We start from the raw sequence: 72089 nt of genomic DNA, 5'->3' as shown, positions 1-72089 counted from the left end.
AAGGACAAAGATGGTTCGCTTGATTCCACCACTTTAGACTTAACAGGAGGAGGAGAAATCTGTTGTTTCCTTTTATTATTGGGATTTTGTGCATTTTTACTCTCCATTTTCGTAATTTAAATAAAATGAAGAAGTAAATAACTGTAAAGCACAAATAAAGAGGATAAACGCAGAAAAATGCAGGAAATAAGGCAGGGGCAGCAGCTAAACTTGACTGTGGGAGTGGTTAGGTCAAAGCCAGGCCCTTTCCTCAGAGCTTCCTCTGCCCCCCTGACAGGAAATCTGGGTAGTACCTGACGAGGAACTCCAAGCAGCCACCAGAGGAAGCAGCACACCGCACTAGACGACTTCAGCACCAGGAAAAACGCCCATACAGCCGCAGTTAGGCTTCACAGGACTGTCAGCATTATTTAGAAGAAAATAAATGATGCAAAACCGCTGAAAACCGGCGATAAAACGGCTCCAAAACCCGGATCTCACATCGCGGTGGCCAGCTTGTTTTCGTGTGCTTGCGCGAATTTCCCCATACCCTTTTTTAATATTTTATTTACCTATTAGTAATTGTGCAATGCACCAGCCATATCATTTTAGAACAAATCGATTTCTTTAATACCCATTTCCTTTTTCTCCACAGAAACCTACTAAGTCATCTTATATTTACTACTTATACTTTTTCATTTACTATCAGAAATGTATTCCTTTTTTTTAGAAGGCACGTAAAAGCTAAGTTGATTTGTTTGGCAATTGTTGCACAATATAAATGAAATAAATGTAAATATATGTGGCAAACCTGTTAAAAGAATCGCCTTCATGAATTTTATATTTGTACAGTTTGTTTCTCTTTTAAGCATAAGCAGAATGATAGATTAAAGAAATATAAACAGGAAGAGGTAAAATTCACAGTCCGATACACCATTTTTTGGTAGCACTAGTGCCATGTCAGATTCTTGAAGAGGTTTTTGTTCTGCATCGGTCTCTACAAGACACTGCTAAGGGTGTGGGTGGTGTTTAAAACATATTCTTCTTGTATTTTTCAAAGAGGTGTTTTGTTTGAGTGTCTGCTTATATTTTTGTTAGTGGTGATAAAAATGAGAATATTCCACCGACCACATAGACAGCCAAATGTAGTCCATCTGTCCATTATAGGGATAAACATGTGAGATAACCATGTATTATGTTAAATCATTAAACAGCAAGTCACACTGGCCTATACCAAGAGCTCCACGCTTTCCATTGGGATGCAGCTAACAACATCCCTGCCACATTTTATGAAGTGCCTCGTAATCAAAGTTAAACCAGCAATGGCAGCGATAACCTATGAATGTACCAACCTGACATCGCTTTGAAATAAACTCAGTCTGTTTATGACTGTCCAGGGGAAAAGGGAAAGAGCCTATTCACATCAATTTCTGGAACTCCTGCCTGGACCTACGCTTGTCTGCATGCACACTTTCGATAATGTGCCTCTGTAGTAGGACCAATGATTTGTATGTGTACTGTTTCCAATGCCTGCTCCTTGTTCTGATTTCTGATTCTATTTTTAAAAACTGCGAACTAAATTGCTTCTCTCTCTGTCTTTCCAATTGTCATCATGGATGAACTTTTCTCCTGTTCATTGCTTTCTTGAGCTGAAGCAGTATGCCAGGTCTTCAATCCCAGTTGCAATTAAGGCTACATGCCTAGAGTTCTGCCTGAAACACATATTAGCATAAATATTGCCACCTATTAAGAAAAATTTCACTTCTGCTGACATTATCAACTTTCCCAGCCGCTGTACAGGGCAGGATCATGTGAGCAGATAGTGATGTGGAAGCACTCAAATAAATACAGAGCAGTTGCAGAGAACATGGCTGACAGGTTACGGGGGAGAGAGTTCACAGTTTATAAGTGAGTTGTGACTGAGCTTGCACACTGTCTCAAAATAGAACCCAAAAAGGGAAAGATGTTTGGAAAAAAGAAGCTTTTTCTCAGAGCTCAACCCCTTATATCATATTTGATGAGTGTCCACTGTCCAGGCAGTCCACCCGGACAGCAATTCATGAGTTTGGGTTGAAAATCAAGCAAACAATAACAGTTAAAGAAATACATATGTTAAAGTTTCACATCATGCTTAAATAAAAAATAACATTTCTTTAACGATGGCAATGAACCACCCCACCGTCTCCACACCATAAACAGGGAACATTCTGAATTATGTTGGAGGGCAGGTGGCCAAGTGAGAAATGTAACACACAGCCTGTGGGGATGGACCAAACTTGAAGGCTCTTTGGGAGAAGCATTAAATGCTTTAGAAGCAACCACAGGCATACAGATACCCAAGAACCTACCTAGCAAAATACTGATATTTATTTATTTTTACCATTTCTAAAGCGCATGGTTATGCCCACCGGCGTGTCCCCGTGCTGAACGGACTCTCTAATTAGAGACGACCCTAGACACGTCACAAAATTTACCTGCTGATACATTCCTATGGTTATCCTTTACTTTAATACACAGAGGAGAATAGCCATGTTTTTAACTTCTTCCTAAATTTTGTTTCACATGATTCCATTCTTATAATTTCCGGGAGCCCGTTCCAAGAAGTTGCTGCAAGATAACTGAAGGACCGTGACCCAATTCTTGCACTCCGAACTCTAGGAACCTTCACTAGCGCCCTCCTTCCGATCGCAAACTGCGGCCTGGAATATATTGTGTAATTAGAGGGTGCAGGTAACGCGGTCCTTTTGTTGCAAGAATTTTATGGCAGTAGCACTTTGACTTGAATAGAACCCTTTTCTCCATCGGCAGCCAGTGCAAGTCTTTCAGGGCTTTCCTTGTGGAAGCTCTTCTGGGGAGACTCAGCACAAGCCGCGCAGATGCATTTTGCACCACCTGTTATTTGGCTAGCCCCCTTTTAGGTGCTCCCAGATACAGTACGTTTGCATAGTCCAATTGTGCAGTGATATGGAGGACTTATTTTAAACAGGAAGGGAATCAGGTCGAGTTAGTGATGCCATACTGTTAACAGACAAACAAGCGTTACTAGCTAAATGGTGGAAGATTTTGTTATTTTAAAACGAGAGAGACTGGAAAATATGGCACATTTTGGTAATAGAAAATATCACACATGCAATGGGAACTATCTGGGGACATTTGTTGAATACTTTGCTAAAGACTACAGGGCTTTGGCATGTGAGTGATCACAGAGTGCCCTGCAAATAGATCAATGTTGAAAAGCTTGGAGAGAAGGGGATCTACAGATTCAATAAAGAGGGTCAATTCGACTGGAGAAACAAACAAAATGCAGAGAATTAAACTTGGTACTCTTAAACCAGGCGAATTGTGGAACACCCTTTTTATAACAAAGACAGAAGTAAAACCTTCAATGAAAACTAGAAACATAATACAAACATCCATTTGTATTTGGGAGGTCAGAGTGTGACCTATGGACCACATGTGGTGGAATCTTGGACCAGAGTGCAGTCAGTGAGACTGAACTTGGTGCTTGGACCCCTTTGATACATGAATGTATGTATATGGTATTTTTATAGCATGATCACTGTAAAAAGACAACAGAGTGTTGTACAGAGTCAATGGCAAGGATACAACCAATGATTGGGTAAAGGAGAAACTTGGTGCTCAGACTCAAGGCGAGATGCTGCTTTGTTGTGATGTAGTGTTCTTAAAAGAGGAATGACTTCACCTCTTTTTTAAATTGGAGCAGGGTTGGGGAAGTCCAGGTGGATACCAAGAACCTATATGCATAAATGAAGTAAGACCTATTTTTGTTTCTCTTTTGCACGTCTTTATCTCCATTTAAATGGTTCCTGTCCGTGGATGTGTTCAGAACCACCTGAGCTTGCAAGCATGTCAGCTAGATAGACAGGGTTTTGAGTCATGATGGTTTTGTAAAAGGCATAGCTTGCATTGACGATGGACCAGGCTGGCATTGGGAGCCAGTGGTGTTGCATTAGGGGGGAGGTGATGCAGGAGATGGTTGGTGTTGACCTGATCTTGGAGTTGTGGATTGGCTGATTTTTCTGTATTCTCATAAAAGTTAGGCGAGGAATTGTTCAGTGGTTGGCAAAGTCATGGGAGTTTAGTGTGGGATTTTCAGGAGTAGAAGTTCCTGGCCTGTCATGAGTGCTTCTGGAAAGGTGCCTTGTTTTAGGGAGACATTATTGAGTAGGTAGGGGTGAGAGATCTTTTGCCAAACAAAATTAAAGAAGGATGAGGTTAATATATCACCATTGAAGAAGGTGGCGTTGAGACAGCTGAGGATGTCAGTGAAATCAAAAAGAGAAAGGAATTTGAAGACTGTACATGATGGGATGCAGCAGAGTGGTGGGTGACAGAGTAGAAGCAGACTCGATGGTATTAATGTGCTCTGATCGTCTGTATTTTTTCAATGAAGAAGAGGTAGATGTATTGCACATGTCTGTGGAGTGTGAGATTGGAGAGTCAGGCAGGGGGTTCATACTGGCCTTCATTGTTTGGGAAAGCATTCTGCTCCTTTAGGAGCTTCAATTATAGTTTTGGTGCATTATAAGGCTCTGGGTTTGGTTATGAGTATTATGCATCTTTATTGGAGGGATGTCTGAGGCACAAGAGTTCTTCCTTTATTTATTTCTAGTCTGCTGAAGCAGTGTTTGCTGTCGGTGAGGCCTTTAGAGCACCAAGATGGTGAAGGGCTTGCCTTGCACTTGTATGTGTAAGTTGGTGTATGGGTGTTCATATGATTTTCCAGACATTGTTAAAGTCATTGGAGGAAATTGCCCCTATTTGTGTGGTAAGCCCCATATCTTGCAAGACTTTATTGCTGGTTTTGGGACTCAGCACCTTAGGACACTGATGTCCAGTACCCAGTATGTGTAGTCTGACCCCTAAATCATGTTGAATTGGCTAAATTCTGATTGGTACATTTAGCTTACCTTTTGGTCCCTAGTATACGATACCCCGTGTACTCAGCTTGCAAGTTAACTGTCAATATTGGACTGCAGCGCGTATTTTGCCTCCACTGGGTAAAATATGTCTCCATGCCTACCACTGCAACCTGGTGGTGCCGTTTTAAAATTATGAAAGTGGTTGGTGCATTGTCATGCACTATTCAAGCTGCACTGCGGGTCGCAAAGGTCAACAAACAGATGTCTATTTTTTGACCCAAGTAATCCATATTTATTCCATAAAATTCAAAGAGTTTTTTAGATTCACAACAGAGGCAATGTGATTCCAAGCTTCAGATGCTAAACGACACTCCCATCCATGTTTTATCCAGTAGCACATTTGAAATTTACAATACGTCCTGGGAAACCATATGGAAATCCACCCAATGCATTTCGGGCTTAAAGTCCCTTCTTCAGGAGTAACTGGAATGTAAAGATAAGGCCATCAACATCATAGGGAATCTAAATTAACAAACTAAATAAACATTAACCTAAGTAACCATTGAATCATATATAAATCATATGTAAACCTACTGTCCTTAACAGGCATGTGTTTCAGTCCTCCCCTATTGTACTCAAATCCACTGTGTATTGCGTGCAAAACATTACCAAACCATGCGTGTTGTTCAACCAAATTATACATGCAACTATATTAAAAAAAGACAAATAAACAATGCCGTATTCTAAGTGAAATATGTGCAAAGACCATTATGCAAGAAACCCATCGTGAACCTGACAATTTACTCACATTGCCACAAATGTAAAATCAAAACTTTTGTGTATGGACACCGAAACTGGCGCTTCACCTGACATTTGTGAAACCAACTGAAAATGTGCTGAGCACATTTATCACATAGTAGGCGGCTCTGTTTATTTGTCTCTGTATCCCACCAGCGATCAACCATGGTCAGGCATAACATTTGACTAGTTCCATTTAAAAAGTAAAATTCTTATCTCTGATTATTCTTATTTGATGTGTGTCATTTTTGTGTAGTTTTATTCATTAAAATATTCTCTATTGTTATAAATTGGAGTGGGATTCTTATTGTGTTGTGCTGTTCACTTTTTAACTGTTTGCCACTTCCAAATGCTTTACACATTTTCTTAAGTTAAGCCTGTCGGCTCTGTGCCGTAGCTACCGGGGGTTGAGCTCAGGTTTAAATTACTAAAACCTTACTGGACCAAACAAGAGTTGTGCAGTTTTTACTTGTAGTGGACTACCATCCACCTCAACTAATAATCAGCGTTTTCACAGTCCTTTAGAAGGGTCTTGATATCAGATGTGGAGGTGGATGGACGACAAACTAGTGCAAGCATGTTGTAGTCAATGGAGAAGCTGTTAAATGATCAGGTTGTTTGTTTTTATGTATGGTTGACCTGAATGTGTTCATTGACACTGAAGAGGGTAATGGGAATGGAGAGGTGACCAGTCCAATCTAAGGGTATGTGAGGTTGCATTGGATGCATTTAATGCCAAAAAGAGAAGGTTGAGATTTTCACCTTTGGAGTGTGTTGGGTGGGTGACAAGCTGTACCATGTTGGTTGTGTTGATGAGGTTCAGTAATCTCTTTTTTCATGTATGAGTTGTTTGGGAAGTGGAAGTTACTGAGGAAGGTGGTATGAGTGTGTCAAATAAATAATATGGCGAGGGGATAGAAGAATTTGTCAATGAAGTCCTATTTCTGTAAGGTTGAATGTGGAAGTGGTGGACTCAGTTGCAGAGTGGGAATGAGTTCCATGAGGATGAGTATTGCTTGTATGCCTTGGCGAAGGACCACAAGAACCTATGGGTGAGAGGGAGGCCTCCTTCCTTCTTATGTGGACTGTCCACATGCTGGATGCTGTAACCTGTTCGAACAAGGGCATATACGATAGGCAAAGATTTAAAGGTGAGTCATGTTACTGTGATGAAGAGCACTTCAAGTTTACAATAGGTGATGAAGCCTGCAATGTGTCAAACATGCAGTCTTGCCGTGTTTGTGAGGTAATTAGCATGAGTTAGCTTGTTTGTCAGTAGTCTGTGTCTGAATATTTTTATTGGGTTTTTATGTGGGCAACCAAATATAATATATACATAGACATTGTACAGCTACTTTCAAATTAATAGTAAAGGATAAATGTCCACCACATTGTCCAGTACAGGACAAGACAGATCCAAGAATTAACACAAGCTCTTCAACTAAGTTCCCATGCAGATCTACAAACAGATATTTTTAACATTCACTAAAGAAGGAGGAAGAAAGAACCTTGTAGAGAAAAATATTGGAAAGAGCTTAGCAGAGTTCTATGAAAGTACAGAAATTTAGACTTAGTTGTTAGTCTATAAACCCAGCCCTTGTCATGCCCAAGAGACGAGGGAATGGGCTGGTGACCATTATGAGAGGTTTAGTTCCCAAACATCATTAAATATTTGGATCTGATCATTAAGTTTATAAATAAGTCTTGAGCTGCCATCATGTCCATTGAGTCCATCCAGTCTTTGTGTGTTAGTACTGTAATAGTTTTCCAATGTTTGAGAACGCATAGCTTTGCTACTGCAAAGGTGGATGGATCCATAATTTTTCAAGATTATTCAACCCTATTATGTCTTCACCAGCGCTGCTGAGGGTTCAATGAATAGCTCACTTTTTTCCCCAACAGTACATCATATTTGCCTCCAATGGGTTTGTATGTTGAGACAATGGCAAAGAATGTAAAGTATGTCCACTTATGCTTGTCCATAGCGACAATGGCATGAAGAAGTGTACATTTTTCTCCTTCAGAGCTTGTAAGGGGTTAGTGATGTAAAATCTTGAAAAAACGAAACATAAGTTGCTTCTCTGAAACCCCTGCCATAGGATGTCATAAGGACTGACCATTCTTCAAGGTGTATTGTTTTATAGTCTTGTTTGCCACCTACACCAAAGGAGGCATTTCCTTAGTTTGCAATAAAGTTCATAATCATCAGTCTATAGATTTTCAATCAGTTTTTTCTAGTGGCCCTATTTTACCAAATAGGCATGGAGTGAGGAGGGCATACCCTCATATGGTTGTGGTCCGAGTTTGGTCAGTGAACAATGTCTTACTTATTGATACCTCCAGAAGTGGTCTAGATTGACTTATCGATTCAGTCCTGCTACATGAAAAGTCTTTTCTATATTGTTAACACAGTATTGGGACAGACAGGGGCTCCTGGGTGGAGAAACCCCTCTTTCGATATAACTTTATGTATTGAAGACCAAAGCTACTATATGTCAGCTAACAAAGGGTAATCAGGTTCTTATGGCAATCTATATTGGACTTGGCGTCCAATTGCTTCCAAATGCAAATGCAGTTTCAGCTGGACCCAGGCCAGGGCTTCTTTATTAGGTTCAAAGGGTAGGCTATTTCGGACAGACGGCAAGCTCTGTAGTGTCCTCATGTGTGCCAGTCGCAGTCCTCCTGACGTGGTGGCTGCATATAGCTTTGAAGAGGCAAGTCTTGGTAGGGTCTGGCTTCAGATATATTTTCATATTAGGGTATTTATAGACTTCAGTGTAGAGGATTGTATCTTAATTGGTACCATACTAAACAGATAATTAAACTTAGGTGCCACCACCATCTTCACTGTTTGTTCCTTTGCCTCACAGGGAAAGCTATAATGCTTCCCATGAAGCTCAAGTTAGCCTTCGTTTTCTCAAGCAAGCTCATCACATTATCATTCACCAAAGTAAAACGTTCCCTGCTAACTCCTATACCATATATATAATTTTGCATGGTAACTAGTTAAAAAGAAAGTCATGCAGGGCTTGTGCAGTACTAGTAGGTGCTGCAGGCATAGCCTCATTTTTAGAATAGTTTATTTTATATCACGAAAAGATGGAGAAATCATTGGCAAACTCTATTAGAGCTGCTATTGTGACCACGGGAACATTGATCAATGCTATGGAATGAAGTCTGGTTGTCTGGCATTGTCATTTAAAGGAGGACTTGGCAGGAAAGCCGTGATGTGACTTCCTGTGGAGGTGGATACTTTGAAATGCAGTGGTTTCATTTTCTGTAGAGATAACTACTGTGAATTGAGGTCAGCTTCTCTGATTTCTTCTTCTCTAGTTTTTCTCTAACATTGTACTTGAAACATTTTTTGGTGTAAAAAATATTAAGTAGGACCATTCTGGAGGCTGCATCCATGTACAGCTCAAGAGCATCACAGACTCATGTTGCAGGAGCCTTCAACAAAAGCTGGACATTTGGTTGTAAAAGGGGCATTCAGACTAAGAAACACTGGTCTGCAACCCCCTGTAGCTGCATCCAGTGTTACAATTGATCCAGGTGAAAATATTTATTCAAGTGTGTTTAAGTGCTTATCTAACAAGCCCGACATATTATTGCATTTACTTTGCGAGAAGCCCTTGCAGCAATGAAAAGCAGGGCAAAGCAGTATGGCTATCCATTAAGATCACTTCTTTGTTAGATGGATACTGTTCATTAACTCAGTCTTCCACATCTTGAAAATATGGATCTTTTGTCACTGCTAAAGGGGCACATATCTGCACAAACTTTGTTTGTGGCATAATGGGCCTTAAACGTTGTTTCTGAGTAGACCCTTAGGCTCCTGCAACCCTTTGCAAGTCTTCAGATAAGATTGGATTCAGATTCTAATGCAGGAGCTTCCTCTGGCACTAGACTTTCTCTGTCTCAGGTATTTCTGACTATATGAGGTAATTTTTCTACAGGGAACCAACTTTTCCTCAGTAGACAAATATCTGGATCTACCCACCCACTGTACTACGTTGTAGGAGACAATTAATCAAGAAGGAGGTAAGAACTATCAGGTGCTGAAGCTCAAGGGTTCCCATCATCAGCACTACTCAGTCTCAGTCCATCAGAAACCAACTCAGGTCTTTTCAATCTAATACAGGCGTATATGGTTTCAACTGTTATAGCTCCTCCCGGGTGAATTTGTCATCATCATCAATCACCTTTATTTCGCACTTCATGAAATGCATAAAAGTACACATATAAATAGCTAGCATAAATGAGATGAAACCGAACATACAATAGCTACAGAAATAAAATCAATACAAGGCCCAAGGTATTTCCCTTTGCATTAGAAGTTGATTCAAACGATACATTTATAAGTATTAAAAAACAAATACATCAATAAAAACAGTGATCTTAAAGTGCAGAGAGTGTGGTACTAGAGACCTTGCGATTTCTCATGGCGGCCATTAAAAAGGAGGCCAACGCGAAGCAGACGAGTGGGGTTTCTAACTGATAAAAAACGGAAAGTGCTGTGGATACCAAGCTCATTGAAAATGTTTTTAAGAGTGGAACAATAAAAACCTTCCTCTCTACTATATATAGTGGACAAAAAAAGAGGAAGTGTAAGGTCGTTTGAGCCACCTTATTGTCACAAGGACAAGGCAATAGATTGCTTAGAGAGAATCGATTTTTTGGATAACCCAGCAGTAGCGGATGAGATTAAATCTGCATCTAGTCAGAATGAAGCGATACTGGTTATTCTCAACTATCCATGAGTATGAATAAGAGTGATTTGGTATCTGTGGTATTGTTTCATAAAACTTTATGGTTTGCTTCTCTCTATGTCTATTCCACCCGTCACAAGTAACTTTTAATTCAAAAATAGCCTTTAGTCTTGATATAAGGAAATGCTTACAAAGGGTTGGGGTTTAATACAAGAAAGCAAGTCCCAAATAAATTAGTGTTTCTCTAACATACCATAGCCAGGGGACTCTGTGTGCTTGATCAAAGTTCAGAATGTCTGTGAGAATTTTTGGGTTCAGACCCACAGTACCCCTTTTACATATGGATAGCCAAAAAAAAGAGTGGCACTAGTTTTATAGTGTCAGTAATGAAGGGCATGCTGGCTTCTTTATGTACTATGAAATTATTACATGATGGGGGGACTGACAACAACCTTTTAATGAATTTACCTTCTTGAACTTGGAGTGGTGTTACATTTTTAATCCCCCAGAATGTTGCCCCATATGTGGCCGTTGATACCGTTTTTACTAGATACGTTTTGGACATTTCTGATATCGGCTTGTGGCATAATTTTTGGGAAAATCTAAATATAGCAGCAATGCTTTGGATCATTGAATTAACTCAGCTTTGCAACATCTCCTTCCAACTTTGTTTGTTGTCAAAAACAACCCCATAGTAATTAAAATGAGGTACTTGCTCTATCATTTCCCCATCAAGTTTGTATCTCATTAACTTCTTTTTAACACTGCCCATTGCCATAATGTGAGTTTTGGCTTTTTTTAACGTGCAGATCTAGATCATGCATGAATGCTGTGTAATGCATGATGAGATTTTGGAGTGCATGGGTGTCCTCTTCAGTAAGACAGCATCTTCTGCGTAGAGGAGAATAGAAATGGGGGTCGATGATACTAGTGGCGTGTCTTTCGCTGCCTCAATCAAGGCATTGTTTAGCTTGTTTGCATGGAGAGCAAACAAGAAGGGGGCCAGAACGCAACCTTGTCTGACGCCCCTTTCAATTGTGAATGATTTGGTACATTCACCATTTCAGCCGTAGCGTACCATGGCAGTGGCGTCCAAATAGAGCTCTCTAATAAAATAAGTAACGGCATCGTCCACTCCCATGTCCTTCAGCATAAGGCAAAGTTTACTATGGACCACGCAGTCTAAGGCCTTAGACAGGTCCTTGAAGGCCATATGTATTTGGGCGTGTTTTGCAATAGTGTATTTCCTAAGTATGTGAGTCAAATTGTGGCACTGGTCTAGAGTTCCTCTACCTGTCTGAACCCGTACTGACCTTTCGTAAGGATTTCCCTTTCCTCTGCCCATGTTTCCAATTTGTTTATCAGTAATCTACCCATTAATTTGTCTGGGCTATGAAACAATGAGATGGGGCGGTAATTGGCAGGGATGGGGGCATCCCCTTTTTTATTTATCGGGATAGTTACTGATTTTTTCCATGAAGGAGGGGGACCAGTCTCAGCTATGGCATTAAAAACCAAGGTTAAAAGAGGAGACCAAAAATGAATATCTATTAGGAAGGCATCCATTGGGACCCCATCAGGCCCTGGTGCTTTTCCAGATGGAGATTGAGTCAGGGCAAGTTTTATTTCATCAAGTTCAAAGGAGAGGTGGGTAGAAGGCTCAGTGTTGGAGCTTTCATCTACAGTAGGCAAATCCCCTGCTTTCTGGAAAATTTCCTGGAAGTACTTTACCCAGGAATCATCGTCAATGTAAGTCTCTAAAGATGGACCACTGTTATCTTTCAGGAAATCTTCCATAAAGAGGTGCCAACAAGGAGGGATGAAGCTTTCTTTAAATTGTCCCAAGCCTCCAATTTGAGCTGACTTAACCTGCATGCCCTAGCTAGCATGTAGAATTTTTCAACATGCTCTATATTTCTGGGTAGAGATTTGAGGGCCTTTCAATGATTTGTAGAGGCAACAGAGCAAATCTTGTCAAACCACGGATGCGATGTAAAGACTCTTGCGGGAATCAGGCGTATCAACTGTGATCTTAGAGACATTAAAAGCATGCTAAATGCTTCAGTTATCAGCGGCTAGTTTAGGGATGGATCCAAGCAATCTTTTATGTCCTCCTGATTGGCCACCAGAAAGCTCGTAAAGAAAGTGGCCACGTCGACCTTATCACAATTCAGAGCATAGCCGTTATTTCTGATTAAGGTAGGTTTGGGGAATTTGGGGCCACTGTGGGATTTCGGCTCCTGCCATGATAGGGCACTAAACAGCATGGCATGATCACTGAATTCAGTAAAGTTAGTCTGTGGCTCTGTTAGGCTTGAGCTAAGGGTCTCAGAGGAAATAATATAATCTAGCATAGATAGATATTTGTCTCTTTGGAAAGTAGGGGAAAATAACCCCTTGTATTGGTCGATAGTTTACGAACTACGAGTTGTCACTTCATTAAAATGGTGTTAAGAGCACTCCCCTGAACATCATGCTGGTAATGGGGGATAGAGACATTCCTATGGTCCAAAACCCCGCATAACTGAGAAGGAATTCATGAACATGACTTTTTGTTAAAATCTCCCAGCCAAATTACTTGTATGGGTTTAGGGTGGGACTCTGCTAAGTCCTCTATCAGATTGTCTAAAAGCTGGGGAACCACCACAGGGTCTTGAAAGTTGTTGTTATAGTAATTTACTAGTAGTAAATCCCACATGTCAATCCCTTTAATAACCAGAATATGAAAATAGAGAGATGTGTTTATGAAAGTCAGGACATTAAATGTGACCGCATTGGAGATCAGCGTGAGTAAACCACCCCTAGGCTGGCCCCCTGAAGATGGCAAAGCCGGAGCTTAGAACGACCGAAACCCATTAATAAAAATTAGAGCGATCTCCCAAGTTTCTTGAATGCCAATGATCTGGTAGTTGGACAAAGAAGTGAGACATTCCTCACTGTTCCGCTTGCTATTGTAGCCTGCTATGTTCCAACACAAAGGAGGATACACTGAGTTCTGCACATCCAGAGTATGAACTTTATTAACCTGCTGGGCAGAATTTAAGAGATGTAGGTCAGTGCAACTCTGGTATTCTATTTCCCCCTGAGAGAACTGAATGCCATCCTTTGCCTCAAACCCTTCAGACTACGTTGGGGGTGACATCTGAATATTGACCGCATGTCAGTCACAAGAGTCCAGGCCTGACAACGCAGCAAATCTGTTGGTGGTGCCATGGTGCGTGAGATTAATCATCAGGGTCCTATTAGCATGTACAAGGTGGTCTGGAGCTATGGCTGGGGAGCTTTCCCGAGTGAGGTGTATGTGCATTGTAAAAGAAACCCAGGGTTGCTGAAAATATCTTGGTTGTTAGTTTAGAGGTAGATAAAGTTTGCAAGAGTAAATCTCTTACCAGTTGAGGGCTATCAAAATTTAAAACAAGACAATCGTACTCATGTACTTTTCAGGAAGGGCCAACCCACGGAGTTCTCCGCGCCATTAATAGATGGTTCTGAATTGGGTGACCAGGCCTCATGTGAATAGTTAGCGAGTGGCGCACTTTAGCCATGAGCTGGGCAGTAGATTCTCTTTGTGAGGGTCTAAGTGATGGGACATTTACCAGAACTAGGACGAAGGGACAGGCAGCAGGCGGGAGATCAAAGTTTTGGTGTCTAAATCCTCTATGACTCTGTGTAAAATCATAGTGGGTTTGATTGGTATGAGTTTGGGTGATGTCTCCGGAGCCCCCTGGTGGCTTAATAATGACTGGTCTGTTCTCACATGCGGGGAGAGGTGGTATTAGGGAGGTTAGGACCGGGTTGTTTGTATTGATTTTCAAATAATATCTAGGCGCCCCTGCCTGGTTGTGTCCCAGATGTCAAAGCAAACCCAGGATTACTCACAGCTGGGAACCGATCAGTCTGGGATTGGTGGGTACTAGCAGTGGGGAGGATATTCAAGGTGATTGTGATGTGTGGGGGATAATAATTGAGTAGGGATGGCTGTATGGGGATCTGCTTGAATTTAATTACACCTCGAGTTTCAGTTCAATATTATTCAGATGTAATAATATAGGAGTTATCAAAAAAGATAGTCTTGTGTAAATGTCTTCAGGAGGGACCCGTGACCGCGACAGTTTGGGAGTGTCCTCACCAGGCTCAGCACTAAGTAGTTGAGGTGACGATTTCCTAGGATTCTTTGGTTTGGTGGAGGGAAGTTCTTTATTAGGACCTTTCTTCCTCTTGCCTTTCATAATCAGTGAAGAATCAGGCTTAATCACGGTGGAGTTGTTAGGCGGGAGAAGAATGTCATTAATGGGTACCGTAGTAATTAATAGAGGGTCACTACAACCAATGCCGTCATGATTAGCAGTACATGCATTGGGCTCAATAGGTGTGGTGATAATGGGATCTACAGACCCGTCATTAAGACCATGGGTGCCATCCCCCAGTGAAAGTCTACGATACGTCAGGGCGATCTCCAAGGAAATTGTGTTTGCCGCTTTAGTGAGGAACGAGTCAATAGTGGATATAGTTAACCCAGAGGTTAACTATATCGCACTCCAAAGCCAACAATTGCTGCAGCACACGTACCGGCTGGCCGGTAGTTCCGGGGGGAGGGGCGTCCTACCTGATTTTAACAGCCCGGTGCTGAATGCAGGCTGATGGCCACTCACGCTGCGCTCGCACTCTCCAAGACTCTCTGGGACTTCTGAACGCTCTCTCAATTCAGCACCGGAGCAAAGACGAGGCAGCGGCTCTCCAAAATTGTGTCGGCACCCGCCCTTTGCGGCCTCCCCAACCATAGCAGAACGTCTCTGGGTCTCCCGGACCTCCGTAGGTGAATCTTTCAAGGGATATGGCGCTCAATAGACCTGTTTAATGTTGTTGAGGTACCCTAAAGTATGTTCCGGTGCTAAGAGGTAGGATGATCACCATCTTTCCCAATAAATGACCTAGGTCAACAGTTAAGTACTTTTCACCCTCCAGCACACACTAATATCAAGATATAGTAATTAACAGTAATGTCTCAAGATTCCACAAATTCTTTTGTTCATCTGTTCTTTAGTTTCTCTTAAATTCTTAGCCGTTCTTAGCAACATGTGTTTCATCGCCTCAGGGGATCGATACCGCGACTAACAGGTGTTTCATCGCCTCAGGGAATCAATCCCTTGACTTCGTCAGGGCTAAAATACATGGAAATATACAATAATATGGTATCATGTATTCATTTTTGTATAATTCCAATTACAATACAGTGACACTGGTGTCAGTGTATTTCTCTACTACTCTCAGAAGAGTACTGAATAAGGAGAGCAAAACTAATCTGTGGCAACCCATGCAGTGCAAATTAAAGTTATTAATACTCGTAGTCCAGTCTCAGCAATCATTTTATCTTTGTCATTGCTATTTGCCTATCAAGCTTATTGTTAATATGCAGTGTGCTCAAGCAATTCCACCTCTCATACGATCCTATGTACTATGAATTGTCAATCGTCTCCCATATATATGTATGTGCAACCTTAAAATGTTTCCCCAAACTGTGACAAAAGCTAAGGTGAAGCGATAATCTCTAGCACAGACGAAACAAGTGTTGGCTAAGAATGGCTAAGAACTTGAGAGAAAATAAAGAACAGATGAACAAAATAATTTGCGGAATCTTGAGACATTACTGTTAATTACTATATGTTGATATTAGTGTGTGCTGGAGGGTGAACAGTACTTATATGGGTTTTATGTCCATGATTTGATAGTTTTCTTGTTTATCTCAGTTTCCTGCTCCTGATTTAATGGCTTTCCTCCCTATTCTTGTCTATATACTGGAGGAAGGAGTGTATTGGTTTCAATGTGTTTAGATTTAATGGGTTGCATCTTTCCACTGCTGATGTCATGATCTTGCACTGCAGTGCATGATGGTCTATTTTCTCTCTGTCTCTCTCTCTCTCTCTCTCACTCACTGTCTGTTTCTGTCCCCCTTCCTTTCCTTCTCATCTCTCTTTATTAAAAAGATATCCTCCCCAGGGCCTACTTGTTTGCAGGCGAACATCATTGCAAATTATTTAAACTATTTAAAGATGGCAGCCCATGCATGCCCATGAATGCACGTGTGCACAAAAGGCAGCATACATGCATGATTTTACTTATGTTGTAAAGAAAATCATTCTAACATGGCCACAGTGCATGGGCAAGCGTTGTGGTGGCCATCTTGAAGTATGTTTTCTTGATTTAAAATAAAAACTACTTAGAGATGGCCGCTAGTCATGTATGCACAAATACAATGGCCGTCTTGAAATCATTTTTCTTATCCTTGAAAAAAGATAATTTTGTGATGGTCGTCCCAGATGCATGCCCATACAAGGTGGCCATATTGGTGTGATTTTTCATCAAGCGAAACAAACAGCAGCCATCAAGGTCTTATATTTCCTGGAATAATATTATTTCTACTTTAAGAACAATCATTCCAAGATGAATGCCACAATTGTGTGCATGCACAGCGACCACATGCGAAAAAACATTGGCAAGCCACTAGGTCTGTGCCCCAGTCATGAACAAGCCCTTTCGGCTTTTCAAATTCTTGTTAAGACTGTAGCATGCACTTTTCACCTGGTACATAAAGGAAAATGTTATTCCCAACATGAAAAAACTGCTTTTTAAAAGTAATTCACCTCCTTTATCCTGATTGTAATCATTATAAATTAAAATTGCGTTATATATTGTTCAGGCATTCTTTATTCTCTCACATCAGCCTTCAATAGTATATCATACTTTGTTAACAAGTCTGAAATCTCACATGTATATTTGACCCTTTTCGACACTGGCTACTAGAGCCAGGAAACTTTTCAATTGGGCTCCTGGCAAAAACTCCTGCGTACGTCCTCCACGGAGTCGAGTATAAAACGTCTAAATACAAATAGATTCGTAATTTTAAACGTTTGAGTAGCCCCACTGAACAGAGAAACATAATTGACAAAAATTTCAATATTGTATTCAAATCCAAGACTTAATAAGTGCAATAAAATTGTAATCGATGGGGCTGTATCTCATTCTATCAAGTAAGAGGACAACTGGACGCCAATTCACCACCAGCTAGTGACAGATGAAGTGACATCATGAACTCTCTAACCTTTATTTACATCACGGTGATGACCCATTTCCCATTGCTTATCCCCTCAATAGCCTCATTTTTGCTTCGACGGTGCTGGAGAAAGGGCATGGCTTTATGTTATGTCTCATGATATATTGGGGACACATGCTAAGCTCTTATTTTATATACAGACCGAACTTCTTTCTGGGACACTTCTCTTAATTTAGTTTTGAAAATGTGAAATTACGTTTTGCCTTTCTTTGAGTGCCTAGGTAACAGAAATATACGAGGTTACTGGAGCAGTTACCATGGGTAATGTGATTTATTGTTGGATGCTATTTAGGTGATGCAAACCGTGCAGGGTCAGGCCCTGTCCCTTTGGAGAAAAGGACAGGAAATGCAGTCCAGTGTGAGTGACATTTAGCTGTTATTGCAGCAACATAGCCAGGTCTGCATGTTTTAGCTTTGAACTCGCTGCTTAGATACTAGATGGAATCTCACCATTTTATGGTAAATTGAACCCTATGGGCCAGACTGTGATAACTGTCCATTTTGAGCATATCCTTGGCATTGTTTTTTTTGCAGCTTTAGGCCCTAATTTCTGGGATTTTTACGTAGGGCAGCGCAGCAAGTCACCTTGCTGTGCAGCCCTACGTCAAAGTAAACGGGCAGAAATGCACAGTATTTATACAATAGGGTTCATTCCTGTCATTTCTCCCTGCGCTGTCGCCGTTTCAGCAGCCTAACACCAATGTAGGCAAACTTGCACCATGGTGCAAGGGTGCCACCGTTGCATGCAGGATTGTTTTTGTGCAGGAACACCTTCCTGCACAAAAAATATTCCCAAGAGGCGTTTTCCTTTTCTATGAAGAAATAAACATACTACTCTCCGTAACACCTCACCTCAGCAGACGTACGGATTTGGCGCTTCCCCAGGTTAACATGATTTTGCAAATCTGGGGCAGCATCAAAATTCAAGGGTTCTGCGTAGGAAAATCCATCGCAACGCCTCCCGGTCGCAGAGTAAGGCGACGCAGCGATTTGCGCTGCTTTGCCTTGCTCAAAATGTATGAGCCTCTCAAAGCCATGCAGGGTGGCTTTGCGTGGCTTCATAAATTAGATTGAGAGCCCTGCGTCACACATGAACCAATTTACGTGGTGCAAAAATGATGCAGTGCTCTCATAAATAAGCCACTTAGTGTTTGCATATGAAAGCAAATCCCGTGGCTTCACTTCACTGTGTACTCAAGCACACAGTTTGAGGACAAGTATTGGCAGATGCATGATTTAGAAAAAATGGGGGGTTAGTATATATTGAGTGAAGGGAGCTGCATATTTTGCAGAGTTACAGCTGCCTTGATTCATCTTAGTATAAGACAGTAACTGCATGCCATTTGTTTGGTTTCTTTTTGATTTTGAGTAATGATTAGGTTATTGAGTTAATATAGGTAGTCAGTATTTTAAAAAAACTATGCATGCCCTCATGTATGATAATGCAAGGCCTTTGGCAGTGGCCTGGAATCAGGCAGCTGGGGGGTAAGGTTCTCTGACAAGTCTCAGCTGCAACAACGTAGTTTTTAGGGTTGAGCGGTAAACTTCGCTCCGCCTGCAGAGTTCGCGGAGTTTTGCTCACTCAGCACTCTGCTTGGAGAAATCGGCAAACACTCCACAAACCGCCATGTGGCAGAGTTTACCGCCCACCTATCAAACTGAATACTCATGGGAAAGCGGCCTTTATGCGTCTGGATCTGCCTTTTTTGAGGAAACTGTGATTTCTCATCCTAGGCAAAGGGCTGTCATTTGCTGGATTTTGATCTTTACAGGCCAATTGCAGGTATTTTTGTGCTGTACGTATGCCCAACCTTTTCTCCCGCCGCCCCCATCACTACTCAGTAATGACAAAGGTGCTATTCAATTGGCTCTCTGTGACTTCAGCTTTGAAGCACTTTGGAGTTGAAAACAATACAGGCAAATGTAATTAGATATTTATGACCCTTGTTGTAAGATAAACCAAGTGTTCTGGAATCTCCCACCTGATAGGTGATGGTATTAACTGCAGTGAGGATCATAAATCTGTTTCATCTATGCGCACTATACGGTAATACACTGGGGACACAGGACTAACTATAATCTGTGACTTTATCGCACATATTCATTTTCTGTGTCCTCAGGTTTTTAAACACCATACTGTATTTTATCGATTCATTGATTCCCTCACACATGATCTTTCATGTATTCCGTCTCTCCATCGTACCTCTTCAGTCTGTTACTTAGTTTACCTATTAAATATTTCTGGCTGACCTTCCATAAACTCTATACTGTTCTCGGAATGGGCGGCAGCTAAATAGAATGTGAAACCGCTCTGTAAATCTGAGGCCTGCAATCAAGATCCAATGAGAGAAAGCATGGGTGTGTGCCCAAGGCTAGTAGAATTTTTAGCAACAACTAATGGGAGGGAGCTGGCTGTAAGCCAATCTGAGCCTGCACTGCCCCCATCCTCTCCCCTGGCGCCCAAGTCACGGCATAAAACTCAACCCTGCCCCTAATGTGGTGCCCACACAGGTAGGTCTGTGTGGGTGCTACGCTACGCTGGTAGGCGCTGCGGCTTTGCTAAAGATGGACACGCACACGTTACTGCAGGGTGTCAGCCGGAAGGTCACGAGCGACCCCGGCCCCTTTATTTATACTCTCTGGCCACGTCTGGCCAGAGAGTGATACATAGTGTGAGAACGTTTCCGGGTAATGGGCCATGCTGGATAAGCTAGACCGCTACATCCCATCCCAAATTAGTTATTTTGATCAGCAACATTTGAAATGATCAACATACAAAATCAGCAAATCTTTGGTTTGGTCGAGGGTTAGGCCTGAGGTTGTATCGATGTTGGCGACCACTCTGGCACCTTGTGGAGCTGGCTGTTTCTCCTCCGCCGGCCGCGGTCTGAGGGCTATGTTCAGCCGCTGACGTTGATGTTGTCGGACTCCGAGATACATCATCAGTGGAGCTGGGTTTTATCTCACCGTACAAGGTGTCTCCACTCGTTGTCTGTTCAGAGTTTTGCCCCTCGATGTTTGCCCCAGGTACCCTCTTGAACCATGATATATTTCTGGTAACTACTTCTCCGTTCCGCTCGGCAGTAATGGCTGTCCCTCTGACTGCCCTCACGGTCCACATCCCTGTCTCGTACAGAGTGCGGAACTTTCCTCCGCTCCTGCGATTTGTTATTAGGACAGCACATCCTGGCATCGGTGTCCGGGTTTGTGCTCTTCTTTGGTGGCTTGCTTTCTCGTTGTTCACCAATCTTCCGGCCTGGGTGCTTGCGGGGTCATATTGCTCGGGCTCCCAGTTGTCGGTCATGGGAAGGGTGTCACGTCGGGGTCCTGCCAGCATAAGGGACCATGGAGACCTCTGTGTTGTGCAGTGGGGTGTGCTGTGGTATTCCTGTAGTAATTTCTGTAGCTCGACTTCTTGGTCTGTTTGTTCAGCTATCGCTATTCGTAGAACCTTGTTCACCATCCGCATGAAGCGTTCTACTTCACCATTGGCTTGTGGCCACTGCGGTGTGATACGGTGATGTCTTTGAACTTGTTGCCTTGGAGTGGTAGTCCAAATAGTGCGAAGGCTTTTTCCAACACTGGCTGTGGGTAGTTGAACACAGTGGATGGCAGGACTTCTACGAAAGGATACTTTGTGTAGCTGTCAACTAGGACAGCTGTGACTCTCCTATCTGGGAAACTCCCAAAATCGAGGCTCACCCATGACCAGGGTGATGGAGCGTGTCTTCGGTTATTACTGGAGCTAGTGCTTCTGGGTTCCCGGTGAGTGGACAGGCCCTACAATTTCGCACAACAGTGTCTACTGCTTCCTCTAGCCCGGGGAACCACACCTGTTCCCTCATTCTGGACTTCATCCTTCATGTGCCCTGATGGCCTTCATGTGCCAATACGGTCGATCGCTCTTGGAGGCTTTGTGGGATGACGATGCGTGATCCTCTCAGTAGTACGCCACACTCAGCGATGCTGAATTCGTCTCAGATTCTCCATACTTTTCCCAGCCGGGTCCGGTCAAAATCGTTCCACCCATGAACGTCCTGGAGAAAACCTTCCCACGTACCTTTCTGTATGGCATCCGTTACTCTTTTGAGGACCATGTCAGTGTCCAGGTGGGTCTTAATCTCGTCAATGGAGAGTGCTCATGGGCATGACCGTTGGGAAATCATGTTGACAAATTCTTCCGTCCTCAACTCTTGGTCAGAGTTCACTTCTGTGGGATGTGCCGGATGACGCGACAGGAAGTCAGCCAAGTTTTTTGCACCTTGCCTGTATACCAGTTCAAGCTGATAGTGCTGAAGTTGGATCGCCCACCGCTCGATTCTGGGTGGTGGGTGAGGTGCAGTCCCCTTGAAGAGCGGGAGTAGCGGTTTATGGTCTGTTACTACCCTGAATGGATGACCACTAACATACAAGAGCAAAGGGATTGCACGCCCACTTAATAGCAAGTGCTTCTCGTTCGATTTGAGAGTAGCGAGTTTCGGTTGCAGTCAGTGCTTTGCTTGCAAATGCCAGCGGAACCCAGATTCCTGGCTCAGTCTCTTGAGTTACCAGTTTCCCCCAGCCCCACCGGACTAGTGTCCACTTTCAGTTCAGTTGGCTGAGTTGTGTTGAATTATGCCATGGTCGCGCTTTCCAGCAATGTCGACTTCACCTTGCGGAACGCTTCTTCCTCGGTCTGAGTCCATCACCAGACAGACTTTTTCTTGGTAGGTTTCGCTTTGGCTCTGCGATGGTGGCAAGGTTCGGAATGAATCTCCTGCAGTATGTCGCCATGCCAAAGAAACTCCTGACCTCTGATGCAGTGGTGGGCGCAGGGGTCCACCTTCACTCTGTCCTGACTGAACACCTATCCGAAAAACTCGATGGTTTTCTTGAAAAATTGGCATTTTTCTTTGTGGAGGGTCACTCCATGCTCTGCTAGACGCTTTAGGGTGGCTCTGACTTGACGGTGGTGGTCTTCAATTGTCGCCGAATGTATTAAAATGTCGTCACTGACGTTAATGACTCCTTGAAGCCCCGACAGAATTTCTTTTACAGCATTCTGGAATATTTCTGCTGCTGAGGATATCCCACAGTTTAGTCTTTTGTAACGTCGAAGCCCTAGATGTGTTGAAAACGTGGTCATATACCTGCTTTCTTTCACTAGTTTCAGCTGGTGGTAGCCACCGTTTAAGTCTAATTTTGAAAACCACTCAGACCCGTTGAGGTCAGCTAGAATGTCATTGACTATCGGTGTCAGGTGCCTCTCTCTCCTAATTGCTTGATTTGGCATTCTCATATCAATGCAGATCCTGATTTTCCCTGGTTGCTTTGGCTTTTCGGCGATGACCATGGGAGATACCCATGGGGTCGGTCCTGTCACTTTCTCTATTACTCCCTGCTGCTCAAGCTTCTGAAGTTCCTGTTCCACTAGTGGCCTTAGATGAAACGGTATCCTTTGATGCCGTAAGGCAACGGGCTTCACTGCTGTGTCGATGTGCAGTTTTACTGGTGGCCTCTTCATGCTCCCTAGGCCCTCAAATAGCTGTGGGAACAGCTCTAGGATGTCCTCTGTTTGAAGTGACTTCACTGCATTTGCAAATGTGACCAGACTCAGATCTTCAGCTGTGTGACTTCCGACTAATATATCTGCTTCCCTGTCAACTACGTGAAATGTAGTAGTAACCTCATGATTTTCTGACTTGACTTGTACGGACATTTTTCCTTTCAAGGGAAGCGGTGTCTGACTGCCGTATGTGAGGATTTTGACTTTGGATGGCATGAGCGCTGGTTTTGGATTTAATTTCTTGTAGTGTTGACACCCCATGACGTTCACCGACGCTCCAATGTGAATAAGAGCTGTTACAGGCGATCCGGCGATTTTGATGTCGCATGTCGGTTGTGGATGTCGTCTTCGCTTGAGGTCGTTTACAAATGATATGAGGTGGCACTCCTCTTCGTCATCTGAGGATGAATCTTCCAGACACTGTCGGCGGTGTGCCGCTACCATTGATGTCCTTGAGGTGGCAGGTTCTTCCAGTGTGAGGTGCCTCACTGTTCTGGATGGCGGTCTCTGCCCTGGGATTCCTTAGTTCCGCGTTCCTCCTCGGCATACGCTCGCGAAGTGGTTGGGAATTCCACATTTCTTAAAGGTCTTGCCTCTTGCTGTGCAGTCTTCTTGGGGGTTTTCTTCTTTCCCACAGTACCCACACTGTGGCCGTCACGAGCTTCTATTGGGCCATCTCCCCCCGCCACTGCGAGTCGTCGTGCGAACGGCGTCCACTCACTCTGTTTTGAAAGTCACCGCCTGTTCGGCTGTTGGGTTGAGTGCAGCTTCCATGGCAGTCGCTCGGACGTCCGATAGTTCATGTGATCATGGTAGGATCAGTATGTCTTCAAGAGAGATGCGTGGCTGTCGAAGAATGAGAGTCCGCAGGGTCTTGCTACGGCATCCTTGGATGACTTGCACCCTTACTTCCTTGGCCTGGTCATCTTCAGTACACGTGCTGGCTAATTCGCGGAGCCGTGCGTGAAACGTATCCATGGACTCTCCCACCCTCTGATGAGCTTGTCGGAGCTTGAAGCATTCATAATCGGGGTTGAGTTGGGGGTCAAAATGAGCATTTAGGGCTCTGACCGCTGCATCGTAGTCTGTCTGTGCTCCTGTGTTTGGGAGGTGCGCGAATAACTTGTATATTTCGTCCCCTGCGAAGTGTAACAAAAGTGACCTTTTCACAGCCCCATCTGTTTCCCTCGTTGCTATAAAATAGTTGTCGAGACGGCCGATCCACACTTTCCACCTGGGTGATGCAGTTGCAGGGTCAATCAATTCGCTAAACGGGGGAAGTGCGCTGACTTGGGAATGCATGTGAGGAGGTGGTGCTGCAGGGGCTACTGGTTGCTGTGCTGCTGCCTAGTCGACCATGATCAATGGCTACCTTGTGGCCTTCTTCAGATGTGTCTTCAATCAGGTGTTGCCTACTTGCGGTGATGGACGCTGCTGCCGGTGCCTGTTACCACCTTTCTGCTTTAATGCTTGTGTTTACCAGTGCTTGTTGTCCCTTTTGTTGCTCTGGGACTTGGATTTTCCAGTGCTTGTTGTAGCTTTGTCTCGTGTGAGGTTACAGCTAGCGATGGCAGTCTTGTTGGAATCAGCAAAGCGCTGACATCCCGCTCTTGATGTTGTGCTTGTCGGGCCTGGTGGCGGCAGGATGGTAATGCGTGTGCCTCTCACATTAACGCGGGCTCGACCGGGGCTTTGAGCCGGAGGCACCAAACGCGTTAGGGGCTGAATGTGCACTTGCAACAACTCACCGGCTGGGCTGATGACCACGGGATACTTCTCCATCAGTGGTCCCACAATCAGCATGAGTTCTTCGCCGTGCGCGGACACGCCAGTTGCGCTGCACGGTGCTGGGGCTTTCTTTCTTCAGGCAGGCCGAACCAGGTCATGAGCAGTTCCTGGCTTCGTGGGGACGTTGGCATCCCACCCTCATCGCCAATGTGGTGGTCACGCAGGTAGGTCTGTGTGGGTGCTACACTATGCTGGCAGGCGCTGCGGCTTCGCTAAAGACGGACACGCACACATTACTGCAGGGTGTCAGCCGGAAGGTAACGCGCGACCCCAGACCCTTTATTTATACTCTCTGGCCACGCCTGACCAGAGAGTGATACATAGTGTGAGAACGTTTCCGGGTAATGGGCCATGCTAGATAAGCTAGACCGCTACACCTAACACAGGGAATTGATTGTTGCTCAGCCACACCCCGCTGTGGTGCAGATGAGCAGTGGAGTTTTAGTTTTCTGACCCTTAGGAAGTAAGCACGTGCATGCCCACAGCCTGCTATCATAACAAAACAGAGCTGTCAGCGCCTCTTTGTGAGAGTGCGCATATTTGAGCGATGTGTCCCTATGCTGAGTGCAGGTGCATGCGTTTAGAGGCTAAGAAGTTCAGGGCAATCAGCGTGTGAGGAGAGCTGGACACAAAACAGTGGAGCAATAGGGAGTATTGAGGTTGTGGAGGCCAAGAGGTGGTTAGTTAGTAGAGAGGTGGTACTTCTAACAGGCTTTATAGTGCAGATCGGTTTATAGAGGCGTGCGGAGCTTCCTTTTAAACGTAGACTTGTCTTACGGGTATAAAATTAATGTGGTGTGGCTGAGGGGACTGGCAGTTTTTCAGTGAGGCTGCTTCAAGAAGAAGCATGCAGCACGGAAAACTACAGGGAAGAAGGAATTTGCACAAGCGTGTTATGACAGACTGGAATTACGGTGTTCGTGGAACTCCACGGAGAAAAACTCTGCAAGTAGCTAGGGTGACCAGACGTTCTGAATTTCCCCAGACAGTCCCCTTTTCAGGGGACTGTCCCGGCATCCAGACACTTTTCTTTTCATTTCATGTTCCGGTTTTTGGGACAAGGGTGAGGTCATTCTGCAAAGCAGAATTTAAACTATACTCTAGATTTACCAAGTGTCTCTAAAGCAATGTAATTTCAGGCAGCCCAGGAGATGGTCGGCTGCAGGCTTATAGAAGAGGGAAGACAGAGTGAGGAGGGGGCAAAGGGGCTCAGGGTGGAGGTCCTGCCACACCTAATGTTATGCAAAGTATCCTGGTAAATGGAGATGTGTATATATAAATATAAATAAATATATATATATATATCTGAAGCTGCAAGAACCCCGGAGAGATTGGATAACTCTCATACTGCCCTAATGAACAGCATTGACCAAACGATTGATTCGGTACTTCAGGATCTAAGATCTAGCTTAACTGTGGTACCGGATGTTCCTACGGACCTGGGGAAGGATATACCTCTAATCGTAGCTCATGGTTCACGGGAGGGGGCGATACCTAAAAGGAAAAGTGTGAGGAAGTTGAAGGGTGGGAAAAAGGCCAGGCTAGATACTGGTGTTTCACCTATTGATTTATCAGGCACCATTGAAACCCAGACTCAAGCACCCACATCAAGTTGTAATCAAACTTCTCAACACCCCTCCCCTCCCAGTAGAGCTGCTGGATCAGAGCGAGAGACTGATTTGCTTGCTAGCTCCCTAGTAAATGCGTTAAAAGTCTTAATTCACCCTCTTTTGGCCAGATTTGATTCTATTAATGACACGCTTATAGAAATAAAAAAAGCAACAGGAATTATTACTATCTGTTTGATAAATAAAGGCAGTTCTATTTCTAAAACGAATAATGACTCCCAAAAACAATTACCAGAGTCCTTGTCCCTTAGTGGGGATAGTTCAGGTGCTCCCCCCAAACAGGTAGGAGCGGGGGTGGTTACCGACCCACAGGTTCTGGCTCAATCTTTGAATCTCCAACAGACTTCTGTCGTTCCCCCCCACCCTATCCAGAACTGTTCATCTGCTCAATCTAGGCCTATGGATAATGCTGAAGAATTAAATGCCTATAATGCCACAGTCGAAACCAACACTAGTGCTCAGGGCAAGCTAAGTAGGAAGGATGTGGTTAATTTACCCCCCGAGGCGGCCCCCTATGTACTAGTGCTGGCTGGAATTCCTAAGTACACCAACTCTGAGGCAGAAACCTACGACTCTCTTAAAAACAAAGTCACAAGTTGTTTAAATACCCATAGGCCACTCCCGCCTTCTGCAACTGCGGCTGTTTTGATGGTCAGGAGGATTAATTGGTTGGGTAATTCACTGAAACGCTATAAGGGCGATTGCGTCCTGGTGAACTTCAGAGACCCTAATATAGTATCATATATCCTTAATTGGAGGGGAAAACAGCGAGAGACCTGTATTCAACCCTTACCACTCTCCTATTTTTATCCCCCTTCAAATAACAGTGTATATGTTGAGAATGAAGAAGGATGGACAAGGGTGGGTCCTCTTTCCTCTGTTTCTCGTAATTGTGATAATTCCTGGCTATATCAGCCCATTGCTTATAATGTTCCATGTCATAATAGGTTTAGCCCACTCGAAGAGGTGGATTGACTCCAGGTTGGATCTACTTATATCGTAGATGAGTATGATTCAGTATTAGCGCAGACTGTGGTGATTTCACCAACTGACATCACCAACAACGACCTTCCACCCATCTCAGATAACGTCAGTATATCTGCCGACCTCCCATGTCCTCGTTCATCATTAAAGATCCTTTCCTGGAACATAGCGGGTCTGAACAATAAGCTTGATTGCCCCGAATGGGGCCTTTTTATAGATCAACATGATATATGTTGTTTTCAGGAAACATGGGCTAGGATTAACTATCATCGAGTAGGATTTGCCTCCTTTTTTATCCCGGCAACTTGGGGAGGTAGAGGCCGACCGTCTGGTGGCTTCACCATTTGGGTGGCATCTCATTTGGGTTGTACCGTTACCGCCCTTAGTACTGGATCTGATGATGTTCAAACTATAATATTGAAATGGCAGACTAGGATACAGATGGCCCTGGTTAATATCTATTCCAGACCGACTAGTTTTTCGGCAGAATCAAGGGCTGTGGAGGTTTTATCAACGGTATTGGCGGAGCTACCAGAGGGTATGCCTCTTGTGGTGGGCGGGGATTTCAATTCTCACTTTGAACCCTTAGAGGGATTATTAGATGCCATAAACCAAGAAGAGGATGACTCTTGGGATATTCCACAAGTAGCTGGTCCTACAGTAAGATCATGGACCCCATTGGCTCTCCAAATTACCTCTCTATCGTTGGCCCACTCCATTAGAGCTTGTAACGGACGTTCCAAATCCGATAATCCCCCAAAATCGACCTTTAATGTATCGGGCAGAGAGGCCCATCTCGATTACAGGAATGGAATCGAGTTTTGGACTTTCTGGTGCTTCCAAGGAGAGAAAGTGATCACAACCCTTTAATCCTGGACTATGCCTTGTTAGGTTTGGGTCCCATTGAATCCTTGTTGACTCCAGATAGAACTGATAATCTTGCCCTTTCCAACAATAGACGCAGGGTGAAATGGTCGAAATTGGTCAGCAATCCGGAGGACATGTCCAAAGTTTATGGGAAGGTTAGTCTAACTTTGGACCGAATTGCTGACCTTATTGAGTCTCAACTAGTTCTGGATATTAATAGTGAGATTGCTGTACATAATGATGCACTCTATGCAAGTTTAGGAGATATCTTGAATCCTGTAGCTCCCCCAAAGAAATACCAACCCAGAAAACACTCATGGTATAATCGAGCTTGTAGACTCGCAAAAGCTGAACTAATGACTGCATTAAAGGAAAATGCTGAGCGAGATCTTATCAAATACAAACGATGTACGTATTGTTATTTGATCCACCATGCCAAACTTGAGTGGGCTAGTCAGAACTGGGCCGATCTAACATCTGCTTTGGCGGAACGAGACTCTTTTAGATTTTGGAAAATTGTCACTACCGGGTCTACTGATATGGTGTCCGCTATTAGCCCGAATATTGCCCCGCAAGTTTGGGAGGATCATTTTACCCTTTTGTACAACAATCCAACCCCTAGCTTAGCTCCTCTTTTATCGGAATCACCGTTGGGTGATGTTTCCACTTTTAACCCAATCACTTTTACTATATCTGAAGTCCTGACTGCTATCGCTGCACTCCCACTGGGGAAGGCTCCTGGCCTTGACAAGGTCCCTGGTGACCTCTATAAACATGAACCAGAAGTCTGGGCTCCTTATCTTTTAATTGTATATAACGCAATTGCAAGGGGCATGAAGATTCCTTTTACTTGGCTGGGTGCGGAGGTGGTCCCTATCTATAAGAAGGGATCGCCTCTCCTCCCAGTCAATTACCGGCCTATCAGCCTCATCGATGTAGCCCAAAAACTGTTTGCCAGACTGATTATCAATCGCCTACTGGACTGGATTGATGAGGAGGAGATCCTGAGCCATTATCAGGCTGGCTTCAGGAAATCTGTATCTACCATTGACCAGGGGGCATATGTATCAACATCACCATTTGCGATTCTCAAATAGCGATTTTTAAAGAATCGCTATTTGAGAATTGCAAAACGGGATGTATTTAAAAAATTGCAAACTTTTTGCAATTTCTTAAACTTCCTTAATTGCGATTAGCAAATTGCGAAATCGCAGTTAAGGAATACCTGCCCATTCATTCCTATGGGCCAGGAGACCCATAGGAATGAATGGGAAGTAATTCTCAAATAGCAAATCGCAATTTGCTAATCGCAATTTGAGAATAATTTCAAAGGTGCAAGGGTGTCATGATGACACCCTGATGCACCCCTGAAATTAGCATGTGTGTGCATATGGCGCACATACATGCCCTAAGGGCATGTATGAGCGCCACGTGGCACTTTGTGAAATTCAAAAAAGTGCTTTTTGAAAGGAAATCGCAAATTACCACCAACTGGAAGTTGGTGGTAATTTGCGATTTCTTAAGGATAATTCGCACAACTTGGGTGCTTTTTACATATCATTTAAGAAATCGCAATTTGCGATTTCTTAAATGCTTACGCAAAATTAAGAAATCGCTAAATTAGCAATTCCTTAATTTTTCGATGGGATTTGCCTCATACATCCCGATTACCGATTTTTTAATCGCAAACGCTGTTATTTTGCGAATCGCAGCGTTTGCGATTAAAAAATCGTTTGATACATATGCCCCCTGATCTTTAGGTTTAACATGCTTTACTGGAAAACTGTCATGGTTGAGGGTGGATCCTTATACACAGTCTTTGTAGACCTTCGATCAGCCTTTGACTTGGTCCCACGTACCAAGTTATGGGCTGTTCTTCGTGAATTAGGAATTCCACCCTCCCTTCTTGACATCATAATCCGATTACATACTGAAAACTTTGCTAAGGTTAGATGTGGGAGAGAGGGAAAATTATCATCTAGTTTCCCTGTCAATAGGGGTGCGCGCCAGGGCTGTGTCCTGGCTCCCACCCTTTTCTGCCTATATGTAAACGGAGTTATCCCTTATCTAAATAAGGTCCCAAATAGAGATGCCCCAAAGCTCGCTGGAGTGGGGATTTCGGCAATTATGTTTGCTGATGACACCTTGCTTCTTGCCAAATCCCCTATGGGTATCCAGCGGGTATTGGATGGGTTTGTCTCTTTCTGCCAGGACAGGGGTTTGGAAATCAATACTTCAAAAACAAAATTTATGATTCTGAACCCCCCAAGAAAATCCCGTCCAAATCCAACCATTGAGGGAGTTGGCTTGGAGAGAGTTCGGGTGTTTGAGTACCTGGGAGTGACAATAAATGAAAACTTCATATGGACTCAACACCAAACCAAATCCCAATTAAAACTAACACAGAAAATTGGGGCGATTGGCAAACTTTGGAAAAGCTCCTACATAAAACCTATTGGCCCACCTTTAGAAATTTACAAGGTACAGGCCAGAGCGGCAGCAATTTATGGGGCGGAACTATGGGGCAATAATTGCCTCCAATCATTTATGGTCGTCGAAAATACATTTCTTCGACAATTATCATCTTTACCAGCTAGTACTCCGCTTCTTCCCCTTAGGCTGGACTTAGGAATTAGATCCATTAAGGAGGAATTAGCCTTAAAGCCTCTAACCTTTTGGCGACGTTTATGGGCAACCGCCGAACTTAACACCTACAGACAAGAACTTTTGGATTTACTGAAGTTCCAAATTATACAAAATCTTCCCTGGATAGGGTATATCAAGACAGAGTGTGATAGGTTGGGTTGCCCTTCCCTATGGAGTTCTCCAGAAACTGCATCTAAGGCCATATCACGTAAAGCCCTGGTAACAATGTTTTATGAAAGAAATCGCTCGGTCTACTTGACCTCTGATAACCTGGGCTCCATGACAAGATCATTCATTTTAATTAAAGATTATTATAGGTTTGAGATGGTCCTGGATGATATTTATCCCAAAATTTTAAGAAAAATATATCTCCAATGGAGATATAATTCCCTTCCCATCCGCGCTCTTACGAATAGATGGCACCCCTCCACTGATCTTAATTGTCCCTCTTTCACTACTCAGCCTGAAAATGATCTCCATGTAATTTTCTTTTGTCCGCTATATACAGAATCTAGAAGAAAATGGATTATTCCCCTATGCAAAAAATGGGGTTTTAGAAAACACATGGAGGCATATCGAATACTAAAAACGGATTTATCACCACTAACCGTTTTTGCTGTCAGCAAATTTTTAGACGCAATGTGGAAAACAAGGAGAAAGTACTGTAAACATGTTACTATCTAGTTTTACATTTTTCTGCTATGTTGAATCCTTGACAAATGATACTAATTGTGTCTGCTAACGTGATTAGTAGTTTTTCCAGCTATAAAGTGCAAGATGGATATACCCTTTTTTTTTTCTTGATTTTAATAAGTATGAAATTCTATGTTACTCTATGTTACAATTGTGGAATTTATGTTATTTTGTGTTATCTTTTATGACTCATTGTAGTCGAAATAAAGATTATAGAAAGAAAGATATATCTGAAACAATTTCCCGACTCTTCCCACTTCCCAGCCGGTAAAGAGAGAAGAGAGAGTCACGGACACCAAATTCTTCGTGGCAGAAATCAGGTCTTTATTTCTCGTTCACAGGTGTACAATGTACACACACACATTTACAAGGCTACACAAACCCAGGACTGGCCAGACATAAAAGTAACCTGATAACCTGAAAGGCTTTAGTCCTACGTTTATATGACTTGTACCGGTTTTTGCTTCTCAAAATCTGGTCATTCTATTTTTAGATGTTTGTTCATTTATACTTTGAGGGGAGATTAGGGTCCATGTAGAAGTTGAGTGCCTTGGCGCATTTGGTGACTGAAGTAGAGAAGCTCTCTAGGGTCATCATTTTAATTGATGCTTGGCTCAAGTGTGAAGTTAGCAGTTGTTGATGCGGAACACATCCATCTTAGTAAGGATCAGCTTTTAGTAAACAGTAGATATCAGGCAGGCTGTCAGTCTATACATTTGGTGGACTGACTGCATGAAGACAGAAGAACCTGTGAAAGGAGCTATTTTGTGAGGGGGACTCAGGATTCCACTAGATGCTCCAAATCATTAGCAAGACTTTAGAACCCTTGGAGAACCTCAAAGGTTTGTGGGAGTGCAGGGTTTCAACTAAACAAATTATTGTAATTAAGAAAAAGGAGAACTTTTTCATATGTGGGCAATGAGATGCCCTTCTGGGTTTAGTGGAGATTGAGGTGAGCATGAAGGTCCACAGTGCTAAACACAGCTGTCAGGTCTAGGACCACTAGACAGTCTGACCCAGGAGGACAGCCTCCAATGCGTTAGAAGAGTGGATCATCCTATGGCTTGAAACTGCGATCAGGGAAGGGGAAGAAGCAGTGTGGTGGAGAATGTGCATTGTGAAAAGACTCAGATTATGGAGCTGGAAATTGGATCTTGTTGGGGAAGTGTAACTTCAAGTAGGGACTCAGCAAAGGGGGGTGGTACAGAGCAGCAGACGTTGTGTGAGAAGTAGCCAGACTTTAGGTAGAGAATTTGGCATTCCCGAGGGTGCAAACTGGAGCTGCTGAGCAGCAGCAGTGCACACACTGCTCTGAGTTACACTCAGGGTGAAAAATCGAGGCTGTTATAATATATTTTCACAAGCCCTCAGTATACCTGACATTCAAAATATACACAGGTAAATACCATATTAAAATCTTAACACAAAAAAATGATCCTTGACTGTCTTCAGCCAACATCAGTGCAAGCTGATAGTATCATGGAGAGTAAAGTGGCAGACGGAACTAACCACGACCTCAACCATTCAAATTCACTTGGGAATTTGATAACAATCACCATACAGATGAAGACTCCATCTGCTTTGCCAACATTGATGCTAACAACAAAATATCAACAACTAGTCTGTATTGATTCCGAGTCAATATACACCAGGGAGGAAGCTCAAGACGATGTCAACACTGTCATGTCCATTTTGCATGATACTTTGGAGGACTCACTGTTTCTAGAGGAGCTAAACTCAAAGAAAAAAAGGATCTGACATGCTAGTGATCAAGCAACCAGATAAGGAAGACACTCCTCCCACAGATGTTGGTTTAGCTTCTATGGAAGCAATTAGCAATACTTAAATATGATCTCAGATGCACTTTGTAATCAATCAGCGTGTTACATTCTCTTCTTTCTCTTTTCTGAATGTGCTTATGTTTCTTTAAATACCTGGCATGAGCTATGTAGTTCTGGAATGAGAATGTGGGGTGGCTGTTTATACAATGCTGGACTGATTATTACCTGTTGAGACCAGTATTGTGCTGTTTGGATTAAAGTCTACTCCTGAATATTACATATGGGCTTTGTGGATTATTTGGTACTTAACACAGCCATAATAATAACAATAAGGTATCAATTCTAAATTATATTGCAACAATTATCAAATCTATGCATGGCGACTTTAAGCACATTCTGGCCTTGGCAAACTTTCCTGAAACTAAAATCCCAAATCTGTTTTGTACAGACTTTTTTATCGATCTATTACAACTCATGCCACGAAAACATAGCCATGTGTCCCAAAACCAGGTAGAGACAACCTCCAGTCAAAATTTCAATTGCGATCTTCCATGTATATGGACAATATTAGACCGATGGAGACACACAACAGTTTTATACAGCTGGACATCTCAATTAAACCCAAGTGAACAGTGCCATTGCTATTTCTCCTAATTCTACTCTAAATTTGACACCAGCTGAGAAAGCCTCACAGTTGGAATCCAAAGCTACTCAAAACAACACTATTCTAGGGCTGAAGTGCACTCCAAAACTACTGCCCCCTTTACAACAATGCCAAATACCATTTCTGATAGTCATGATAACTCATCCCAGGCAACGGTCAGTATTACATACTTAGCAGGTTGCTTTACAAATCGTGCAGAAACAAAAGGAGACTGAAAAAGCTAAAACAATTAAACGGATAAGCCAATCCAGGAAAGAGCAAAAGCCAAAGATCACAACGGAAAAAACACCAAAACAAAACCGATTTCCTATTTTTGAGGGACAAGACAAACAACAACACATCCCAAAAAGGGAAAATAATTTCTGCAAATCTATTTTGGTGGAGGGACCAAATTGAGGGACTAACTTGTAATCTAACAACAACTGTAGCAACTACAGAGCACCATACAGCTGCATCTCTTGACATGAATCTACAAAATGCAAGGAGGAGTACCCTTATGATAATAGACACCATAGAGGATACATCAGCACTAAACATATCAACAATTATTAAAATGTTAGCAGATCTTTCGGATAAAACTATGAACAATCCTGCCACACTCATAACTGGAACTTTCAGGGGCACCACTCTCCTGAAAAACAAAATACTCGAAGAGCTGCATCCTCTGTAATTCGCTATGCCCCCAGATCACCAACTCAATGTATCACGAAAACCGAGCTTCTCCTGTTAAACAAAGAGTACATATATTGCCCAATGACATTTCTACTTCACAAATTGATTTGTACCGTTCGTACACAAGACACCTTGAACAGATAAAATAATTTAAAGCTGCTGTGTTACTTTTAGGATTTTAAAACTCTAAAATCAACTAACTTATTATCAGGCACCTTTATTGTGAACCAAAAACACAGAAAGAATTTGCACAAACCAGTTAGGCTTCAGAGACTTAGCCTAAAAATATCTGGAACAGACGAGAAGAGCTCTCGGAATGGGCAATAAGAACCAAACTAGCAAAGAAAGAAAACTACCCCGCCATGGTAAAGTTACGTACTGGGCTAGAAGACAAATGACTCTTTAGTACAATGGTAAATCGGGGTACATCTCATAAAGAATTAAGGGGCATATTATCAAGACAGGCGATAAAATGATCGCCGCTTTAGCGGCAGAAAACTGCCGCTGAAATGGCGATAATCGGCTTGATAATATGCTCTATGGAATTCCAATTGAAGCCCATGTTAGATGTGAAGGACATCTAAAATGGGCTTCAATTGGAATTCCATAGAGCATATTATCAAGCTCATTATCGCCATTTCAGCGGCAGTTTTCTGCCGCTAAATCAGCGATAATGTTATCGCCTGTCTTGATAATATGCCCCTAACTAACCACCATACAACCAATTTCCGGGGCAGATTTACAACAAAGTAACGCAGCACGGTGCAGCAAGTCATTTTGCTGCGCCGTGCTGCGTTAGTTTGGAAAGCACAGAGATGTGACATATTTACAATAATATGTTGCATCTCTGTGTTTCCCCTGCGCTGGTGCACAAACTGCAGCCATGCGCCGGCGCAGGCACCCTTGCACCATGGTGCAAGGATGCCTGCGTCGTGGGGAGATTGTTTTTGTGCAGGAAGGGACACCTACCTGCTCAAAAACAATCACAAGAGGCTTTTTCCTCTTTTAATGCGTGCTGTAGAATGCAGCACGCATTGAAAGAGGAATAAATGAGGAGAAATGAAAACATTTCTCCTCAATGCGCCTCGCTACACCACCTCTAGGGTGGCGTAGCATTCACACGCATCTCCAGATTTACGATTTCTCGTAAATCTGAAGATGTGTCTTGTTCCATGGGTGTTGCGTGGGAACACCCACAGCAACACCTATGGAACGCCCCTTCCACGCACAGTGCTGCGTGTGAAGGGGCCATATTTACGAGGAGAGGAAAAGTCACGCAGGGTGGCTTTTCCTCTCCTTGTAAATATGGAGGAGCCCCCTGCGCCACCAGTACGTCACAAACAGTGACGTAGTGGTGGCGCAGGGGGCTTGTAAATCTGCCCCACAGTTTGGAGGGGTACAACAGCATTCTTAATTCAGCATTAAGTAACAACTACAGAGAACAGCACAAAATGTAATATGCTCATGGAATATCGCTGGCCTGAATCGACATTCTGCTCAATAGGAAAGAAAAGAGCTATGGACTACACGTGCATTCATATCACTGAATTTGTCAAAAAAAGCTTAGACTTCACTATTGAAGCCCAATCAATAACATTAAAACGGACATAAAGAGTTGTACACTGGAAAACAACTGGACAATAACTTGAGCATAAGATGAGCACATTGTTGATTTCAACAAAAACAATTAAGTGAAACTGCCAGCTCCACAATAGATGCTTTATGGGAACAAGCTTCCATCAAAACGATAATATTCACCAAATGTGTCATCAATTTCACAATGTGTGTATAGGAATGGGACACACTTTTTTTTTAGAAAATCTTTTAATTCCCTCCAACAACACGCACCAGTTGAAACAGGTGGGTGAAACCCCAAAAGTGCTACAGTCTGGTAATTCAAAATCTAGTGTGAGCATATTGACAAAAACTAAGCTATACTTTAAAACTTGCCACTAGCGATGAGAGGGGTCAAAATAGATGATTAGTAAAACAAGCATTTGCAAAGCAATATGTCTCACATTTGCGAGATTTCGAGCTATTTGCGTTGTAAATGCCAATGCCTTTCCTTTATGAGTTTTAAAAACCTGCAAGCGGTGCGTGGACACACACTTTGCACTTAGTCTTTGCTTACGAGAAGCAAGGCTGGCATTAAAAGAGACGCAGTTACTTCCAACATTGCTTCTCATAAGCGACAACTATCAGTACAAAGGGGCTTATTTACAAGCCCCTTGCGCCACTTTTGCGTCACTTTTAACATGGGAAAAGTGACGCAAAAGTGGAGCAAGGGGCTTGTAAATCTGCCCCAAAGTGTGTGTCTACACACCGCTTGCTGGTTTTTAAAACACATAAATAAACTGCATTTTTATTTAGAATGCCAATTAGCTGAAACTCTCACAAATGCAAGACCTATTGCATTGTGATTTAATGTGTTCAATAGGGTGCAATATGTAAACAAATCATGTCCTCCTTGTCGTTAAATTAAAAATGTCCAGGTACATGTCCATATGTTTAGATTCATTGTAACATTACACTTCCGCACCTAATAAGCAGACATTAGTCATGGTCAATACGTCACGTAAATTTGAGACTAAACCTGCAGTGCCATCATGATGCTGACATATAATGTTTATATGCTATTATCTATGGCATTTTTGTGTTTTTGAACAATGACTGTATGCACAAGCAAAATGACCAAGATGGCTGATTGTAATATTTTTTCACAAAAATAGTTTTATCATTTGTGTATCATTTTGATTAACAGCACTTAAATAGTTACAATAGAAGTAACACAACGTGTTGGCTGTTGTTACCTGTCTTTTTATACACAAAAATATTTCGAAAATGGAATAAAGAGTTTGTTTGAAGGAAAACAATATATCCTTGAAGAACCCAATTAAAGAAATCTAAAGAAATTTACCAAGGTTATGTTAAATAATTTTTTCAAGAAACTGAAATGAACGTATTGAATAAACAAATAATTCCACATAAGGTAGGCACCAGAGATTAAGTGATTTGCCCAGCCGGGTGGTTAGCCGATACCAAGGCTCGAACCTGGTTCCCCAGCTCCAAAGTGGGCAGTTCCAGTCGTGAGGCCACATCCTTTTGGGAGACAGTAACAGGAAGTGTAGCAGTGGTGAAATTTTGAGCTCCTGGGAACTAGCGATCGTAATGGAAACCCATGTGTATCGGTCCTCTAGATAAACACGTTTTCTTACTAAACACAAATATCTTGTTAATAAAAGTAGACACATTTAAAGAAAATAGAGCCTAAAAACACATTACGGTGTCACTGGAATCTGATGAAAATGGTTTTATACAAGCCTGGATGTGCACGGATCTCTGTACTCCCACCCACAGCCATCTCCAACAGTACACAACTGCACCAATCCAACATGGTGGCAAATGGGCTTAACGAATGAGCACAGCCATTTTATTTAGCCTGTCTTAAGATATTTATTCACAATGGTGGGCTTTCCCAATAAAATTGTATTGACCAGAATCAGTGGTTCTGGCTTCCAGCAGTGGCGATAGAAGCTGGCTAGCAGATCTCTACTTTTATTTCCCACTTCACTGAGCTGAAAACAGGTTAAAGTGGCTCCAAAAATCCCTTCCTCACTGCCTGCAGCAGTTTGAAAGCTGCAGTATAGATGCTTCCAGAGCTAGGATTACAAGAGCTTGTCCTGCCATCACTGACAGCAAACAGTTTCAGAAAGAGCCTTTGGAGACCACGCTTATTTTCAAAGGCAACTGATTGCTCATATTGGAGGAGTCAGTTTGTTGGCAGTCATTTTTGTCAGGGACAGGAAAGCCTGTGCCACTTCAGCTGGCAGCAATACACGCACTGGAAATAAAAATGTTAGTGCGTGTATCGTTGCCAGCTGATTGCACGAGCGTGGTACAGGCTTTGCTGTCACTAATTCTGCTTGTTTAAAATGGTGATGGTGACCAGCAGCGCTTTCCACGATCACCAGTTACATTATACAATGACAGTTTAACATTTTTTGTAGACACTGGTAGATTAATCGGCTGGTCTGTTAAAGAAATTTAAGTAATGTCCTGAGCTGCTGATTAATCTCCCCGTGTCTACAAAAAATAAGAAACAGTCATTGCGTAATGTAACTGGTGCTTGTAGAATCGCTACAACAATTAAACAAAAAGCAAGAGATCGAGCTGCTGAGAATGCCGCTGCCCGCGTCCCACGCAGGGGGACTTCAGCAGGGCAGCTATCTAGTGGCCACCCGTCGGAGCCTCACCCCCCCCCCTGTTCCACCTCTCTCGAGGCCGCGCCTTGGGGAGGGGAGGCCCCAATGGGCATTGCCGGGGGAGGCGGGCCGCTGGGCTGGGCGGGGCCAGGCCCTATGTAAGCCTCCCGCCCCCGTAGATCGCCCTCTGCTTCCGGTGTTACACTCCTGGCCGCGCGATCGCCTTTGTTGTCTGGCGTCGGGATTTTTTCGTTGTGCGCCATGCATCGTTTCGTTCCTGCTGGGCTTTTCGCGGTGAGTTTCCTCGCTAGATGGGTGCCACTCTGCCTGTTGTCGGCAATTCAAATGACACCCTTTGTTCCCGTGGGGCATGCCGCCCGGCAAGCTGCAGCCGCGCGTCGTTGTAGCTGGCGGCGGGTTGCGCGGTGGGTGTGAGGGGGCCTGTCGAAGGCATTGGGCAGTCTTACGTGGTACTACTATTGCCTTTTGCCATTGATGGTTATAAAGGTGCGGGGTGTCGCTTTCGTTCGGAGCATCGGGAAAAAAGTTTCACGTTGTAGGTGCAATGCTCAGATTTAAGGTTGGAGACTGTGGATACTTGCGTTGTTTGTGGTGTAACTTTGCCATCTATGGTCATTTTAGTGCAAACCCCAGTGGTTATCAAAACAAACCAACTTTGTTTCTTGCATTTCGTGATTAGTAATGTGTAGGTGCGATCGACGCTTGTGTCCCACGGGAGGCAGTGTACTGCGAATCCTTAGTAATGGAGACATTACTTTTTCGTTGAAATTGACTTTACGTGAATTACTTTCACGGTTCAGCGCACGGCACGGAAGTCTCTCCTGTATCGGGGGAGGGGTAAGGGCTGCTCGCAGCTGGGGTATGGTATTCAGAACCCATTGGGTCTGCCCTGTTACCACTTTAAACTTAAGGGAGTCCAAAATGGCTCGACTGCTCAGCTTGTCCACTATTTGTAAGTGTGATCTATCCCCTTTGCGAGCTCACACGAAACAGGCGGGATACAGCAGCCGATGGTAGCGGAAACTTGGTGTGAGCTGAGAACGGGAGGCGGGCACTTAAGAGCAGGTCTCTCTAGGGCAGTACTCCTTGCCGTTGGAGGTTTCATGCACGGTTGGGAGTGGTGGGATGTGTGCTTTGTCCCCGGCCAGGCTTTGTGTATCGCTATGCTATTATATTTTGGTTGTGGTGTAATGAGCGTCGGGTTGCTGGGCTCGGGTGCGTGAAGCTCCTGCCCGCGCCCTGTGGCGGTTCACGATTTTTGGAACAGTTGGATGCTATCCTGCTGAATACTGTGCGGGAAACCGGGGTTCGAGCCTCGCGGGCGCGTTCACATCCTGTGAGTCCGGCTTAAACGCTGCTGCAGCCCCGGTCCGACTTGTGAACCCCCCGCCCCCCCCTCACGCATCGTCTCCGACCCGACCCCCCCGTAATTAAAGTGAAAGGGGTTTCTTGTCTGGTGCCGGTGGTGGGGGCTAATTATCGCACGGGACACAGGTGGTACCTCGCAGTGCCAGTGATATAGGAAAAAAGTTGCTGCGTTTCTTTCCGCGGCAATTCCAGGCACATAAATGTCAAGATAACTCGTATGATTCGTATATTCCTGGAGAGAGATCAGGAATTGGTATAGTGGAGGTTTTGACTTCGTTGTAGTTAGTGCAGAGGGTTAATATGCCCGCTGCAAAAAACGTGTGCCAAGAAGATTTCCGAGTGCGTATGATGTAAATAGGTCAGCAGGTTACTGTGTTTAAAAGAGGCATCCTTTTGTTACTTGCAATGTATATCTCAAAGCCCTAATAGTCAACAGTGAGCTACAAACGCTCATCCTAGAGCTGCATACACACCGCTAAGCATACATTATTAGAACATTGATTTATGTTGCAAAGAGGGTTAATTTGGCTAGAAATCGACGGAGCTAGTGCTTCTCCATACCAAGCAGCCTTAAACTATACTGCCTGCCAGTAGGGAGGACATGTGTCTCCTACACTTTGAGTCCTTTGGCTCTGGTAACATTTCCTGTACACAGATTCACATGCATATGATTGATTGGCCCGGCGGTTTTTGTGTGAGATGCAAAGTTCTCGGACACCCTACACTGGTAGGAGTGGGGCTATATAACTAATTCAATGCATCTGGGAGTGTGGTTATGGAAACTTGGTCAACTGTTAAAGGGGGCTAGTGAGAGAATCCGTGGGGGAGGCGGCATTGGGGGGGCGCCAACAACATTCTTGCACAGGGCGCCACCATCGCCAAGGCCGCCATCGCCGTTTACCGCGAGAGTGCGCGAGTTCTACAACACTGTTAGGGGCGTGCCGAATTACATTAATCATAACCACCATAGCGCAGGATACAAACCAAATTATTTCTGGCAACTAAGTATAATTTTCTAGGGATACCCAATGAAACTGGTTTATTGGGCAGAAAATAACAGGTTTCAAACTTTAGCTACTGAAACTTATGCGTTCCATGCACAACTAGCTAGTGCGTGGCCCATTACGATATGCTGGGGAGAACCAGGCCCGAAGTCTCAGCGCCTTATTAATATGCAGTGATTCTGGGAAAATCACTTATTCTCCCCGTGCCTAATAAGAAAGGAGTGTGTCCTTGGTGTAGCGTTAGTTGGTGCGCAGGTAAAGCGCGCAAACACGCGATACCTTTCTGGTCGTGCAGCACTACCATAAACTGAAAAATATATATGGTACCAAATAGTCTAGCATGAGGGCGTGTTGCAGACATATTAGGGTAATCTGCAGCTCACTAGCTACTTTCTAACAAGATAAGCTGTTTTACATAGTGTGGACGTCAGTGATCTGGCTTTGTCATTCGAAATCTGCAGCGTGCGCTTCACCTATTTCGGATATTTGGGCTCCGTAACAAGATATTACTCACACATAGTTTCAGCACGAGCACCCCCCCCCTGTGCCAGCCAGTTAGTTGATAGCCCTAGCCTGGACTGACACAGCTAGATCTCTACAGCAGCCGCCTGTGTCTCAAAATACCGTTAAATAAGTCTGTGTGACTCCAGAGGTGTTTGGCGGCAGTATTGTATTTTCGGTGACTTTCTGTGCTGGCCGAAATGTGCGGGGGAAGCGAGCTTGGTTCTTACTAGATCAAAGTTGGAGACGGGTGGTGTCAGGGAGGGCCTTGACACTAAGCTAAGTGTGAGTGGGTGGTTCTTGGTGCATGGCACCACCTCTTCTTGTTCAGCTCCGGCGCTGGGAACAGGCTTCCAGTTAGCACTGTCAATCTAATTTTAGAGCGTACCACTACAGCATGCATTGAGGAATTCAATCTCATTAAGATTGCTATTGCCTGCTGCCCAGGCCTTTCTATTAGCGGTGGGAGTATGGAATAGTCTTTACTGTCGGGCCTTTTAACGCTGCAGCGGGCCTATTAACAGCTGGTATAGCCCGCTATGGCGGGCTATAAGGCTGTAATATGTTTTCCTTTGTGGAAGGGTTTTATTGGAAACGTTCTGAGTGAGACAAGTATTGGTATAGATACATGTTGTTATTTGCAGGTACAGTAAACTGGCTACTTTTACTACCACTTTCGTCGAACATAACGGCTTGCCAAAACAGCATGGTTTAGAGTCTGATGTAAGATGTATAGGTATTGTTGTCCAAACATCGTGCTCATATTGGTCCCTGTAATGTAATTCTTATTGCAGCCCACACGCTGGTGGAACTACAATCCATGCAAGCAACCTATGGGGCAGATTCCCAAGCTCGAGTTGAGTTGTTGGTCTCTTTGAACTTGACGGATGTTTCATTCCTGAAAGCCCTGAACCAGAGGCCACCATCACTATTCACACTATTGTCCCCAAGCTTTCCTTCGATTCCTGGCTTCATGTTGAAAATGCATGGCTTTATATTCAAATGTACTCTTTTGCGGGCCACTCGCCATTTTACTAAGGACGTAGGCCCAGGCTGATGGTGATTAAGATAGTCACATGTGATCAAATATTGGTTAAAGGTTTGGATTTGGAATACCGATGTTATTATTGTGAGTTCCACGCTTGAGTCAAGAGGTGCTGCTGTCTTTCATCTTTGCCTTGCTATTCGAAAACAGCTGGTGGAATGTTTTCTTTCAAATCACAGTCATAGTGGCAGCTTAGTCTATACAGAAAAGTCAGCAGCTTGAGCTGTTTTGAGACAAGCGGAGGGCCTGGGTTTGTGGGCCATACATAACATCTGGAAGGTATTTATTATTGTGAGTTCCACGCTTAAGTCAAGAGATGCTGCTGCCTTTCATCTTAGCCTTGTTATTCGGAAACAGCTGGTGTAATGTTTTCTTCAACTCAGTCATAGTGGCAGCTTAGTCTATATAGGAAAGTCATCAGCCTGAGCTGTTTTGAGACAAGCGGAAGGCCTGAGTTTGTGTGTCATACATAACATCTTTAAGGTTATTCTCCCTGTTCACCAGGGAGGCAAGGTAAAGCCCAGAGTGACATGGTCTACCGAGACTTAGCCTGGCTCGCCTCTTCTGCGACCTTTTGAAGTTCGTTATTTATTTTATGACGGTGACAGATGCTATCACAGTTGTTTGATAGGCACCAGGGCCAGATGACATTTAAGTGCATTGTGTTCTGGGAACTAAGGATCAGGTCCATTTTAGTAAGCACAAGGAGCGGTAAATATTTGGTGTCGCTCATAAGATGCCCTGTGTTGGGTGAATGATGTCTGAGAGATGTACTCCTTCGAAAAGGACATTGCCAAAATAGGCAAGCCAAGGGCACATCAAGTGGTCATGGTGCAAAATCTCGAAAGTCATTCTGTTATGGAATCCCCCCCCCAAAAAAAAAAAAAACTGGTCTTTTATCCATCCTACGATATTAATGTGTTGATGTGAAATGTTCACCTTGGCCACATCGCGACCCCCCCAAGATTAAAACTACATGTGGTTTCCCCAGGGATCCTTTAAATGGAACCACTTTGGTGGAACAAGGTTTATCACACCAGGTCCCAGAGATCGGAACTCCCCACCTCTAGAGATTAGGTCCTGCACAGACCTCATGACTTCCCGCAAACTCCTAAAACATGGCTAGTTAGACAGGTACATGAGGAACATACCACCCTAACAGGTTTCAGAGTAGCGCCAGGAAACCAATCTGGTACGTGTGCCCTACAAATTTAGTATAACATAACAAGTGTTGGATTGGTTTTCATAATCTTTAAGGAACAGAACATAAGGTGTTTTATTGCACTACGGAGAGATTCGAAAACAGAGCTTGTGGAACCACACAGGATGTTTCACAAGGTGACAGCAAGCCATACTGTTGAAATAAACAATTATAAAAAAGAAATTAATTTTGAAATTAATTAAACAGAAGTCAACAAGTTTAATGATATGTTGGACTAATAGTTATGGTTAAAGGTGAGATAAGGTTACCTCGTTTTCGAAATCAATTCTAAGAAATTGCATTTCAATTTGTATCGGTCAATAACATTAACTAACAACATTATATGACAAACATTAAACAATCGATAAATAATTTCAGTGCCTGTATTTAAAAAAAAAAAAAAAAAAAAATGGCATTTGCACATAGGTTCATAACTGTTGTGGTTAGCATTAGGTTTTGAATTAGGGAAGGAGGTGCTGAGTCAATTTAATTATTGAAACTGATTTGTTTTCTACATATATTAGTTCAAATTACATGTCGTCTTCAGAAAATAAACTTTGAATTTAAGTAAATTAAACAGGAATGAACCGAAATATTGCAATATTTATCTTAGTTTGAGTTTGTATGAACGATTGAACAACGAGGCTAGAATAAGACTCCATCATCTAATTTAATGTAACTAAATTTGCAAAAAAATTCAATAAAACCTGTATTTGGTTAGTTAAGATAGATCCCCAGAATGCGAGGTCATTATTGGCAGTAGAAAGGCAAAAACAAGGAGATGTTGCCGAGATATTGGTCATTTGAAGTACACAATAGGACAATAATACAATGTGAAAGGAAGCAAAAGTAGGGAGTTAATGGCCAAAAAGGTAAATACGGCAGAGTTAGCTGTCTTATCGATTTTCATTGATCTGTATTAGCATGCTGTAGGAAGGTGAGATTGTCTCAACGAATCATTTGCCAATAATGCTATCACTAGCTAAGGTTGTGGCATTAACCATTCTGTGACAGTGACAGGTGGCAGCCAGGGACAGTGAGCTTAATTTTCCGTGTGCTGGGTGAGAGTAAGACAGAGGCTGTTGCCCCCCCTACTGTCTGATGTTCACAGCTTTTAAGTGCTCATCCCATCAGTAGATACCCGTGATGTCAGCTTGTGTTTATAAACGTAGGGAAGGCAGTTAACTCACATGTACCTTCACCTTGCTTATTGTGCTGTAGCTGTTGGAAACACACTTCTAAGCCAGAAAGGACCCTAATTTGGCCCAATTGTAAAATCACATTAGGATTTTCATGTCCATAAACGCCAATTTAATCAATGCCTTGTTTCCTATGCCATATTTCCCAGCCTGAAAAACAGATTTAGGGTTGCTCTTCTTCGCTCAGTCTTTCCTTGTAGCCTAGGGAGTTTGAAACGTTCCCAAAATTTGGTCCTCGAGCGGAAAGATATGTATCCTTCAGAAGCAAATTCGTAACTTTTAGTCAGCCAGTCATATTGGCTTTATCCGGAGTCATGAAAAAGGCGTCCATATAAGCAGTCAGCTTTAAATATGTTGCCCTGCCTAGAAATCATGCAAACTTCGAAGCAGCAGTAATTCGGGGACCATAAACACCATCAATCCAGCACCTTTTTTAGACAAAGTAAAAAAGGAAACCTTTTTCGTGCTAGGAAAGAAACGCTGCTTTCCAAAAATGCATCCACCTTTACCTGCAGAGACCATATTCTTCCATTGTTTATAAATTTATGTTCAAGGGATGAAGGGTACAGATGGATTGAAGGAAAAAAGAGAAAAAGGGCTATGGTTCAGTTCTGGCGCTATATGTGGGTTTTAGATCTTCACACAATTACGTTAGGATGATCTGCAGTTGCATCGCAAAGAAAGTTAGGAACATCATCCATGAACAAGCTGAACAGCAGTGGAGTACAAAAGACATCCTTGCGTCAATTCTGTTTTGTAGAAATCTCCTTTGTTGGTCTGCCCTGGGTTTCTGAGTAAAGTTGCAAATTATTGCTGTTATTTACGGGTTACAGAACAGGATCCAAGTTAGCCCACTAAAGCTAGCTCGCAGGGGCAGGGCACCTATAACAGCGAAAGGAGGAAGGGGGGCTCTGGCAGCGACAGGAGCCTCCCCAGAGCTGTGGCGGAGTTACAGGGCGATCTGGAGGCAGAAGGGTACAGTAAGGGTACCTCTGCGATGGGCGGTACAGTAAGGGTACCCCTGTCCGGCACAGTAAGGGTGCCCGAGCCAAGGTCCGGGAGCCGAAGGAGGTTCTGGGAAGACCGCGACGGTGCCCCGTTAGTCCTTTGGGCGGTTGGGGGGCCTGACCAACCGGGGGTGTGACATAACACGCTCCGCCCCTGTTAAAAGGGGCGGGAGTATTACACAGATCACGTGATCCGAAGGAGGATCTGAAAAGAATGTGCCGCTCTGCCGGGCATCGACCCACCGTGCGTGATGGCTCGCAAGGCGGGCGGAGCAGCGAGGAGCTGCTTGCCCTGGATCGCCCGTAAGATAACCCACTCTATCGTCATACTTATGTTGTATGAAATAAACCTGCAGCAGTTCTTCACCCCTATTGAATGTGTCAGTGTAATCTTTGGGTGACGTCTTGGCATACGTGTTGAGTGGAGCGGATGACGGTGTGGTCACTATGCCGCTGCCCGCGTCCCACGCAGGGGGACATCAGCAGAGCAGCTCTCTAGTGGCCACCCGTCGGAGCCTCCCCCCCCTGTTCCACCTCTCTCGAGGCCGCGCCTTGGGGAGGGGAGGCCCCAATGGGCATTGCCGGGGGAGGCGGGCCGCTGGGCTGGGCGGGGCCAGGCTCTATGTAAGCCTCCCGCCCCCGTAGATCGCCCTCTGCTTCCGGTGTTACACTCCTGGCCGGGCGAGATCCCACCCTTTCCGCTTACCCTGCGCGGCGTAGGCAGCGCGCAACTGGAATGTTATAATGTTTTTTCTTGTGTTGCAGGCGGAGTTACAGGACGATCTGGAGGCAGAAGGGTACAGTAAGGGTACCTCTGCGATAGGCGGTACAGTAAGGGTACCCCTGTCCGGCACAGTAAGGGTGCCCGAGCCAAGGTCCGGGAGCCGAAGGAGGTTCTGGGAAGACCGCGACGGCGCGCCGTTAGTCCTTCGGGCGGTTGGGGGGCCTGACCAACCAGGGGTGTGCCATAACACGCTCCGCCCCTGTTAAAAGGGGCGGGAGTGTTACACAGATCACGTGATCCAAAGGAGGATCTGAAAAGTATGTGCCGTACTGCCGGGCATCGACCCACCGTGCGTGCTGGCTCGCAAGGCGGGCGGAGCAGCGAGGGGCTGCTTGCCCTGGATCGCCCGTAAGATAACCCACTCTATTGTCATACTTATGTTGTATGAAATAAACCTGCAGCAGTTCTTCACCCATAACGAATGTGTCAGTGTAATCTTTGGGTGACGTCTGGGCATACGTGTTGAGTGGAGCGGATGACGGTGTGGTCACTATGTGTGGCTTGAAGTAAACAAAGGAAGACTCCAGGACAGATACCCAAAGTGAGTAAACGTGGCACAGCAGTCAGAGCTACAGACTTCGGAGGTGGGGATCCATGTTTGAGCCCCAGCCTCGTTTCAACGTGCTGAACACTAATTAAAAAAAAAAATCAAATGCAGTTTACACCTTGCAGGGAGGAGCGGAAAAATAAAAGGATTACAACCCACGCTCGGCTAACAAAAGGAATGTGGGCGCACCCAGTTACTAAGGAGCAGCCACTATTTCTGTTGGTGATATTACGGAGACAAACACCCTGGGAGCACTGACGATCTTTGTTTAATGGTCTGCGTACCATAAAACGCACACGCCTGGAAAAAGGAGGAGAGAAGAGGAGGGGGGGCACAGGCAGACGGGGAACTGAAAACGGACTAATCCAACTGAGGACTAGCAAGATCGGTAGCACGATACCGAAATGTAATGCAAAAAGCTTGGCATGAATTAACAAGTATACAGTAGCGCTTGTCAGAAGCACAGTGCTCTTAAAAAAATAAACGTATGCGCAAGCAAATGCGAGCGGCCCACATAGTGAAAGCGCAAGCACGTCTTACATGTGACTTGACCCACGAACAAAAAAGTAGTGCTCTGAGGAATACTTAAACACACACAGGGAAGGAAGATAGGGGCATATTTATAATAACTGACGTATCCCTGCATATCAGCAGGGATGTGCCAGTTATTTTGCGCCCCAGCTCCGCCATCATGGATGCGCCGCATTTATAATGCGGCGCACCATGGGGCAAAAACGGCACAGATGCGTCACGCATCTGTGCCGTGAAAGTGGCGCATTGCTGGAGTTGCGTCGCAAGTGCGACGCAGCTCCAGCAATGCTATGGGGGGCCCTATCTGCACAATGCTGCGTCAATCCTTACGCCTGCTTCAAGCAGGCGCAGGGTTTTGACGCAGCATGGGCTCAAAAGTGATTTCACTCAGCCACTTTTAGGAGGCGTTCCTGCGCCGGAACGCCCCCAACTGCCCTGGAACACCTACATGTGGCGCAAGGCTTTACAACGTGACGCATCTCCCAGATGCGTCACGTTGTAAATACCCCGCACCATGGCGCAGGATTTGCGCCGCTGCTGCGTCACAAAAGTGACACAACGGCGGCGTAAATGAGGCGCAAGTCAAACATAAATCTGCCCCCGCGTACTTAGTCGGTGCTGCTAAACTGAAAAGAAGAAACAGAAAGGAGGGAGAACAGGAACAATTGCCCAGTAGCAAGTCTGGATTTTCAAACGAAAGGGGCACAGACAAATACCAAGCAGCAGGGAAGCAGCAGGTGGGATTACCCTCACTATACAGATTACTAGATGTCTCAGAGAGACAGCCCATGCGCGCTGCGTACGCGAGACCTGAAAAGGACTAAAGATTCCTTGTATAGCTCCAACAACTGCAGCAACTATGGACTGAATTCCACAAAGGTATATATAAGAAGAATAAGTGCACATTTTGGTCACCCAAAGGTTTTGGTAGTCACAAGTACAAGGATAAAGGAGAATAAGATTATCAATCATAATAAATGGGGAAATCTACCTACAACAACTATATGTCTCCAGTGATTACACACATGGCAGACACACCAGCACCAATTCTGCTACTAAATGTAAATGAGTACACACGAAATAAGTGAATTAATTACAACCACAAAAACACTGCATGCCCCTGGTCCAAATGGGATTTTGATAACTATCATAAAAAGAGGCTCAGGTAACTAGACTGCCCTTCTAACAAATGTGTTCAATAATATCTTTTTTCACAAGCAAGAAAGCAATATCTTGGAAAGGGGCCCTCATACAACTGGTCTGCAAACAGCGGCCTAAATTGTAACTTAATAACTCCCACTTCATAGCATTATTGGATTTGGATAGTAAAAAATTTGCGAAACAGTTCCTGATAATCGTGGCATAGAGGACAGCAGAAAAGGATGTAATTACATCTCACCAAGCATGCTGCAAAACCAGTTGCTCAACACTTCACAGTATAGTTGGAATAATATGCCTTGTTAGTAAAGTTCTAAATGTGAAAGATGAGAAAATACATGCATGACACATGGATTGCTCAAATGCTTTTGAGAAGGTAAACAGGAACAAATTATGAATACCACTGGTACTTTGGGGAATAGACCAAACTTTTCAAAACCTAATTATTGAACTTTATTCCGAACCTTTCTCCAGGTAAAATTAAATGCCTGAAAAGACCTGACATATGGAATTCAAATACCTAACGGGTTAAAACAAATATATAAACTAGCACCAATTTTTGCTCTTATCCACAGCCACTTTTCCCGAAGCATGGAAACACACAGAAGTCAGACCGCTCCTCAAGAAACCCTCTGCCAACCTGAGTGAACACCAGAACTACCACCCCATCTCACTGCTCCCTTTCCCCATTAAATCCCTGGAGAAGGCCAACAACTGGTAGCTCACTGGGAACCTGGAGAGAAACAACCTGCTAGACCCCTCCAAATCCAGTTTCCACACCAACCACAACAGTAAGACTGCCCTGATTGCCACCACTGACAACATCCACACCCTACTCGACAGGGGAGAATCAACTGCCCTGATCCTCCTCAACCTCTCTGCAGCTTTCGACACCATATCCCACCACACAGTCATCAAGAGAATGCACCAAATCGGAATCAAGGGAGATGCACTCAGGTGGATTGCATCATTCCTCACGGGACAAACACAGATAATCCGCCTAGCTCCCTTCACCTCAGAACCCACGAGCACCATCTGCGGTGCCCTTCAAGGTTCATCCCTCATCCCCAGCATCTTCAACCACTACATGACACCTCTAGCAACCATCGTCAAAACGCACAATGACAACATCATGTCTGATGCAGACGATACCAAACTCGTACTCTCGTTCTCAGCAGAGCCCAGCACCACTATGTCTAACTTCCACAATTGCATGAAGAATGTGTCAGACTGGATGAAGGACAACTGCCTCAATTTCAACACTTGCAAAAGAAACAATTGATGGAAGGAATGCTGGACAATTCAAACATTCACCCGCAGTCACAAGGATCTGGGTTAAATCCATCATTCTTCTGCGCACCACACCACCCAGGATGGACCCAGCCATATGCAAATCAGTCTTGACCCTGTTCCTTGTGGGAACAGTCCAGCCTGAACTGCCAAGCCAGGTCCTCCCTGTACCGGAAACAAGAATTCTGGGACCAGTTTCAGGGCATTAGCCTTCATCAGCCAGGCTAGCTTGAGTCCAGTGGTGTAGTGAGCACGGGACCCACGTCTGGGCATACCATTCCCACTTAGGGCGACATATGCAAAAGAAAAAATTGATGGACGGAATGCTGGACAATGCAAACATTCAGCCCCAGTCACAAGGATCGGGGTTAAATACATCATTCTTTTGCTCACCACACCACCCCAGTTTGAACCCAGTTATGTGCAAATCAGTCTTGACCCTGTTCCTTGTGGGAACAGTCCAGCCCGAACTGCCAAGCCATGTCCACCCTAGGCTGGAAACAATCATCCTGGGACCGGTTTCAGGGCATCACCTTTTATCAGCCAGGCTAGCTTGAATCCAGTGGTGTAGTGGGCACGGGACCCACGTCTGGGCATACCCTTCCCACTTAGGGGACATATGCAAAAGAAACAATTGATGGACGGAGTGCTGGATAAGGCAAACATTTACCCCCAGTCACAAGGATCTGCGTTAAATCCATCATTCTTTTGCTCACCACACCACCCCAGTTTGGACCCAGCATATGCAAATCAGTCTTAACCCTGTTCATTGTGGGAAAAGTCCAGTCCGAACTGCCAAGCCACGTCCTCCCTGGACCGGAAACAAGCATCCTGTGACCGGTTTCAGGCCATCAACCTTCATCAGCCTGGCTAGCTTGAATCCAGTGGTGTTGTCAGCACGGGACCCATGTCTGGGCACACCCTTCCCACTTAGGGTGACATATGCAAAAGAAAAAATCGATGGATGGAATGCTGGACAATGCAAACATTCACCCCAGTCACAAGGATCTGGGTTAAATCCATAATTCTTTTGCTCACCACACCACTCCAGTTTGGACCCAGCCATATGCAAATTAGTCTTGACCCTGTTCATTGGTGGAACAGTCCATCCCAAACTGCCAAACGAGGTCCTCCCTGGACCGGAAACAAGCATCCTGGGAACGGTTTCAGGGGATCACCCTTCATCAGCCAGGCTAGCTTGAATCCAGTGGTGTAGTGAGCACTGGACCCACGTTTGGGCATACCCTTCCCACTTAGGGGACATATGCAAAAGAAACAATTGATGGATGGAGTGCTGGATAATGCAAATATTTACCCCCAGTTACAAGGATCTGCGTTAAATCCATCATTCTTTTCCTCACCACGCCACCCCAGTTTGGACCCAGCCATATGCAAATCAGTCTTAACTCTGTTCATTGTGGGAAAAGTCCAGCCCGAACTGCCAAGCCACGTCCTCGCTGGACCGGGAACAAGAATCCTGTGAGCGTTTTCAGGCCATCACCCTTCATCAGCCAGGCTAGCTTGAATCCAGTGGTGTTGTCAGCTCGGGACCCACGTCTGGGCATACCCTTCCCACTTAGGCCAACATATGCAAAAGAAACAATTGATGGACGGAATGTTGGACAATGCAAACATTCACCCCCAGTCACAAGGATCTGGGTTAAATCCATCATTCCTTTGCTCACCACACCACACCAGTTTGGACCCAGAAAAATGCAAATCAGTCTTGACCCTCTTCCTTGTGGGAACAGTCCAGCCCGAACTGCCAAGCCAGGTCCTCCCTGGACTGGAAACAAGCATCCTGGGACCGGTTTTAGGGCATCACCCAGGCTTGCTTGAATCTAGTGGTGTAGTGATCACGGGTCCCACATCTGGGCCTACCCTTCCCACTTAGGGCGACATATGCAAAAGAAACAATTGGACGGAATGCTGGACAATGCAAATATTCACCCCCAGTTACAAGGATCTGGGTTAAATCCATCATTCTTTGCTCACCACACCACCCCAGTTTGGACCCAGCCATATGCAAATCAGTCTTCACCCTGTTCCTTGTGGGAACAGTCCAGCCTGAACTGCCAAACCAGGTCCTCCCTGGACTGGAAACAAGCATCCTGGGACCGGTTTCAGGGCATCACCCTTCATCAGCCAGGCTAGTTTGAATCCAGTGTTGTAGTGAGCACGACACCCACGTCTGGGCATACCCTTCGCACTTAGGGCAACAGATGCAAAAGAAGTAATTGATGGACTGAATGCTGTACAATGCAAACATTTACCAGCAGTCACAAGGATCTGCGTTAAATCCATTATTCTTTTGCTCACCACACCACCCCAGTTTGGACCCAGCCATATGCAAATCAGTCTTAACTCTGTTCATTGTGGGAAAAGTCCAACCCAAACTGCCAAGCCAGGTCCGGGAAACAACCGTTACAATGCAGTCAATAGACCGGGAATTCCTTTACAATGCGGTCATTACAACGACCGCAATATTAGGATGCGATGCCATTACTACGCAATTCATTACATCGACTTTCAGTAGATGGCGCTCTAACATAAGGATTAGTATAATTTACTATTCCAACACCTTCCCTACTGTTGTGCAGGCTGGAGTTGGAATAGTAAATTATACTATTCCTAATGCAATTCAATGTAATGTCTTGCGTCGTAATGGCATTGCGTTCTAACAACTCAGTCGTTGTAACAACCGCGTTGTTAAGGAATGCGATGTGATTGCATGCGTTGTAGCATGCTATATTCAGCCAGGTCCTCCCTGGACCACAAAAAAGCATCCTGGGACCGGTTTCAGGGCATCATCCTTCATCAGCTAGGCTAGCTTGAATGCAGTGGCACGGTGAGCCCATACCCACATTTGTCACCCTAAGTGGGAAGGGTATGCCCAGATGTGGGTCCCGTGCTCACTGCACCACTGGATTCAATCTAGACTGGTTGATGAGGGGTGATACCAAGGTTCTTGTTTCCTGTCCAGGGAGGACCTGGCTTCGCAGTTCGGGCCAGACTATTCCCACGAGGAGAAAGGTCAACATTGATTTGCATATGGCTGGGACCAAACTAAGGTGGTGTGGTGAGGAAAATGAAATGATGGATTAAACCCAGATCTTTGTAAATGGGAGTGAATTTTTGCATTGTTCAGCATCCTGTGCATCATTTGTTCTTTTTGAGCAAATCCAATTACAGCAACAATAAACACAATTATAAGAATACAATCACAATAAGCACTTGGAAAAAACTTCAATAAAACCAAAACTATGTGTTTTGGTAATTTGCAACCTAATTTGAAGTGGACCTTTGACCGAAGCAGAATTGACACTGTGAACAATTGCTCATACTTTTGTGTAGAATTGCAGGAAAGAACTAAACTGGTTTTAACATATTACTGATAGAGCGTAGACGTTATCTTTCATCTAGCTGTACAACAATCTCACCCTGGAAAATTATTTGTGACATTATTTTACGATAATGACATATGTGTGACAGGTAATCGAGTTTAAAGAAAACACACAAATTAAGCCTGATTTAGATACTGCATCATAAAAGCATGCAGAATGTTAGATGTAGGTTTATGATAACACTTAACCACCAATAAGCTCAAGTAAAGTTTAACAAATATTTTGATATATGTTTTCTGCATACATAGATGAACGTAGTAAACAAATGATAAAATAGAAATTTCCACATAAGACGAAAACTGTTTATGTGTTACAAAAAACGTTAATAACACAAGAATGTTTAATGTGAGCACTGACATTGATGAGAAAAATAGATGCTAATATAAGAGATGTTACAAAAAACGTTAATAACACAAGAATGTGTAATGTGAGCATTGACTTTGATGAGAAAAATAGATGCTAATATAAGAGATGTTATAATTTATTCTATGAAAAGGTCTATTTTAAATGTGCATGTTAGACCTGCCACCATTGGCGTGGGTCTCCCTTCCATTTTTTTCTGTTGCCTCTTATGTTCTTGCTGGTTTTAGATGCTTTTGGGCACTGTGCCACTGCTATTCAGTGCCACAGTGCAAGTGCTCCCTAAGTTAAATGGATGTATGGATTAGTGACTCCATGATTGGCTTATTTGGTTTACTTGTCAGACCCTAGTACAGTGCACTGCATGTGTCCAGGGCTAGTAAATCAAATGCTGCTGGTGGGCTTGGAGCACTGATTGTGCCACCCACCGGAGCAGCTTATAAAGTGTGTCTGAGGCCTGCCATTGCAGAGCATGTGTGCAGTCTAGTACTGCTATATTGACTTGGCAAGTGCACCCACTTGCCAGTCCCCAAACCTTCCATTTTCTACATATCAGGCACCCCTAAGGTAGGCCCAAGGACAGGGTGCTTTGTAGGTAAAAGGTAGGACATGCCCTGATGTGTGTGGCATGTCCTAATAGTGAATTTCAGACATTTTCATTTTTCACTATTGCAAGGCTACCTGCTCCCATAGGCCAGAATGGGCAGTTTGGCTATAACACCTTATAATCATAACTGACCCAGGGAAAATGGTGGAAAAACAAATTTAGTATGCCTGAACTCAGAATGATAAAATACATCTTTTAGTGCAGTTGGTTTTAACATTCTGTTTTTGAAAATACAACTTTTAGTAAGTAGGTATTTTCTTACCTAACTATCCAAGCCTGCCTCTGCTAGGTTGTGTATTCCATGTCTGGTTTCTGAGTGACAGGAGCTGTGGGGCTCCAGGAGACAGGGTGAGTCAGCACAAGGCTGAATAGTCCTATCTGCATGAGGAGTGGTGGGAGGAGTTGTACCTGGGCCTGAATAGGGCTGTGCCTGCCTTCCACAATGCTGGCTCCACCTCCTGTGGTGTGTCTGAAGACCCCGGCCCACACTGACAAAGGAAGAGGGTGTACACTGGCAGGATGCACCCAGAACTGGTTATGAATATTTACAGGCACTCACTGCCTTCAGAGACAAAGGATTTTGGTATATAAAAAGGGGGACCCAGACACCAGAACTTTAGATATCTTCTGGGAGTCAAGACGAACCTTGGCTGAGGTAAAGAACCAGGAAGCTGAAGGAGGAGACTACCCCTGTGCTGTGTGTTTGGGGGTTGGCCTGCAGTGGTTGCTTCATTGCCATAGAAAGGAGAAGAGGACTGAGTTTGCTTTTCATCATCTTGTAGAAGATCTCCAAGGGCTTGAACTTTGAGCTTGCCCTCTGCCTGAAGTCTCAGGGATACAAGACTTCACCACCCGCCCCTCCCCTGATTTCCCTTGCTGGGAATTGAAGTGTCTGCTGTTGTGCTGGGCCTTCTGAGAGACTGCGTGTCGCTGGGAGCTGGGAGCTGGAAGCGCAACTCAACGCCGAGAAGTGTGTCATCGCCGCAGCAGTTGCCGTCGCATCACCAAGTAAGCGTTCCTCCGCTGCCGCTGTCACCATCGCATCGCCGAAGTACGTCGCATCACCGGAGAAGCGTGCCGCTGCTGCAGAGGTTGCCGTTGCATCACCGGAGAAGCGTGTCGCAGGGCCCGTCGCGGCTCAGAAGATCACCGAGTCACCACACGACCACCAGGCGTGCACGCATCGCATTTACATTGTCACATCGTAAGCAAGACGCCATTTTGTTACATCGCATCGGAGCGTCATCGCAACGGATTGCAGTAAGAAACCGACGCATCACATCCCCACACAGTAAGGAAGCGAGCATCAACTCCCCTGCGCAGCAGTAAGGAACCGACGCATCCACTCCCCTGAGTGTAAGGAACCGACGCATCACCCTCCCTGCGACCCTTTTCTTTGTTTTGTGTTACATATCCAAGGTACTTTGAGAGTAAAGTGTCGCATTTACAATCTAAAGTGAACTGAGCCATTTTTACAATTTTTAAGTCTATTTTTGAGTACAGTATTGTGGATTTTTGCCTTTTGGTCTTGTGATAAGTCTATATACAAATACTTATTTTTATAATACAACCTGTCTGGTGCTCATCTGTAGTTCTGTCACTGTATTACTGTATGTGTTCTCAAATGCTTTACACACTGCCTCTGAGATAAGCCTGCCTGCTCATGCCAAGCTACCAAGGGTGTGAGCAGGGGTTATTTTAGGAGTGTAGCCCCTTACCCTGACTAGACACAAGGGTCCCTATTTGGACAAAGGTGTATATCTTTGCCAACTAGAGACCCCCAAATCTAACAGTGCTTTTTAAATCCTGAATGATATATTAACCTATAGCGTGCAAAGAGACTTTCAAATTATATGCGAAATAATAATGAAGTATTCAAAACCTTTTTGGGGGTACCTCATACTTACATGATATTATTACAAATTAATAATCTGTCTAATTGAAGAACTAATGCACTGTTTGAATAATGTAGGATTCACATTTTAGCACAAATTCATCATGCGCAAGCTGTGTTTCATGAAGGCCTCAAAACTTGCTTTTCTTTCCCAGTATGAACTTATGAACTGGATAGTCTGAAGCCTATTGGAAATGTTCTACTTGTGCGCTAACACTCAATGATTCTTTTCACGTTTGTAGCTTACATGACTAGACTTGCAACAAAATTATTACTTCCTAGAGCACATTCCTGGGGAAGGTACTGATGAAGAATATGAACATGAACTTGCCTGTTTCCTAAATGTCACAACAAATCAAATGATTAAAGTACAGTGGTCCTAAGGAAAATTCAAAGTAATGGATTACTTAATTCTTCAGGATTTATATACTTTTACCTACTACATCATCTCATCCTACTGAAACTGACTAATGGGACAGAGTGGTCTGACAAATTTGGTGATGGCAAGGGGTGTAAACCAGAACTCGATGGAGTATAATTGCCTAAACTCTGAACAGCGGCGGTTCCTATCTTGTCTATCTCCCCTCTACCCATCTGGCAGTACAGAGACTGACGATTTGTACTCCCAGATACCACGCAAACTGTGACAAAATACTACGTTGCTGTCGCCTTGAATGCTTGCGGGTGGAATCTTTCCAGCTGGAAGGTGTCCGAGAAACCGCTTTGGCATTGACGCTGCAGTACAGACAGGGACAGAAAATCCTCTCCATGAACTTTAACTGGTCATTCGGAAATGTACTGAACTTTCATTTATAGGGTTTGTATTGAGATACAACTGATTTTCCTAAAATATTTACTTTCTTAGGACAACAACCTCCCTCGGCTGAGGAACATAGCTCCCTTCAAAATTGGATTTCACAGTTTGTTAAATGCTTATTAAATCTGTTCAATTTAAAACTAAATTGCATGTCGACCATTTGAAATTAGATAAAACAACAATTTGAGATCAAATACTCTGCTGATTCTGCTTCATTATTTGCTGGGGCTAAATTAAGCTGGGGGTGCAATACCAGTCGCTTTCACTCACCGGAGGTCCTGCTGAAGATTTTGTTGTTGCTCTGCTGCTGCTGGGGTGCCCACGCTGTTCGTCCCCTCTGTCGGCGCCCAATGCTATCGCGCCCGTGACAGGGGGAGACTACAGCTCCCAGGCTGCCTAGCGGCCACTTCCGCTTGTCTTCGCGCCCGGAGGCGCTCAAAAGGCAGAGGCTCCCTCGGTGGAGCGGGGGTGCAATACCAGTCGCTTTCACTCACCGGAGGTCCTGCTGAAGATTTTGTTGTTGCTCTGCTGCTGCTGGGGTGCCCACGCTGTTCGTCCCCTCTGTCGGCGCCCAATGCTATCGCGCCCGTGACAGGGGGAGACTACAGCTCCCAGGCTGCCTAGCGGCCACTTCCGCTTGTCTTCGCGCCCGGAGGCGCTCAAAAGGCAGAGGCTACCTCGGTGGAGCGGGGGTGCAATACCAGTCGCTTTCACTCACCGGAGGTCCTGCTGAAGATTTTGTTGTTGCTCTGCTGCTGCTGGGGTGCCCACGCTGTTCGTCCCCTCTGTCGGCGCCCAATGCTATCGCGCCCGTGACAGGGGGAGACTACAGCTCCCAGGCTGCCTAGCGGCCACTTCCGCTTGTCTTCGCGCCCGGAGGCGCTCAAAAGGCAGAGGCTACCTCCGCGTCGCGGGACGCGCGCAGGCGACGCCGGGCTAAGCCCGGGCAAAGGGCGGGCCCTCTGTGGCCCTCAGAGGCCAGAGGAGGCCGGGTCGGGCCCACCCCATTAACTCTTTGAATTGGAGACAATACGCCAGAACTGGTACGTGTGGTCACTACTACTAATTCTGCAGAAATCAGCTGGGTGTTGGCACAAACATTACTGAGTCCTGTACTGTCTCCGGTGAATAGTGATATCTCTACACCATGAGTGAGCAGATGAAAAAGGGAACTCTTGATAGTTATTTTAAGAAACCTAATACTGACTCTGCCCGGGAGGTTGTTCTTGCAGAACTTAGGGCTAGACGCCGTTGTTCAATAGAACTTATAAAAAATATGGCATCAGCCTCGCCATTTCCTGAGGCTCCATGTACGGACATTGAGGTTTCTTCTTTCCAGGATTCCATGCTACCCTTGGGTATTAACAACTCTACTAGGAGCCCTGTTACGTCTATTGTGCACGAACAAAGTACTGATATGGCCTTACCTATTCTTCTTTCCCCTATCCCTCCCCCCGATGACTCAAATAATATCTTGGATGTCCAACATGAGTCATCACCCCAAGCCACTGAATCGTTACCTACTAATGATATCATATATAGTCAGACCACACTGACCGGTCCATTGCCCAGGAAAAGAAGGAAGATAGTTTCTGAGTTACGTAAAAGCAAATGTGATAACATTTCTAAAAGTAATTCTACTGCTACCTGTTCTGGGAAAAATGCTACCCCCCGTACACTGAAACAACCTCCTACTGGTAGTATTGCATCTTGCCTGAATCAAGTTGGCACTAATGGGGAGTTACTGGATGAAATTGGCAAATTGATGGAAAAACTTATGTTGCCAATTGTAGAAAGTCTAAAGAACATTGAAGAAAGGTTAGCGAAAGTTGAATCTTCAGTGGGAAACAAGATGGAACAAAATATGATCACATCTGTCCCTACACAAATACCATCCACCGCTTTGGCTTCTGCTACAGTTTCTTCTAGTTCATCCCCAGAAGAACAAGCGACTCAATTGATTACATCAATAAGTAAGGGAGGGGTTAGCCATTCAGATAGTACCATTACCTCTAAACCATCTTGCACAACCACGGCTAGGGCTATGACCTGTGCTGTAAATACCCCAACGAACGAGGGTCATTTGTTTGTCAAACCGGGGCACAACACAGATCCCTCGATTAAACCACGAGGTCCGTTGTCTATTAACTTACCACCAGAGGCAGTGCCCCTGGTAGTTGTGCTTGCAGGGGTTCCTATGTTAAAATCGGATGTTGTAGAAGGATACCATCAACTAAAAAACAAAGTTATCCATTGGCTAGGCCAAAATCGCCCTCTTCCTTCTTATATTAATGGGGAAATACTACATGTAAGACGCCTGCCCTGGTTGGGTAACACTTCAAAAACTATACACGGGGATGTTATCCTCATCAACTTCAGGGACCCAAGAGCTGTTGCTCATATTTTGAATTGGCAAACGCTGTATAGGAGTTCCTCGATCACAACTTGGGAACTCACCTACTTTTTTCCAAGACCAAATTTAGCTGTCACCTCCGTGATGGGGGATTCATCCAATATTCAACATAAACTTATGATCCCCTTGAGAAACAGATTTGAGGTGTTAGACAGCTTGGAGGATGTTGATTGACTCAATAATCATGAGTCTACGAGAGCACTACTTGCGGCGCCCGAGACAAATACAAGTATGCATCATAATGAGTCCAGTACTGCATCATCTCCAGTAGAGGTAGAATATCCCCATGAGCATTTGGTCGATCTTGCTCCGCCTGCTCCAGATAATGCTAGGGTTATCATCCAGGAATCAGTAGGCACCCTATTTTCATGGAATATTGCTGGGTTGACCTCCAAAATGGAATCACCAGATTGGATGAGCTTTGTTAATAAATTTGACCTTTGCATATTCCAGGAAACTTGGGCCTGTGAAGCATGTTTTATGCAGGGCTATTTGAATTATTTTGTCCCTGCGGTAAAAGGCCCAAGGGGTAGACCTATGGGGGGCCTAGTAGTATGGGTTCGTCAAACTTTAAAATTGGGCATTAAAGTTCTTGACACAAGAAGTAGGGATATCCAACTAATCAGAATAGACTTAGAAAAGCTGGGTAGTGTAGACATTTATAATGTATATGTCCGGAGGAAGAAGAATGGGAGGTCAGAGGTACTAGAAGATCTGGATAGCCTCATTGACATACACTCGTCGACCAACAATATTATCATTGCGGGCGATTTTAATAGTACATTTGAACCCTTGATTAGCAATGATGATTTGTTTGGAGAAGAGGAGGATCGACTATGGGGCGTGCCTAAACTAGAGTTGCCTCCAATAGTGCGATGGTCCGCTGATATCATTGGTTTAAATGCTTTATGTTATGGTAAGGGGCTAAGAGCACTGAATGGCAGGACTAGTGGAGATAGAAAAGGTGCAAGCACATTTGATAACGGTAGGCACAATAGCAGAATTGATTATCTGTTATGTAGCCTAAAGCTATGGCCATCTATTTGTAATATGTATGTGGACGGAAGGTTGGAGAGTGACCATAATCCTTTGTGCCTGTCACACAAGTGGTGGCCACACACTGGCTTGCCTGTGGGACTTCCTGTGCTCGTACCACCCCGGATTGTTCCCACCAACAACATGAGGAGGCTACGCTGGGAAAAGGTAGCAATCAATCAACAGGCTATTGTTAGTATGAATAGCCATGTTGACCAAGCCATATTAGACCTAGAGGATTGTAACACACTGAGCAATGGCCTGCACAGGGTTGAAGGAATTCATAATTCCCTTTTTGATATAATCAAGGGCTACTTCCTTAAGCCTGTCAAGGACAAAGGTGATAGGGTCCCAAAGCCAGCTAAATGGTATAACGCTGAATGCAGGGAGTGTAGATTCGCACTGGGTAATGCTATTAAGGGAGGGCAAACAGCTTTAATCCAAGTTGCCAGGAAAAATTATAAAACCAGTATTGTGAAGGCAAAACAAGCTTGGGATGAGCAACATTGGATTGAGCTAAAGGCAGCTAGCGATAGCAAGGATTCTCGACAGTTCTGGCACATTGTCAGATGGGGAAAATCAGGTGGTCCTGAACCCCCTCAAAACAATGTCCCTGAAACTGAATGGGTAAAGTTTTTTAAAAACCAATATGCTGTTTTTAATACTACCGAACGGCATGAGATAATCTGTGTAGACCTCCCAAAAGAAAATCCTTTTTGTCCTAGTGAAATCATGACGGCTCTGGATACAGTTGCCTGCGGACGAGCCCCTGGCCTTGATGGTGTGCCAGCGGATCTATTTGTTAACGATAAAGAGCGCTGGTGCTCATATATCCACCATCTTATTAATGCCATTGCCTTGGGTGCATCAGTACCAAAATCCTGGAAGGGAGCAGTGATTATCCCCATTTTCAAGAAAGGAGATCGATCATTGCCAGGTAATTACCGCCCTATAAGCCTTATAGATACCATCCAAAAGGTAGTGGGGCGTGTGATTGTCAATAGGCTCCTGGATTGGGCGGAAGAGACCAAGGCCCTTTCAACCTTCCAGGCTGGCTTTCGACGATCCACAAGTACGGTGGACCAGGTCTTTCATTTTACTATGATTCAATGGAGGACGGTGGTGCTCGGCAAAGGAAGCTTGTATGCGGCCTTTGTCGATCTAAGGGCCGCTTTTGATCTGGTCCCTCGACTAAAGCTATGGTCGGTTTTACAGAAGCAGGGCATCCCAAACGATTTGTTATCTATGATAATGAGACTCCATGAATCAAATTATGCAAGAATACAGTGGGGTGGCTTAGGCTCAGTTACCTCAGATTTTCAAGTAGAGAGGGGCGTTAGACAGGGATGTTCGATGGCCCCAGTCCTTTTTACACTTTATATCAATGATGTTGTAGCACGTATGACTTCCGCCCAAGTGGATGCTCCTTTTTTAGATGGTATTAAAATTCCTATTTTAATGTTCGCGGATGACACACTCATCTTAGCTAAAACACCAAGTGGATTGCAGTGTGCTTTGTCAATCTTTGACCAATTTTGTAAAGAGTATGGCCTCGAAGTAAACATTACAAAAACGAAGCTGATGACTTTTAATCCCCATCGTAGTTTTAAGACAAAAATTACTTTAAACAATCGTCCGCTGGAGGTAGTTAACAATTTTACTTATTTGGGTATGCATATATCCAATGCGCAGGCCTGGCGGCACCATATTGAAATTGCAACAATCAAACATAGGCAATTGGCAGGCGCAATCAGCTCAGAACACCGAAAATCATTCACTAAACCTGTGAAACCTGTTTTACAGGTTTATGAAGCTAAAGCTCTGGGTTCTGTACTTTATGGTGCCGAGTTGTGGGGGTTTGAAAAAATGCCGGCTCTTCAACTTGCAGAGAATATATTTTTTAGGGCCATTACAGGCGTTCCCAAAAGCACCCTGCTGCTGCCCCTTAAGTATGACTTGGGTAGAAGAGCCATTGTAGATATGGCACGGCTCCGCCCAATATTGTACTGGCGCAGGTTATGGACCACGCCTGCGCTTTCTCACTATGCCGGGGGCTTTCTAGACATCATAAGAACTGACCTTCACCATAAAATAGGCTGGCTAAAAGCGCTTAGGGCATCCTTGCTTGAGCTTGGTTTGAGCACACTTTGGGAAGATCCTGCAGGAGCAACCTTCCCTTCTAAAAGTACGATCAAGATCATTTATTGGGAGAAGGTTGCCCAGCGGAACTGGTGTAGCCCAAGTGTTGGTAACATGACTAGAGAGTACCTAGAGGCCAAGATGTACCCCCATCTTGAGCCTTATTGGGATATCATAACCAAGCCAAGAGATAGGAAGCTCCTCTTCCAACTAAGAGCTGGAGCACTTCCCCTTAGATCTTTAACAGTAAAATGGGAAGCGGGAAATAGTGCTGTTTGCCCTGCCTGTGGTACAAAAAATGAAACTATTGGTCATTTTTTGTTTTCTTGTGAAATCTATGCAGCTCCACGGCGTATATGGCTTACTCCAATGTGCAAAAATCTAGGAACTACTAGTGGCACTGTTGCTCTACGCATTATATGCACCAGCACATTGCCTTGGATTTCAATTGCCACTGCAAAGTATCTAGGATGGGCGTGGATGATTAGATTGAGACTGCTAGTCAATTGACTATTCTCTTGAACCGGGGGAGACTGCTAGTCCTTTTACTATTCCCCCCCCCTGCTAATTCTTAGCATTTTATCGTATGTAATCTGTTTTAAAACTTTTAATTATTTAAATATCATTGTTTTAACAACAAGTATCCACTGTTATTATCGCGGAATGTCTAACCCAGGGCTTCAATTATGTCAACCCGCATGTGATTTGAACAGCACTGCTGCCAAATGAAATAATGTCTCCCTTATGGATGTAATTTAATCAGATTTTGTCAAAGTATGTAGTATCGAAATGTATTGTATTTAATAGTATTTTAATGTATGTAATGAACTGTTATTGTATATTGTATCTTGCTTTTATGAATATCCTTCGAATAAAGCATACTTTGACTTGAATTAAGCTGATCTGTGATCATCTAATTGGATGGTCATCTTATTCCAAGTCTTCCTATGATAATTGTTCATCCCCTAAGTATTCTGGTCCCTTTCAGCACAGAACTAGATCCATCAGAAGACCTAATGGGATTGGTGTGGTAGCTGAAGTTATTCAGAGATAAAATAAACTGGATCAACTAATTAATTTATGGGGCCCAACACATTAATGCTACAACATTACCAATCAGTCAAAAAAAGGTGTAAACAATGCAGGTACTATCAAGCCACTTGCAAAGAAATATATTGAGGAGGAGGTATAGGTCCTAGCTTCACTGCATTCAACTCCTTCACTAATATATGGCACTTTGTTTATTCATACTGAAGTAAATGTGACACTAAACAAGAAATTGCTAAATTTTGTAAAAAGAATATTGAATCTTAGACTATCTACACTTGATTATATACTGAGACTCAAATTGGGAATTCCATAATGTTAGAAATGGGGGTCTCTAGTTGGCAATGGTAGGTACCTTTTTTTATTTATTTATTTTTTTATTTATGTTTTGCAATTTCTTACAGAAACAAAAGAACAGCAATAACAGTATACAGTCTCATAAAAAAAAAAAAAACGGTATACAGTCTCTCGAATCATGGCATTGGCATAGTGTACACATTCTTTTCCATAAAGTGGATAACTCATAGTGCATCAGGGTACATTAACCAGTGCGTTCGAAGGTACAGACAGCACCCACCTAGAAGAGCAATGTAAGGTGAACCCAGGCAGGTAAGCAGACAACCCACCGAGAGGGGGCCCTAAACAGCGGTATTGTGTATCAAATAGGACGTGAGCGGAGCCCAAATGTCCCGTGGCTGAGACTGTGCGGGCAGTTCTTCCGCATAACATGTGAGCTGATCCCGGCTATATGTCAGGTCCTGCAGCCATAGCTTAGTAGTGGGCACCACCCTGCCGCTCCAGCACATTGAGACCCTGCGTTTAGCTAACAGCAACGCTATAGAGACAAATTTCTTATTGAACAGTTTCACCTTGGCTTCAACACCCAGCAGACACACCTTAGGACCCCAGTCCACCACCTCATCTACCATTAGACCAAGAACTCTGGGGATGGAGCTCCAGTATGTAGCTATTTTGGGACATGTCCACGCTAAATGGTAAAAATCAGCCCCTGGGGCATCGCAGCGCTTGCAACTATCTGTTGGGCGAAGCCCATAACGATGCAATTGTGACGGCGTGTAGTAGAGCTGGTGCAGGTATTTATAGTGAACCAACCGCAAGTTCCTATTGGGTGTCAGGCGACCAGTCAAGCGACAACAGCCTAACCAGTCAGTTTCAGAGAGAGGTTCCGGTAGCACCGCATTCCACCTGGTCAGCGCAGTCGTCTCACCCTGGGGTGCCTCCCCTTGAGAGATAGTATACAGCCGGGTGACCAGCCGGGCTTTAGATTTAGTGGTGTATATCAATTGCAGCGCCTCCAACGTCGGGGGCTCCATCGGATAGGTAGGGTAATAATCCCGCATCGCAGCCCGCAACCTAGCATCAGCAAACAGATGCATAGCAGAAACGCTGCCTTGGACACCTATGCTTTCCGAGGAGATGAATCAGCCATTCGGGAACACATCCCCCATTGTGGTCAGCCCCATAGCCGTAAAATTGCGACGCATACCGATCTCACCCGTGACTGAAAGATCCGAATGATGAAGAAGCGGCATTGCAGGCGCATATAACGGCAATTTCTGCGCTCGTTGACCCAGTTCGCGCCAGGCTCTCGTCGTGACTTGCACCGTATAAACTTCCCCTTTCTCAAACACCGTATAGCTATTCACCAGCATCGCCCGCAGAGGTATCGGGCACACCGCGCCAGCCTCAACTGCGACGTGCGGAATATAAGCCGGATCCTACTTCCAATAATAGGCATATTGCGCCTGTGCACAAAGGTAGTACAGACGGAAGTCAGGCGCAGAAAAACCACCTTGGTCATATGGGAGAGTCAGAACCTCCCACCGAAGACGGGGCTTTTTACCTCCCCAGGCTAACGTAACCATAAGGGAACGAAGCCTGTCAAAAAAGTGTCTCGGGAGGTGTACCGGGATGTTCAGAAAAAGATACAAAAAGCGCGGGAGAACCACCATTTTCATCAGCGCTATCCGATCAGCAAACGAGAGGGGCAACTCCACCCATCTGTTCACCTGGTCTTCTAGGCGCGAGATGGCCACGCCAAAGTTAGCGCGGATGAGGGCCTGCAGGTCCCTACACAGCCAAATACCTAAATATTTTACTGTTTCCGAGCACCACGCTAAAGGATAGTCCATGTCAAATGGCCGAGTGCTCTCCGTAAGCGGCAGTATGGTGGACTTGGACCAATTAATGCCCAGGCCCGAGAAGCGTTCAAAACGAACATATTCACGGATGAGCTGTGCAAGAAACCTCTCTGGTTCCCGGACATACAACACCATATCATCCGCATACATGGAGACTGCAAGCGGACGCTGCAAAAATCGCAACGCCGTCTGGGCATGGCGCTGACGCAGGATACAAGCCAGGGGTTCCAATACCAGGGCAAATAACAGTGGCGATAGTGGGCACCCCTGTCGCGTACCCCGCTGGATGGGGATTACTTCAGATATCTGCCCGTTAACCCGTACCCGGGCCACCGGATTAGTATATAATAATTTAATCCAGTTCGTGAAAGCAAAGGGAAGCCCCATGCGATGCAGGACCGTGAGCATATAAGACCAGGATATGGAGTCGAACGCTTTCGCAGCGTCGAGAAGCACCGCCACCACCGGCAGTTTAGGTTCCAAGACGTGCATGGTTGCGAAAATCGTCCGCAAATTTTGCGACGTGGAGTGAGTGGGGACAAAACCCGACTGATCCGGCAGGACCATATCAGGAAGAAGCAATTGCAGTCGGGTGGCTAACACTTTTGCCAGAATTTTAATATCAGTATTAATGAGAGATAACGGGCGGTAGGATTCACAATGTTCCAGAGCCTTCCCTGGTTTTAAAAGTGCAACCATCAGCGCCTCCCGCATGGTGGGCGGCAAGCACTGAGCCTCACATGCCTCCTCGTACAGTTGCAAGAGGCATGGCGCCAACTGGTCTATATATTCTTTATAGAATTCTGCCGGCAATCCATCAGTGCCCGCCGCTTTTCCGCTCGGCAATGCTGTTATAGCATCCCACACTTCACCCAGTGTAAGCGGGTGCATGAGAAAGACTTGCTGCCTTCGCGACAGCCATACCAAAGCCACGTCCTCAAGATATTGCTCAAGTTCAACTGCGTCAGCCACGGACTTGTGTGCATAGACTGCAGCATAGTAGTCCGTGAAGGCACGCAAAATATTGGGCGTATCATAATAGGTGCCCTCGGCAGTGGTGATCGACTGAACTATATGCGCCCTCTTCTGGGGTTCCAATATACTACTGGCCAACACACGACCCTCCCCATAATAGCGCGCTTTGCAACGCCGCGACAAGTGATTTATCTCTTGGTCAGCTGTTGTATTGTAGTCTACTATTTCTCCTTGATGAGTGCCAATGTTCCGGGGCTGGCTCGCTCTTCGTACTCACGCTCTAAAGTATTGAGTTCTTTTTCCAACTTAGTCATAGTGCGGCGCAATGCCTTTAAGACCCCGGCCTGCAGGCTAATACATTTCCCCCGTATGGTTATTTTAAAAGCCTCCCATAACAGTTCAATAGTCGGAACGGATCCTGATTTAAACTCAAAATATTCAGAGATAGCTTCCCGGATCCCCTCCCGAAATACCGGATCTAACAATGAAGTCGACTGTAACCTCCACTGCAAGGGCGGGGGGACTCAAGATGACAATGCCATGTCCAGTACCACCGGCGAATGATCCGACAGCGTCTGGGGCAGGTGCTTCACCGATGTGGTCCAGGTACAGATCTCCGGCGTTCCCAGCCAGTAGTCCAAGCGGGACCAAGATTGCCGAGCATACGAATGACACGTACCCTCTTTGTCATACGGGTGTTGAAGCCGCCAGATGTCCGCAAGATTTAGGGACCTCATCCCGTCCTGTACCGCCCTGGAAGCCTGTCGGGCGACCATAGCCGTCACAGATCTCCGATCCAGCACAGGATCTAATACCACATTGAGGTCCCCCCCACAGATAATCGCCGCAGGCGGTAACTGGTAGAGTTTACTCCATACTGTATCAAAAAATGCGGGATCATCCATATTAGGGCCGTACAAGTTCACAATAATCAGTTTAGTGTTGTAAAGCATACCCTGCACTATTATAAAGCGGCCCTCAGTATCCTCCTCCACATGTATTGGAACAAACGGAACCCCCTTTTTAACAAGGACCATCACGCCCCGCGCATACAAAGAGTATGAGGCGGCCAGCCGCACCCCCGCCCACCTACCGGCAGTTCGGGAAGCATTCTGACTTGTGAGGTGCGTCTCTTGTAATAGAGCAATAGGGATACAATGGCGATCTAAGTAGGCCAATACCTGTCTCACTTTTTTAGCATTGTTAAGACCCCGTACATTCCAGCTAATCCAGGAAATATTAGATTGCTGCATATCCGCCAAACGCACAATCCCTATTCACATAGCACATCATGCAATTGTAAAACCACGAGACATAGCACCACCTGGACATTGTACTATACCAGCCAACACCAATACCATACCATATAGATCCCCAACCACCCTATCCACCCACAGCAGCAGCAAACACACCCTGCCAGCAAACCCCCCCATAAACATAACAGGAACAAAGCAACCTGCTTTTTACGGGCCCCTGTGGGCCTAAGACTAAGAAAACCAGTGCCTCTAGAAGGCCACCCCATAAAACCCCGTCAACCAACATAACCTTTTGGGGTAATCCCATAGTGTGGGTTGCTAGTAGCCCTTCGGCCCCCCGGAGATCCAGGGTGGGCCGAGATATGTAGAGTCAGGCTAACCAGAACACAATCGTCCTCGAGTGGTAGTGGCTGCTTCCCCAGCCCATCAATACAACAGCACTTAATCTGCGCATTTCCCGGGACCAAGCCTCCCGCCGCCCCATCAACGATCTAGGAGCAGGATCTCTCCAGCAAAGGGAGGCCCACTATAGATGGTCAACTAAACACATATTTTAACCCAAAAGCATATAACAAGCAGTCACCCCAACCAGCAGAGACGGGCATCATAAGCCCAATAAATCAGTGATAGTAAGCCCTGATAGTGCCTCCTAGGTTCAGTCTTCTGTGTCAGAGTTCCCATCTCTGTCACGTGGTGCGTCCTGCCGCTCAAGGCGCCGCAGGTATTGAAGTGCATCTTTAGGCATCAGGAAAATACGCGCCTTCCCGTTGTATTGAATACGCAGACGCGCCGGGTAGAGCATGGCATAGGAGATCTTGAGGGTTTGCAGTTTTTTCTTCACTGTTTGGAATTCATAGCGAGCTTGTTGCACTGCGACCGTAAAATCCGGGAAAAGCTCTATCCTCATACCTTGATATTCCAGTCACCCCTTTTCCCTGGCCAATCTGAGAGCAGTGTCTCTGTCCCTATAATTTAACAATCTGGCTATGATAGGGCGCGGTGGAGCACCCGGGATCGGCCAGGCAGCCAGAGAACGGTGGGCCCGCTCAACAATGAGCACCTTCGAGAAGTGCTCCGCTCCCAGTAAGGTTGTGAGCATGGTTTCGACATAAGTTTCCATGGAACCAGTGTTGGTACTCTCCGCAACCCCAGTAATGCGCAGGTTATTTCTGCGGGAGCGGGCTTCAATGTCCTCATTCTTGGCCCTAATCACCTCCAGTATTTTTTCCATGCTAGCACATGATGCACCAACCGCCTCCACTCGGTCCTCTGTGGTTGAAATGCGCTGCTCCGCCTCCGCAAGCCGAGGAGTCGTGCTTTGTAATTTTCGCGGCCATGGAGTCCATGCGCAGATTAATGTGGTCAATCTTGGCGTCAATAGTTTGCAAACTCTGTTGCACGTTAAGCATCATGCGCTCCAATTTCGTGGTTGCGCCAGCTTCCAAGTCGGGTTCAGTGTCAGAGACAGCAGGTGCGGTGGTTTTAGCATGTTTTTTGGCCTCAAAAGATAACTTGGATTGCTGTTTGTCTGCCTTGCCCATGTTGACCAGCTGTGAACACCCGAGCTCGTGAACGGAGGCACCACCCAATTGGGCAAGAGGCAGCAGTGTAGCTCACCACAGGGCAACACCAGCGCAACTGAGTCTAATATTAACCAGCTCCCAAACTTCACTGTGGCACATAGAGACAGTCAATGGGTTGTGGTACAGCCCCCAGCCCGCCGGTCCTCGATATAGGTGAGGCCCACTACACAGTAGGTTACCTGCAGCAGAAGTCACCACCATGCAGCCACTATAGGTCCGATGCAGCCCCAGGCGGGGGAACAGAAGGGGAGAGCAGCTCTGCGCACCAGGCCTGGGCACGGTCACCGCCGTATAATCAAGAGCCCCAAGCAGTAGTGTCCAGACATACAGGGCAACCAGGCAGCGAAATGCCCCTTCGGGGTGACCTCAGCAGCAACAGCTCATCACCCAAGCTGCAATGGAGGAGCCCAATCAACAGGCACCGTCAGCGCCCAGCCATTCCGGCGCTATTTCAAGCGTAAGGCAGAAGCAGGAGCAGCTGAGCACCAGGAGCGGGCCATCAGCATAGCCGCGCACAGTTCAGTTCGCCGATAAGCTGCGCCCTCCGCCGCCAGGCAGCCAACGGCCGCCGCGCACCAAACGCAGACGCGGTTCCACCGGGCGTCTGCGCTCCCGTACGCCAGCAGCCCTCAGCAATCCCCCAGGGGCCAGCAAGGCCAGCGATCGTCCTCTATGGCCTCCGCACCGCTTTCCGCCACACACCGCGCCGTCTCAACTCAGGCCCCGGGGCCGCGAAGCAGGGGCCGATCGTCCAGCGCCTTCCTCCTCCGACCGAGGAGCCCGAGGTGCTGCAGCCGTCTTCAGCGGCGGGGGGGCCAGCCACAATTCCACTCCCAGCACCAAAGGGTCCCGCAGATCGCCACCAGACTCCAGCAAACCCTCCGCAGCGGCCGCCGGCGATGCAGGGAGTAGCGCGCGCTCAGGGAGCCGCCATTTTACATCAAGCAGGGCCGACAAGTCCAGATGAGCTGACGTTCGATAGAGATGATCCGGGCCCCCAGGTAAGCCGCCAGCACAATCCACGATGTATTTTAAGCTAATACTGCCGCAGTACGACCTCTGATGGCGCCTGATGTGTCGGATAGTTGGCGGATAGTTATCTCGGCCAGCAGAGCTGCACTAAGGTGCGGCCATTTTGCTCCGGGCTCACTAGCGCCCCCAATGGTAGGTACCTTTGTCCAAATAGGGACCCTTGTTTCTAGTCAGGATAAGGGGGATACACTTCTAAAATAGTCCCTGCCCACCCCCTTGGTAGCTTGGCATGAGCAGATAGGCCTATTTCAGAGGCAGTGTGTAAAGCATTTGTGAACACATACAGTAATACAGTGAAAACACTACAAATGGACACCACACAAGTTTAGAAAAATAAATAATCTTTATCTATTTTTTTAAAACAAGACCAAATCGACAAAAAATCACAATACAGTTCTCAAGATATCCTCAAAAATAGGATATTCACTTAAATCAAGCTTGTAGCAACAAATAACTCCACATGGAGCTATAACGACGTTGTGTCCGGTGGAAATCCCAAAGTACGCAGCGCAGGGGAGGCGAGATGACTGTTCCTTACTGCGTCGGGGAGGTGACGTCATTTATTTATTTATTTATTTAATTTGTATGGCGCGTTATAACCACAGGGGTCTCTAAGCGCAGTCTGACCAAATTAGCGTGAAAGATGTTGCATACACTTGGAAAACCAACTATGTACCTAAGATCTGCTCCATCATGATGGCGCGGAAACCACTGTTCCTTACCATGTTGCGATGTCGATGGAGTCGGGATCACTCATGT

The sequence above is a fragment of the Triturus cristatus genome, chromosome 3_2 (genome assembly GCF_964204655.1).
Source record: "Triturus cristatus chromosome 3_2, aTriCri1.1, whole genome shotgun sequence".
Taxonomy (NCBI): domain Eukaryota; kingdom Metazoa; phylum Chordata; class Amphibia; order Caudata; family Salamandridae; genus Triturus; species Triturus cristatus.
The sequence above is the reverse complement of the archived record's forward strand: the minus strand, read 5'-3'. Positions refer to the sequence as shown.